At 40.7% G+C, this 55368-nt stretch overlaps 6 protein-coding genes across 7 annotated transcripts; 3 read left to right on the forward strand and 3 right to left on the reverse strand.

Annotated features, from left to right (window-relative positions):
• Nucleotides 1-2160: 2160 nt before the first annotated feature.
• LOC135627341 (nuclear envelope-associated protein 2-like) lies at nucleotides 2161-6835 on the forward strand. The gene is made up of 6 exons (XM_065133409.1): nucleotides 2161-2712; nucleotides 3119-3391; nucleotides 3479-3586; nucleotides 5249-5710; nucleotides 5803-5904; nucleotides 6396-6835. The coding sequence occupies exons 2-6, from the start codon at nucleotides 3194-3196 to the stop codon at nucleotides 6561-6563; spliced, it is 1038 nt and encodes a 345-aa protein (XP_064989481.1). The 5' UTR covers nucleotides 2161-2712; nucleotides 3119-3193; the 3' UTR covers nucleotides 6564-6835.
• Nucleotides 6836-7761: 926 nt separating this feature from the next.
• LOC135626705 (serine/threonine-protein kinase haspin homolog) lies at nucleotides 7762-13357 on the reverse strand. The gene is made up of 16 exons (XM_065132226.1): nucleotides 13257-13357; nucleotides 13055-13184; nucleotides 12899-12976; nucleotides 12518-12614; nucleotides 11801-12420; nucleotides 11189-11312; nucleotides 10998-11113; nucleotides 10697-10808; nucleotides 10387-10479; nucleotides 10241-10302; nucleotides 10014-10144; nucleotides 9404-9474; nucleotides 9279-9331; nucleotides 8850-8916; nucleotides 8560-8732; nucleotides 7762-8102 (listed from the first exon to the last, which is right to left on the reverse strand). Exons 1-15 carry the CDS (start codon nucleotides 13270-13272, stop codon nucleotides 8607-8609), a joined length of 1896 nt encoding a protein of 631 aa, XP_064988298.1. The 5' UTR covers nucleotides 13273-13357; the 3' UTR covers nucleotides 7762-8102; nucleotides 8560-8606.
• A 3909-nt stretch (nucleotides 13358-17266) lies between these two features.
• LOC103970417 (probable receptor-like protein kinase At2g42960) lies at nucleotides 17267-23167 on the forward strand. Its single transcript, XM_009384187.3, has 8 exons — nucleotides 17267-17700; nucleotides 18509-19180; nucleotides 19287-19391; nucleotides 19668-19790; nucleotides 20116-20286; nucleotides 20415-20544; nucleotides 21403-21612; nucleotides 22743-23167. The coding sequence occupies exons 2-8, from the start codon at nucleotides 18528-18530 to the stop codon at nucleotides 22863-22865; spliced, it is 1515 nt and encodes a 504-aa protein (XP_009382462.2). The 5' UTR covers nucleotides 17267-17700; nucleotides 18509-18527; the 3' UTR covers nucleotides 22866-23167.
• Nucleotides 23168-24531: 1364 nt separating this feature from the next.
• LOC103970418 (pto-interacting protein 1) lies at nucleotides 24532-30866 on the reverse strand. 2 transcript variants are annotated; one of them, XM_009384188.3, is made up of 8 exons: nucleotides 30749-30866; nucleotides 28005-28148; nucleotides 27607-27857; nucleotides 27407-27533; nucleotides 25882-26155; nucleotides 25567-25699; nucleotides 25322-25408; nucleotides 24532-24873 (listed from the first exon to the last, which is right to left on the reverse strand). In XM_009384188.3, exons 2-8 carry the CDS (start codon nucleotides 28087-28089, stop codon nucleotides 24742-24744), a joined length of 1089 nt encoding a protein of 362 aa, XP_009382463.2. In that variant the 5' UTR covers nucleotides 28090-28148; nucleotides 30749-30866; the 3' UTR covers nucleotides 24532-24741. The 2 variants fall into 2 exon arrangements, with proteins under 2 accessions (XP_009382463.2, XP_064990129.1); XM_065134057.1 differs by lacking the exon at nucleotides 30749-30866 and adding an exon at nucleotides 28878-29576.
• A 3478-nt stretch (nucleotides 30867-34344) lies between these two features.
• On the reverse strand, nucleotides 34345-36368 carry LOC135626802 (protein WHAT'S THIS FACTOR 1, chloroplastic-like). Its single transcript, XM_065132444.1, has 2 exons — nucleotides 34782-36368; nucleotides 34345-34602 (listed from the first exon to the last, which is right to left on the reverse strand). The coding sequence occupies exon 1, from the start codon at nucleotides 36339-36341 to the stop codon at nucleotides 35103-35105; it is 1239 nt and encodes a 412-aa protein (XP_064988516.1). The 5' UTR covers nucleotides 36342-36368; the 3' UTR covers nucleotides 34345-34602; nucleotides 34782-35102.
• Nucleotides 36369-40448: 4080 nt separating this feature from the next.
• Nucleotides 40449-42612, forward strand: LOC103970421 (uncharacterized). Its single transcript, XM_009384192.3, has one exon. It carries the CDS (start codon nucleotides 40544-40546, stop codon nucleotides 42512-42514), a length of 1971 nt encoding a protein of 656 aa, XP_009382467.2. The 5' UTR covers nucleotides 40449-40543; the 3' UTR covers nucleotides 42515-42612.
• The last annotated feature ends 12756 nt before the right edge of the window (nucleotides 42613-55368 follow it).

Consider the following 55368-nt stretch of genomic DNA (forward strand, 5'->3'; position numbering starts at 1 on the left):
AAAGATATAGAGGTGGATTAAATTTTACTTTAAAATAAATAAATCGAATTATGTATACATATATATATATCATAATTTGAGTTATATTTATTGTGTTACATTTCTCTTTAACTTGGTTTATTTTGATCAATCTAAATTATGTGCACTAAATTAACGTCCATATATTGGCGTTGACTTGAAATGAATATAATGGTCCACGAAAGGATATCATTGACTTAATTATAACGACTCCTAAAACGTGGTAGTTCAGCTTAAGTTCCTTATCTTGTATGGATTAGATCCTATTATGATCCGATTCAAATCTAAATTAGATCAGTCTAAGAATCAAAATGAAACGAAAGCAATGATTTGATGGTTCTGAATCAAACTAGAGCGATGGTTTAATTTACAAAAAAATAAAAATAAAAAACATAAATATTGATTCAAATGATGAATATACCTTTTAATAAATAAATAATTAAAGGAATATTTTGAAAAATAAAAAATAAAACTAAAATAGGTGGATCCACAAAAATGAAACTGGAATCGATTGGGTTCTGATTCTAATTACTATGGCAAATCTGATGCTCGTGATGTGGCTGATGAAGCCTCGGTCAAAGCCCACTGGACTCCTAGGCTTTGACTTTGTACACTGGAAGAAGGAAAGAAGCAGTGGATCCAATAAAACCTATAATAGCTCATCTTACGCCTCTTTATGTGATATGGAGGAACATTGTCGACTGCATGAGAAAGCATCATATGTCGGTCGATCAACAAGTCAAAGCATTTATTGCGTTGGAAAGAAAAAGAAATAAAAAGATGATTTAAGACGCCACCATGCAAAGCGAATGAGAAGTCAATAGCTCATCTTACTCCTCTTATATGATATCGAGTATTGTCGACTGCATGAGAAAGCATCATACGTCGATCAACAAGTCAAAGCATTGATTACGTTAGAAAGAAAAAAAAAACAATAAGATGATTTAAGACGCCACCATGCAAAGCGAATGAGAAGTTGCGAGGAGGATTTGGATCTCTCCCTCAGTTGCTATTACCGTCGTTGTTGCTGTCGTCGCTTCCTCCCATGTCTACAGCGGGGAAAGCTTCAAACGGAGACGATGGACTTCGTGACTCGATTTTAAGTCGATTCCCTTTGGTAAATATCATTATAGTTATATTTTATCATCATAACTTTAACTCAGTATATATATATATATATATATATATATATATAATTTATTATCAATATTTATTAGTTTTTATTGACTCACGATACAAATAACAGAGGAGGTCGTGAAGAAACAATTGTCTCAATCATGCCAACACAAAAGGGTTCTCGCATGCATACATAGCGATGAGTCGGAGGTCGAATATTATCATAAAAAATAATATTTATTTTTAAAAATATAAAAAAATAAAGGTACCGTATAAGAAAAATAAAAATTACAGTATCTTCTAGAAAAAATATTTTGTTAATAAAAAATATTTAAATATTTTTTTAAAAATAATATATATACGATATCCCCAAATAGTTGGATATACATATTAATTAAACGTTGACATGGCTTGATGGTAGTCGTCCTTGTTTTCACACGTGTATCCAAATCAAACACACACATAAAAATGTGTCTTATTTCCACAAATTAGTGCTATGTGTACCTTCATAAGCTGCATATAATGACACTCGACGCTTCCCTTATCTAATGCTCTCCTTCATGTGACTCTCTCTCTACCTTCAAGTCTCGCATCCGTCCGTAATCTTCTAATCTTCCACATGATGATGGCCACATCTGAGTTATTCTTGGAATTAATAATGTATTTCCTTTTGGGTATTGATCATTGCAATGCCAGAAATTAATAATTCTAATTCATTAACAGTATAATGCTTCACAAGTCAAATCAATCATGCACATGAAACATATTATATAGCAGCCCTCCCCATCTCACACCACCGCCCAAAGACACGTCTCCACAACACGGGCCGATAAGGGCATATGCGTCTTTTCGAAGTCCCGAACGAAGAGGGCAAGAGACAAAACCTGTCGCCGAACCGCCACGTGCCGGTCGTCCTTCCCCAGGGCGGTCCAAATTTGGATTTTGCCGCGCGGCTGACCGAATCCGAACCACAGCTTCCGAAGGTACCGTACCTGTGAGGACCCGAGCCAGGGGTTGCTCGGTTCATACCCCCCGGGGGTCCGCGACTTGCAATTAATGTCCCCCGGGCTGCGCGAGGCGGAGGAAGAGGGAAGGATCGATTTTGAGCGTTTCGCATTAAAGAGCGAGGCTGAATCCTTGTTTTTGCGAGAAGATGTTCGCGTCCTTTGTGGTTTCTTCCCCGATATAGCTTCCGGGACCCGAGGAGGAGGCGCTGCTGGTGTCGATGCGGTGATGTGTACGTCTCCTCCCGGGCACGTTGACAGAGACGTGGGAGAGATGGGAAGGGAGGAGGAGAAGAAGAAGGGGTCAAAGGTCGAGTTTTCCTGAAGGGTTTTACTCATTTGCTGCCACACACCTCTCTCTCTCTCTCTCTCTCTGTCTCGCTCTCGTGGATAAATCAATATTTGGCGGTGATCTGGAATCACGCAATACGTAGATCGAGTCTTTGACTGGGGAAAGACGGCAGTGAAATGTGTGGCGAAGTTCTGTTCTTTACGCGAGGAGCTTTTGGAGAGAAACCCGCGGCATTGGAGGCGTAGTCTCAGCGTTTTGCGGTTTGGGTTTGAAGCCACAGAGGTAAGAAAACGCTCTCCCCGTGATTTCTGTGTTAGAGGTGGGTCGGACACGCCTCGTAGCTTGTAAGGAGTCGGTGCAGATCGGTTCTTGTTTCCTTATTGTTGGGGAAATGGTTTCGTGGAACGCCACCGGTAGTAATTTTGACTAGGGTTTCAGCGATGTCCAGATGAAAAATAGGATTTTTTTTCCTCTGTAGAAAATGCTCCGTTGTTTTCTATTTCATGGTGAGTGCTATGGCTTTGTCTCTTGCATGTCACTTTCGATCTAAATGCCGGAAGTTCGTTTTCGTTTTGAATTATGCAAGGGGCCCAAAAGTCATGTCGCTAGCGTTTTGAATTTGAAGTAGATTAGGGCAAACTGCATCCATTTGTTGCCTGAATGTATGTGCGGCCCCTGTGGCTTGCAGAGGAGGGCTGGAAATACTGTGAAGGTCGTCCGCTTTAGAACTCTGTTCTTTGCGAGCTAGATTGGGGATTTGCTGATGTCAGCGACGGACAAAGTAGAGTCTGTGACGGCATCTTCGTCGTCTGTGGAGTTGGATCCACTCCTGAAGGATCTGACGGAGAAGAAGTTGAGCTTTAAGAAGAACGTAGTTTCATTGGCGGCAGAGCTGAAGGATGTCCGGCGCCGGTTGGCTTTGCAGGAACAGTCATTCACAAAAGAAACCCACACGAGAAAGGTAGCTTTTTGATTGTCTTGTTGTAAAGAATAGAGAAGCGTTTGATGCTGCTGCTTGGAAGAGAATGAAATGTTGTGCTGTTGACAGGTAGCGGAAATGAAGGCAAAGAGCATGGAGGAAGAAATAGGCCAGTTACAAATATGTCTACAAGATAAGGATGAAAAGCTGAAATCATCTGTGTCTACTAGCCAGCAGGTGCAAATCTTGGGTTTTCTTAATATTTTGCTTTAAATTCTTTACTTGGCTTCTGTATTTTTTTTCCCTCGTTCCTCTAGCTGTGGATGCTGATTTTTTCTTATAAACTCGGATCTTTTTTTATTTTTCGGTAAGCAACGGTCGTGCATAATTCTCCCCTGTTTCAGGTATTAGAGTGATCAGATCCATGTCAGAATGAAAGTAAAGTCTTTTATCTAGTTAAAATTCTAATCCTATTCTCATTTATTTGGGCTGATCAGGTGAAATGAAATAAATCCATATTTTTGTTAATTTTTGTGTTGTTTAACTAATGCAAATTTTCCCATTGTCGATTCCTCTTTCGGTTTGATACATATCTTAAGAAGACAGTTTACTTATAGAAGCATCGATATTCCTTGCTCAATATTCACATACTTTGGGCTTTGGGCATTAAAGCAAGATCCACCAAACTGAGTTATGCTATGAGAAATCGATTTGCAGTTATCAGAAATGGAAATTCTATGAACAAGATATCAATGATCTTACTATTACAACTAATAATAAATTACTATAAATAGTGAGTATTACTTACATCAGCACAACTGAAATATACTTATGTTTAGAATTGAATAAATAACTTAGCCATGGAGTTATTGCTGTATAGATTCGGATTTGGTAATGCATGTTTGTATCCAAGTATAGAAACACAGATGATTAGTGGTGCTTGGCTGTGTTATCAGAAACCAATCTAAAGATTTATAACCAAAACAAACATAGAAACAAAGTGCACCCTAAGTTTTAATTTTTAACTATCATTCTCATGAAGGTGTTATAATGTCAAATTCAGGTTAGATCCATCTAAGATCTGTATCTGATTTCAATAAGCTAAGGGATCCAAAACGGGGATTCACATTTGAAGTTTTGTGTTGGGTTTTGAACTAGGTTTGGGGTTATTGGGCCCCAAGGACCCCTCCCTATTTTTACCTATTTAATATTATATATAAATTATATCATAACATTCATTAAATTACAATGTATATTATCAATATAGAGAATGTATTATAAAAAACATTTAATTATGCTTGAGGTTCAAATAGATTCTAGTGTACATGTGAATAATCTAGACGGTTGGGAACATTGGACTTTGGAAGCAAATAACCTGTTATAGATTGCACCAGCATAAGTTGATGAGTTTGTTCTTTTATATTTTGTAAGAAGCATATTAAGGATTTTTCATCTCTTAATGACCAATCAGTGCAAGTTTCAACTGACTATCACACTTCAATAGGCATATTAAGGATGATTTTGTTCATTTTTCATATACTCTCTCTTCACCATGCTCTCCATCTTGACCTAATTTCTTACTATTTTTTCATCTTTCTTTTTATATCTCTCTCCATTGTTGGCTTTACTTCCTTCCCTGTTGTGATCCTTGTCAGGTGTTGAATTTTTTTCCCACCACTTTGCGTTTGTCAATGGGAGAATCCGACACTAGGGTTGGGAGATTCCACCAAGTTTCATGGTGGTGTCTCAATTTAATTAACCTTTTTTAGTTATAGCTTTGCAACTTTCACCATGGTATTCAAAGACAAAATATTGCTCGTTTCTTATCAATCAGTTTGCTCTGCGTAACATTTTTTAATTTTCTGGAAAAAAACTCTAACATTGTTTCCTTGCATGCAGTACGTGAAGGAGTTGGATGATTTAAGATCTCAACTATCAATTACTCGAGTGACCGCAGATGCCAGTGCTGCATCAGCTCAATCAGCTCAATCCCAATGTTTGGACTTGTTAAGATTACTAGATGAGAAAAATAATTTACTAGAGAAACAGGAAATGAGAGTAAATAAACTAGGGGAGCAAATAGACCTTCTGCAGAAGGATCTCCAAGCAAGAGAGCTCTCGCAAAGGCAGCTAAAGGATGAAGTCTTCCGAATAGAGAAAGAGATAATGGATGCTGTTGAAATAGCTGCAGTGAAAAAGGATTGTGAGCTTAGGAAGATATTGGCAGAAGTTTCACCGAAGAACTTTGAGAATATCAATAAACATCTGACTGCAAAGGATGAAGAGATTGCTGGGTTGAGGGATGAGATCAGGATCTTGTCTGCAGACTGGAAACAACAAACCGAAAAACTGGAAGCGCAGGTTGGTCTTACTGCCTTGATTTGAAACTCTTGTTTGCTATCTGTTTGGACAGCATTTAATACGTTAGCTTGTTTGGTTTATATGTATTGCAGCTAGAGAAATATCATAGAGCTGAGCAGGAACTCAAAAAGAGGATAGTGAAACTTGAATTCTGTCTTCAAGAAGCACGGTCCCAAATACGGAAACTTCAGAGGGTATTTTGTTTTTCTCAATGTTAAGAAGTTTGTCATTTTGTCTCAGACTAGTATTCAGCCAGTCAAATTAACTTGTGTCCATCTATTTTGTTGGTTACATTTTATTTTTCCATTTGCAACATAGATTCATGTTGGATGTTAATTACTACCTTTCTGTTTCATAACCATACAAGTGCACTTTCAGAAACAGCTGATGATACTTGACCCTCTACTTAATCATACCACAGTATGATATTTTGCAGTATTTGCCTTAGGTTCTTTGAGCCAACTCATGAGGATTAATGGACAACTCACAATCATCATGCCGTCTAATGTTTGAATTTTTGCACAAAGTAGCATCATTAGTTGTGGTTCGTTTCGGTTCACAGAGATGTTAATAAGATATTCTTGAGGATCATTTGGTTTTTGGCTTTTAATTCTTTGCTGCTAGAAACATTTCAACTCTTGTTACACTTGTGTGTCGTGACATGAAGCTTGCTTCTATATAACAGATGGGAGAGAAAAGAGACAAGGCAATAAAGGAACTAAGAGATGAATTGGCTACAAAGCGACAAAACTGTGCCAGTTGCAGCGACAAACAAAACTTTTGGGAGAGTTCAGGATTCAAGATTGTTGCTTCCATGTCGATGTTGTTCCTAGTTGTTTTTGCGAAGCGGTAGAAGTGTAGAGCCTTTAGTTGCTGTGTAAAGAATGTTGGTTTTGGTTCTTAGCAATAGAACTTTGTTGTAAGAAACAATCTATATATAAGGAACATGAAAACTCATGGGCTTAGGATCACCATTTTGAGGAGAGTTGTGCAGCTGAGCATAGTGGTGGAATGAGTGCGCAATGAACTGATCTGATTGACCAAGGACAGTTGGCCTCAGTCATTGTGCAATTTTGTAGCTTAAAAGTTTCAGTATAATTCAAAAGGGTATCTGATTATGATTCAGAGATGTGACTAAAATTTTGTCATAATCAGAGATGTTACTCCAGTTTGGTTAACTGGTTTGAACTCGGATATGTATATGTATATGCATATGTATATACATATGTATATATATATATACATACATATATATATATATATATACATACATATATATATACATACATACATACATATATATATATATACATACATACATACATACATACATATATATATATATATATATATATATATATATATATATATATATATATATATATATATATATATATATATATATATATATATATATATATATATATATAATTGGGTCTTGCACCATGCAATGTTTTGGGGAAAGGGAATGGATGCTTGAGGGCAAATTTAGCAAGAATAATATTTAACTTAATCTTTGGTATAATAATAGAAAATCTAAACTGAAAAATTATTGTTCTAGGAAAAAAAATATATCACTAAAATCATAATCTGATAGACAGGGAAATTTTGAGAAGAAATCTAAGTGTGTTTCTCATGAAGTGCTATTTTTTTGGAAATCCATCCTAACATTAAATAATAACAATTAAAAGTTTATGTATGCTATAAATTGTACAGACTTGATAAGCTAATATACTATGAACGTTCCTCTTTTCGGATACTTATTAACCTTTCTTTAGTCCCTTTAAAAGAATTTCATGACTTTGAATCATCATAATTTTGTTTCTTAGTTTTAGAAAATTGACCAATTTCTTCAACAACCAAAATTAACCACTTTCTTATCTTTATAAATTAAGGACTTTGTATCATCAAATCAACAATGAGTCCTCTCTGAATAAGTTGTCTAAGATTCTATATTAGCAAGTTAAATCAACTAAGATTTTTTTCATCAAAATTTAGACATTTATAAAATTATCAAAAAAATCAAAAACTTCTGGGAGGCTTTCCTTCTTTTCCCTTAAAATTTTAAAGTGTTTCTTAAATTTCTAGACCATGACAATCCATTGTCATATAAATTACATGTGTGAAACAAACATATTTGTGAATGGACAATGCTTCAAAGAAGTGGTAAGATTAATTTCTTCTGATTAGTGGTAATAAATCCTTGAGGACAGGATATTTCTTTCTGTTCAACAAAAGTATGCTTCCAGCACTAATCCCAGCGGATGATGATCCATTGAGTCTGAGAAAACAACACCTGAACAGGATCTGAATTCATAATCTTAATGGGAAGATGGCAAACTAATAAACCAGTTGAAGCCAAAAAGTGGGCAGCAAAACTTCAGAAATCAGACTGCAAAGAAAAATATGCAGATATTTAGGTCAATGGACAGAAAGCAAGATTAATCAAGCTTCAACATAAGAAAATAACACTTGCATGAAACCAAATATAGATTTATCTAGTTGCAGGCTTTCTACAAGTCATGCCAAATTATTTCATAAGGTCAACTTTAATATCATTTATCATGATCCAACCTGATGAGGCAAGTGACCTATTAACTTTGTTAAGTCCAAATGATTGATCCAAAATACTTAAGTGTATATTAAAAATAGTACAACCACCATAAGCCAATACAAGTCATATCCTTTTTCGAATGTGGAACTAAATCAGGATATTAGATTTTCAAATACTAATTTATTACCATGTTGACAAAGAGTTTTGTGATTTCATCTTAAAAAAATTTACAGATAAACTATGATGCACAAGAAAAACAATATATTTAAGGGAAATTACCGACATAACTTGTTACCTCGCTCCATATTCGTATACCCTTATAACTTCATCAATTGTGTTAGCTCATACACAGTGGTCAACCAACATATCACTGAAGAAAGAATCAGCAAGTGAAGCTGTAGCAGAGTCATATGAGCTTAAACGCTTTTTGAAGGAACGAAGATCCCTCTCATCTTTTGTTGTTCGGTTCTGAGAAAGAAAAATACGCCATTAGCATAGATTTGTGGATTTCATTAGTCAGAATGTGAAGTTGCAAGAAGATGTTATGAAGAATCTGAGAAATAAAATATAAAAAAAAGAACTTACAAAGGATTTCTTCATTAACAAGATATCAACAAGATAGATTAACCAGAGGACATTGGTCTTTGGAAAACTGCACAATAATTGATCAACAAGAGCATAGAGTTAATAAACATTAGATAGAAAAGCAAACCATAACTTCAATACACAACATTGTGATATTCCATTGGTTAGCTTATTCCATTGGTGTATATTTTTTACAAAACACCATTTCATTATGATAAATTGAGCTTCAAAGAGTCTCCTCAATTTGGTAGGACCTCTTTTAAGAGACAAGAAGGATTCAGAAATGACAAATATTTAATGACAAGTGATTTTTTATACCACTTCAGGAGATAGAAAGTCTTTTGTTTCACTCTTCTTTTTGGTAATTCTGACTTTTCGAGTTGACAATATGCATTTAGTCAAGTTGATTGTTTATGAACATGAGTTTACCTTCCTTCCCAGCAGTCATCAGTTAAATCTTTCATTTTGCGGTATGTATCAAACTGTAACCACATAAAAATTGGTTAAACAATTAAAAAAACTATGAAAAAATGGATGTGACATTTGCTACCAACCTGTTTATCTCCTTTTGGACCCTCAAATAGTCCAGGATCAGCAGATAAGTCTAGAAATAATATAGCTTCACCTGTTAAGATGGTAGAAACATCACACTCTTTCAATCTTTCACAAAGACAAGAAAAGGTCCACACAATTTAGTATGTAATGGCAGGAGAAAATTCCATTAGGATAATCTTGTCAGTCCTCACATTCCATGATTTCTTAAATGTTCGATGGATGGAAGAATTTTCCAGGATCAGTTTCCTTGTAGTACAACTTGACTCTAACCACGAATATTACATGCAATTTACTTACACACATGTTGCTCCTTGGGGCCTAGGTCACTGGTGTTTTGAGTCAGAAAAAACCTCTCTGTTTGCAGAGGTAATGCCAAATGTACTAATCCTTCCCAAATTGACTGCACACACTGGACTCTTCCCTAACTCCATGTAGGCGGGAGCATCATGCACTGTGTTTGCAGTTTTTAAATTTACTTACACAATCCCTTTCTGAACCCCACATATACAGGAGCCTGGTGCACTAATTTAATCCTTTCTCAAATTTACATATGCATATAACACTTCAAAGGAAAACTTTTGAGGACTTAGTTGTTGAGTCAGAACTTACCAGTATTAATCCGAGACAGAGTAAAGTCAATTATTGATATAGTTAACCCAAATGTCTTAGCCCTCATTTTCTTTCCTTGTAGTGTGAAATCTGTCATAGGATCATTGTTACGCTTTAAAAGGATGTTGCCCCTGCAAAAAACAGCTTGTGTTTGCAAGCAAAAACAGATCCAACACAAATAACATGAAAACCTAGATCAGATCGCTTGAAAAATGAACAAATGATACCAGTGCAAATCTCGGTGTTCAAATTCACAGGCACTTTCTGCCACAGCCAATGCAATGGTAACCTACAATATCCAGTGGGAAGCAGTAAATCTATGTAATATTCCAACTTAACAATGTATTAACAGGGAGAAATATAAATGGCATACTTGCACCAACAAACTGCGAGCCTCATCATAGTTTAAGAGCACAAAGCTTTCAAGATCTTTGCCACCATCAGCGAGTACAAACACTATAAAGCACTGAAAAAAATGTTATTGTTATCACTAAGAGGGTCTTAGTTGCGGCACCATATATATATGCAAATGTATTTTAATGCAATTCTACAGATCTAAATCTTTGTATCTATATATCTATGTTTGTCTCCAAAAATTAGACAACCCTAGCAATACTAACTTGCCACACTCCCCCACTGTCCATAATCTATAAATAGAATTTTTTTTAATTTTGAGAGGAAACCTGTTTCTCTGTAAATTCCTTGGGATGATCATTTTCAGAACTGTGCCTTGCATCCCAATCTTCCCATGCACTAATCAAGCCAGGATCATAGGCTCCTTGACAAACATAAAAGCTGAAGAGAGAAAATAAGATTAACATTTTACTAAAACATGAATATACACTAAAAATTGGCATATAAACATAAATCTGTAAGTAAAAGACATATTATTCACTGAAATTGGCAAGTAAAAAGATAATCATGCTCAAAGCAAATAACTGTGCTACTTTTCCCTGTACAAACAAAATAAGTTTGCAGCAATACTCTTTTGTTTCGATGAATCCAGTGCATGCATTTTCCTTGTTAGTTTCCTCTCGCGTCCCCTTTAAATTATTCAATGTCAGAGAAAGCATGACTTCTTCAAGAACTTCTTCAGATTTCTGAACAGATAAGGAGTCCAGTAACTTTGCGATTAGATTTGAGCGGACAAGATAATCAACAACAAATTTACAAACCTTTTGGACTTCTCCATTCACTAACAGATCTCCATCGATAGGGACTACTTTGCAGACAGTCTCACCAGCTTTGAAGGCCTCTCCGTATGTGCCTTCTCCAATCTTGACAATACAACTTAGCCCACTGAGATAACAAATATCAACATTAGATAATGACTTTCCAGCATTTCAAATTGTTCTCAACGTTAATGATTAAGAACGAGTTCAAGGCAACGTAATTCAGATTGGTAGAATTAAATACATCATCATCATCAGTGATTAATAAGTAAATCCAAGTCCCTTTTACTGTGGCTTTTGTGTATTAAGCAAATTCCTGATCAAGACACATGATCACATAATAATGGATTACCTATGTTACAACAAGCTAGGTTTTTAGTAGGATTACTTTCATAAGGTCTATATGGAAATGCACAATCAAGTAACCAACAGACCTACTTCCTGTGGTGATATAAACTTCCCAGATCATAAAAGATGGACGCATCGAAGAATGTCAAGCATGCGGTAATTTTCACTTAACCTATTAAGATAACATATATGACAACTGATACATGTAAATATGATCTCTGGAACAGAAAAAAAAATCCTGATAGAGTTGAAGGTAACAGAGCAAACCAATATCTAGAGAAAACTTCTCCTAGGCTGATCGGAGATGATTGTCGGCAAACCATCATGAGTTGGTCAAATGTACTCAGATATTCACCAGTCAATGATGCACATTGTGAGATTGATGGGTCCATCTGGGTAGCTTCTTCCGGCTTATTAGAGTCAAGAACTTCCCTCGAGGTTTCCACATCTTCACTCATAATATTTGCAACCTCCTCTTCATCTATGTGAAGTTCATCAAAGGAAGTGACAATGCTATTATCAAACTGTGGGGTAAGGATTTTTTTGTGTGAAGTGACGTTCAATGGGGCCTTTGTCCTCAAAACCCTTTCAGGGGTTTTTGCAGCCAAATCATCGGATGCACTACAGCTACTATGCACAGAAGGAACTAATGGTGTTTCCATAATCTTAAACAACTGCTGGGAACCATGTCTGGAAGCAAGCTTTGTGATTCTCCATCTCTCCAGAATGGCTGGCAAATCATGCACAATGATGTCGTGTTTTGTACCCAGAGCCCAAGTGCCAAAATTCCTGGGCGAGGGGCTCTCTTCCAGCAGCTCAAAGGAGTCGACTTCTTGGAAGTAGTTCTTCTCCTTTGTGAAATCTGGGGGTTCCTGTCCAGCTTTCTTCTGCGAACAAAGCAAAGTAAAAACAAAATACTCAATTACATAATCGATATCCGCCATAGCACTGTTTGTATAGTTCGTTCACAGATAGAAATCATACTGCTCTAGAACCCTGCTTTCCTTTCTGGGGTGCTCCTTTTTGTTTGGGCCGAGGCCTAAAATTCACCCCTGCTGCGACAACAATACTTTCTCTTCCTCTATCGATATAAACATCAGTGAAACAAGAAAAAAAGCACAGCATAAAGAGATTAATGAAACGTCCTAAGTGGAAAGATACAGAGAAAAAGTCATACAAGTATCCAAATAAAAAATAAGACAGTAGATTGCCAAACCCAAGATACCAGCTTTCATATCAGAAACCACTAGAACCCTCAACCCGATGATAGACGAGAGCAAAAGGCAGCATTCTAACCCGTCCAGAACACGTTGAATAAAATTAATGACAAGAAATAGAAAAGAAATGAAGAAGTTTTTGGCATACCTCGTGGAAAGGGACCGGTTCCAGCTGGGTCTCTTGCTGGGACCAAGGCTCACTCGGTTCTCCCCGCTCGGTCGATTGCTTAAATGGGAAAAAATCGAATTTTTTTAGACATATAAAATGTGAGAAATGCTGGTAAGTAGTGTGCTTCATGCTCACGTCGCTGCGTCCTTAGCGTTCGGATCCTCGACTGTTCTTCGTCTTCTTCCATAAACCACAGCTATTTGAGTGATAGGCTGTGGTTCTTCTTCTTGCGACATGATCTCCGCCCAGAGATCGCTTCCGACGCCTAGAGATAAAGAGATTGAGGAGGTGACACGGAAAGATCTGGACAAAAATTAGTAAGGGTTTCCATCGATACCTCTTGGAGAAGCCATGGCGAGAGCAATCCGAAGCCCTACGTCGCAGAGAGAGAGAGAAAGAGAGGGAATTTTTCAAAGGGCTTGTCGAGGACGGTACCAAATGCAGACGCCGAGGTACGACATCGACATTGGGCTCGTCTCTGCCTTTGTGTTGGGTTTTTGGGCCCATTAAGGCCCGAGCCCATTTCGGCAAGGTCGGTAAATTTGCCTACTAATTCTTTTATATAATATATATATATATATATATATATATATATATATATATATATATATATATATATATAAATAAAATCGAAATTTGGATAATCAACAAGTAAACTTTAGATCGAAAAACCAAAATGTGTGAGCGCATGTGGAGCACGTGCGGAGACAATAAGTGACAGTAGTCAACATTGGGTTTGACAAAAGTCCACCGTCAACGTAAGCTGCCGCCACATTGTCGGAACTCTTATTTGATTGAGCTCATGCTTGTCATGTTGTTGAGTCTACCTATTCGTCAAACCTACAATAAACTAAAAGATTGATAGAATAGAGATCAATACAAACAGTCATGATTATCAATTAATTAGAAATAATAATTGATATGAGGAATATTTATCCTAAGTAGAGATGATAGAATCCTCGATCCTCAATCACTTATCCTCAAATAGAAAATATTCAAATAATATCTTTATTATGCAAAATATTCTTTTGAACTACTAACAAATAAATCGTAATCTACTATGACCTAATTTAGACATTGGAAATATCACATTAAATACCTCCCACCTCATATTGATCTCGAGTACAAATCGGATGATTTTATTAGACATCGAAATTACATTATATAGGACATTATATAGGGACGGATTGAGGGACTCCTTGTGTAAGTCGAGCTAATCTAATCAGATATTGAAAGCACATTATACAAGGGCGGATTGAGGGACTCCTTGGGTAAGTCGATCATCGATATTATATATATTATTATTATTATTATTATTATTTTGATAATTAATTTTTGATGTGAATTTTCCAACGGAGGTGAATTTATTTTCCTCTAAACACATCCTACGCTATGTAACCATTTGCCTTGTGTGTTTGTATCTTTTGCTCTTTCATTCCACAACTTGGCATGTGGCCTCCTAAGGAGGAGGCGATAGAATCCTCAATCCTCAATCACTAATCCTCAAACAGAAAATATTCAAATAATATCTTTATTATGTGAAATATTCATTTGAACTACTAGTAAATAAATCATAATCGACTATAACCTAATTTAGACATTGGAAAAACCACACTAAATACCTCCCATCTCATGTTGATCTCGAGTACAAATTGGATGATTCTATAAGACATCGAAAGCACATTATACGAGGATGAATACTCCTTGCGTAACTTGAGCTAATCTAACATTCCACATCGATCATCGATCTTAGATATTATTTATATTATTATTATTATTATAATTTTTTGATAAATTTATTCTATTATTATAGTAAGAACAATAGAATTATGTTTTTTAATAAAAAAATCATCGAGAGAGAGAAAAATTAACTTTTAAAGATAAAACTCAATCTTAAGGAGATTATCAATCTATTTATATTGATTCCAACGTCTTCCAATCCATCGATGTTGCAATCCTAATAGTAACATATATATACTTGTTATTTATTTGGTGTAAAAAAAGATACCAAAAATTCTTCGATAATCATTATCTTCAATATGGATATTTATCCGTATGAGATCGACATGATATATCTTTTCCTCACCGTAAAAAAAAATAAAGGTCGAGACAAATGATTACAAACCATTTCCATCGGAGAATGATGACAGAAGCATAAACCGGACGAATCCATGCACGGAGGCGACAAACAAAGCTGGGGAGCAATGGCTGTTTCCCACAGCGACCACTAAACAAAGCCGGAAAAATGTCAGGGGGTGAGGTGACAGAAGGGTGGTGATGGATGAAACATCATGTCAACGAGCGATGGGGCCATTTTAGGTGCTCGTCGTGTTCCTTGCAGTGCACAAAGTGACCGTCAGCGGCAGGAGGAAGAAGAGAAGGACAGTACAGGTTTCTTCTTTCTGTATGCATGCAGCACTGCTGGATAGATCTCCACTGGATTTTTGGGCCATCTTTGATATCACAAAGACGCGTTGCCGTACTCAGAACTCACTCGAGTTCGATGCCATAATTTGAGTTGGTAAAAATCTTAATTATCGATAGTAAATACTGAGATTTTAGAGATTTTTTTTTCTTTCGATAAAGATAAAAAAAAAGAGAGATGGTTCTGATAAAGAGAAAAATAAAATAATCATTTTAGATATGTTATTTGAAAACATTTCATTTATATCTCGTCTTAATTATTTATTTATATAAAAAACTATGAAATATAAAAATTTAGGTGATTTAGATTTACTTTTTGGTCCGTATTAATTTAAGATAATTACTAAAAAAAAGAAAATAATAATTATTATTAACAGTATAAAAAATAAAGATAGACAAAGACATAAACAAATTTTGATAGAAATTATAAATTAAGATATAAATATTTTTAACCTAATTAAATGTATGACACACTATAGATCTCAACGACGAAAAAAGATCTATATAATCTCATGGTAAAATATAGATGAATATCTAAAAAATCTTAATAAAAATTATAAATACTCTTAACTTAAGTTAAAATATGACTAATTATAAATCTCGATAATGACAAAAGATTCATATAACTTACTCGACTTTGTTATTGTAGTATCGATTTGAAGTTACTATAATTAAGATTATAAAAACTCATATATATTATAGTTTTAAGCTTTTAGATAGAATCATATTGATCAAGAAAATCAAGATGATATTAGCTAGGAGATCCTATATCCAAATCATTTTAGGCCAACATAAAGAATTTTTTGATTTATTCTATAAAAGTGAGTATTTGAAAAACCAAAAAATATATATAATGGATTTTTTTTGGGATTTTCAATTACTCGATTAAAATATTTTTTTGTCAAGAAAAAACTAGACATCACACGCATGAATTTTATCCTATTTATTATTTGAGTTCCTCGTAAATTTGATTCGAGTAATCTCATCGTTCATACTCATAAAAATAATAAAAGAAAAAAAGGGCAATGAGACATAATCCTACGTGGCTTATATCCATCACAGCTGTATTGGATTGTGATGGGTAGATTAGGTGACAAACAACGCCGTACTGTATAAAGATCATGCCATAATTGCAAGATGATGAAATCTGCATTGCAGAATAGAATGTTTTGTTCCCATTCATCTTTTAGTTTTCATTTGAAGCGTAGATTTGGTCTTGAGATGGGAACCAAGTCCACGTCACGCAGCACGCAAGATCTATCGGGATCTTGTAAAGCAGACGGGCTCAGCATCCACCATAATTTTAGCCTTCGATGGGGTCATTCCACGTCGCCAAACCGCTTTAGATTGATTTGATGTTATTTATCATTGTATTGTATTGTATGTATATACGTATACATACGTATATTCCTCTTTGTATTCGTTTGACCCGCTCGATACGATGCACGATCCTAATTCAAAATCTAACGAGGAAAGACCCTAACCTATAATTTCCTTACGTAAGGTTATGGCCTTCACGTTGTCGGGGTCAACGACCAGGCACGTGGCTAAACCCTTCGACGCCTTGGGCCAAACGAGTGGGTCCCGCCACAAGGGCACCCCGGTCAACGCACGCGCTCGCGCCGCTCGCGTGCCTTTGACTCGGGACACCACCGACCGCCCTGACGAATGAGCGTGCGAAGCGTGCAGGTATTTGGGAGGTCCCACGGCCGGATGTGGGTCCTTCGTAATGTGATGAGACACATACGCATGCACAGTACAAGAATCGTGACCGTCCGTACGTGTAGTCGATCTCCCACGATCGATCATCGTTGACCGCTCCCGATAGATTCGAATCGAGAGGAATATCCTTCGTAAACGTCACATAAAAAACACGTGATGATGTGTGCGTGAGAGGCTGTCTTCCATACCCTTTTGCTACTTAGATTACATGTTCTTTTATGCCTCTGCCTGCCGTTCGCGACGAACCCTTCCGTCCCCATTACTCGATGTCCGATTCGAGGGGATTAGGTCAGAGAGGGCTGCTCGTCTGCTTCGCTTCCGCCATTGAAGCAGCAGTAGCAGCTGCTGCCGACACCACGTCCTATACCTCTATCCCAGCTGCGGCACGAGGACCCCCCCATCGCGGCGTAATTAACCGTAGTAGCCCGCTTTCCAACCACCGAGCCCCGTGTGATCTCCCTCCCATCCCTAGGAAATGGACTTGTAGCTTCGCCCGTGCCGGGTGGGCCAGGCGTCGGTCTTGTGCGGTCTGGCTCTGGCGCTGTAGCAGGGGAGGTATAAGAGGGAGCAGATGAGGCGAAGGGCGCTGGGTGTGGCTCAACCGAAGGTGGTCACTAAAAGTGAGATCTTTGGAGGTAGGATGTGGCAAGTTTCTCTTTTGATTGCTTGCCGTGGCTGAGTTTGATTTCTTTGTTGATAGCTTTGTGTCTGTCGGATTAATTTTCATGGTCGGATTCTACCAGTGCTGCTGGTGCTAAGAGATAATAGTATTTGAGGAGAAAAGCATGTGAAGTTGTTTGCATGATTCTTTTGTTGCATTAAAATGGTGATGTCTGGAATGATCGGGTTGCAAGAAGCGATTTTTCAGAAAAGACATCTCTTTTATTTGTTTAGATTACTTCGACAGCCATGCTTTTTATTTGCTAATTGTAGTAGAATTTGATAACCTAGGCACACACGAAGTTTCATCTTTCATTTTGTCACTTCTTTTGTTACACTATCATAAGAGTTCTTTTCTTTTTGAATGAGTTTGGTTTGAGAATTTAGTGGAGTTGTTCCAAAGTTCGATGCATTTGGCTTTACATTGGGTATATTTCCTTCGTAATGCTGTTATGAAACAGGAAAGCGAATGAAAAGGTCCTGTTGGTCAGAACAGAAACTTCCTAAGTCGTGCAGTTTTTCTTCCAGGATTTGCATATACCATTATTGTCATTGTTTTCCTTTTACGTGGGCAATTGATGCTAATCCGACTTCTGGTATTTAACTTTTTTATCAACAATCTCGGTCTTTTTTAGACTGAATTTTAACTAACATTTTTATTTGTCCTTTATGGCATTAGTTCAAAAGTTCCATATTTGTTAAACTCCTTCCTTCCACAAACGTGATGTTCAACTTTGGCATAATTTCTTCAGTTAGTTTCATGTTTTCCATTCTTTCTTGTAGGAACTGTGCCATCAGAAATATGTCATCACCGAATACTTCTCTTGCTGAACACCTATCTCAAAAGATCAGTCCTTTTGGTCTTAAAATCTGGGAGATAATTGGAATAAGTTTTGGTGTTCTCTTGTTGTGCGCACTATCCTTGCTATTGATGTGTGTCTGTTTTCAGAACCGGAGAAGTAAAAGGGCTTTCGGCTACCTTCCTACCACACAGATACCTGCATTTTCAAGAGACATCAAGGAAGTGCCGGTTGAGAAAATTATAAAAGATGACTCTGTTCTTCTTGAAACTTATGACGGCTCCAGTGACAATGAATCAAGTAAGGTTTTGGACTTGGGAAAATTGGAAAGAAGTGACAAAAATAGTAACACCAGCTCATTGTATTATGTTGAGAAAGATAGAAGCGCTAACTACACTGAAGTAGGAAGTACAGGGATGGTTGATGTAAACAGACAGCATTCTGGTTACCCTATTGTTGCTCCTTTGCAGTTGTCTGGCCTGCCACAATTCTCCCATCTAGGTTGGGGTCATTGGTTCACCTTGAGGGACCTAGAAATTGCAACCGATTGGTTTGCCAAGGATAATGTTCTTGGGGAGGGCGGTTATGGTGTTGTTTATCGTGGTCAGTTGATCAATGGAACTCATGTAGCAATTAAGAGACTTCTCAACAATTTGTGAGTTCATATACACTTAATATGTGTGATCATTGTACAAGTTTTTTCCTTTAAGGATGTCATTCTGATAATTGTTTTCTTATATATCTTGTGCTATGGCTTCTAGAGGCCAAGCAGAGAAAGAGTTCAGAGTTGAAGTTGAGGCCATCGGTCATGTTCGTCACAAGAACTTGGTTCGGCTGCTCGGGTACTGTATGGAAGGCACTCAAAGGTGCACAATCCTCTGATATTACTCTTTTATCCTGTTCTAAAAGCTATTACTTCCACCAGCTTTATTTACGTGGCACCAGAACAAGGGTATCATACCAAATGCCCTTTCGTTTAATTAACATGTTTTCCTTCATGTCTGACAAGTTGCCTTGCATTTATGAGCTAAACATGGTTCCTTTTACCTTTATCACATAAATGTCTAGATACTCTGTTCACATGTCATGTATATTCCACACAATTCTAAGCCAGTTGATTTATGCTGTCTGAAAATGATCAGGATGCTAGTTTACGAGTATGTCAATAATGGAAATCTTGAACAGTGGCTTCATGGGGCCATCGGACAGAAGGGTTCTCTTACTTGGGATGCTCGTATGAAGATTATTTTGGGAATAGCTAAAGCGTAAGTAGATCGTCTGAAACATTCTCTCTCATTTTACCCATTTTCAAACTTCAACTTGAAGGGTAATCTTGTTGTCTTTGGACTTTAGTTTATTAAGGTCTTTTGGCAATAATTATTATGCAATTCTGAAAATCAACTTATTGTATGCATTGGTTTCTAACTTGTACATTTCATGATTACCTTTGGACATCCATGTTCCTTTTCTAATTTAACATCTTTAGCCTTTGTATGAGTATAACTTGTCCATCATACATAAAAGTTTGATCTCTCCTAAGAGTAGGTTTTACATTATGGTTGGTTGATAAAAAACTGTGTACTTTAACAGTCTGGCCTATTTACACGAGGCCGTTGAGCCAAAGGTGGTGCATCGGGATATCAAGTCCAGTAACATATTGGTTGATGAAGATTTCAATGCTAAAGTGTCTGATTTCGGTTTAGCAAAACTGTTGGGCGCTGGGAAAAGCCATATCACTACTCAAGTGATGGGTACTTTTGGGTAAATATTCTAGCTGCAAAATTTGCAACTTTAATATGCTGAATTGGTTTGATTTCCATATTTAAGTCCAAGGCATAGTGCAATAAGAAAGTGAGCCAGTGACATTATTATTACTTTTTATTTTGCAGGTATGTTGCGCCAGAATATGCAAATACTGGATTGCTTAATGAAACAAGTGACATCTACAGCTTTGGTGTTCTTCTCTTGGAGGTCATTACTGGGAGGGATCCAGTTGACTATCGACGTCCTCCCGATGAGGTACAAAATTACTGGCAGTGAAGACAATGATCCAGTTTACTCTCATGTAAATAGTATTAGTACTAGTATAGTCATCTATAAAGGACCTTAAAATATGTTTTGCAAAAAATTGTTAAGGCTAGCTTGTTGTGTTCTAGAAACTTATTTTGTTCACAACCAGAACAAACACAACTAGAAGAGTGATTCTGATCATCCCATAGTCCTGAACTCTTAAGTTTTGGTGAAAGGCTTCCGCTACCTACATGCATAAGAACTCCAAAACTTTAAACTTTTGGTGCTTTAATATATGTCAATTGCTATCTCCTGTCCTGGGTTGTTATTGCCAACTTTTTAAGTCGCTCAGAAATTGTTGGTTTCATTTAAAAGTACTTTTGATATCTTTGAATTTACATTTACTTATGCGTCTAGACGTTTCCTGCTTTTCCTTTAGCAAAGCTATTTTAGATCTGTAAAAAAACACCTGATTCATGATTCCTGTGATATTTTCTCTGCGATCAAGCACAAACCAAAGTACATACTACATAGTACAGTAAAGAATTTTATAGGTTACTTTTCTCTATCCAAAGTGTATGGTGTCAACTGTGGAGATCTACTCATTTATCAAAGGAACACGTTAACCAAATTAACTTAGTGTTATGAATCAATTCAACCATTTATCAATTCTTCTCTTATAAAATTTCAAGAGGAAGTTTCTAGAAGGTAGTTTGGTCTTGGTCATCTTAAGATTCTAAAATCTTGAATTATTCTAAAATCTTGAGTTTCTGAGATCTTCTTTTGCAAAATATAGTAACCTAAACCCAGCATTTTCTTTTCAAAAGTTTCCTTATCTTAAGAATCCTTTTCATTGCATGATTGCAGGTAAATCTTGTTGAATGGCTTAAATGGATGATTGGGAACCGCCGTTCAGAAGAAGTAGTAGATCCAAGGATTGTGATCAGGCCATCGACTAAAGCTCTTAAAAAGGCTCTTTTGACAGCATTGAGATGTGTTGATCCAGATTCAGAGAGGAGACCAACAATGGGCCGGGTTGTCCAGATGCTGGAACCCGATAACCCTAGACCACTTGAGGTCTGCTTTTTAGTTTCTTAGTTCAATATCCAGAAGCAACTTATATATTATAAATAGTAGTGGAGGGTTTGAGTTATCAAGAATGCAAATGATTTTGCAACACATTTGTGGACATGGTTGTCTTGACTGAAATTAAACTCACATATATGTTTATGGTCTTCAAAAGCTTGTCCATCTGTGTAGGCTTGATTTAGACTTAAATACCAGGAGATAAGAAATCCGACATAAAATTTCAGACCACATCTTGCAGAAGATTACGAGTACCTAGGTTTACCATATTGCTTTAGATGGAGAATTGACATATATTAATACTCAGTTCAAGAAACATCTATGCTAGCTCAGAATCCACCTCTCATTGTACACAGTTTTTGTGCGCCTTTTTTTTTTTGCAACTAAGTTTGTTTCATCATCTGTTCCTGCTGGATCACGGTTATAACTTCCTAAAAGCATAAAAATGTTTGTGACAATCTTTCACCATTTTGGATTGTCTCTCCTAAAATATTGGAGCTGAGCCAAAGACTATCGCTTTGCAGTATGGCCTTCTAATTCAGTGTGCAACATCAAATTCTATGTTCATTGACCATTCTGGTTAAGAAGTCTTGAATTGCAGAGCTGTTACTTACCTGTGCTTCAGAAAATAATGCAAGTTCTACTGGAAAAGTATAAGTGACAAGTCCAAACATAATTCATTTCAGGGATTTTTAAATGTGAGACTTGAGACAAGTTGCTAAATTCCGGTAGTCATAACTTATAAATTTGTTTTGTTTAGAAAATTTTGTGTGATCGAATTGAATTCGCAGTTCTATTTTGGGTCTAAGATCATGTTTCCTACATTCCACTATTCTTGAATGCATCTTTTGATTATAAAAGCTTGCATATTTAACTGACACAGGATGGTTTTACCTGCTAATAGGTCATATCCAATATGGTATCAGCATTTGATATTTCTTAGATGTACGTTGTTATTACCAAGCCATTGGCGTTTACGTTATATTTTAGATTTGTGATCTCGTTGACTCTATTTTGCTTTATACATGGCAACGTGCCCATTTTCCTGTGAATTAAACAAACTTCAGATCTAAGAAAACCTTTTACAATATGAATTCATCAAATTCTTGGTAATTTTGCAGGACCAAAGGCATCCACATAACAGAACTTGGAAGACAGAAATCGAATCACAAAGGGCGGGCTATGACACAAATGCCAAGCCTGATTTCAAATCCAACGGCATACGAGACAATAGGAAAAAATGATTGCAGAAACTATTAGTAACTGCCCAAAATTTTCAGAATTTGTTGCTTTCATTGGCATTCACTTTAGTTTGAATCCAAATAAAGAGCACCAGGAAAAAACCTGAAGTTTCTTTATTTTCCAGTCATTTTATATGGTGTTTGCTCAGTCCGATTTTAGATTGCTTTAGGACAATTTATGTTATGTACAGGGTATAGTTTCAGAAAATGTAAATAATTGCATGAATGTGGTCATGATCCAGAGATTGTACTGTGACTTTTGATCAGACTGTGTTTGAAGGAAAATATTATGCTGTTAAATTAAAAGCCACCATCTCTCTTGGTAATTCAGCCTCGGTTACTTGGTCCATGACACTAAGAAGTTTCACATTTGGTTCGCTGTGATGCGAATGGAGTTGGATGCATCAGACATGATTAAATTCTAATTTATATTTTCTTTTTTTACTGGGTAAGAAAAACTTAAGTTTCACACTCTTTTGCGTTAAGGAAAAATCCAAGCTTTTTCTTGATTGGATATTGTGAACTTAGTGGTTGGTGAAATGATATTTCTCATGTGTAATTTGTTATCCAGACAATGTAATGCAAATAAAATGATTTTGTATGTAAATATGAATATTGAGAGACTTGCATACAAATAAGAGAAGATGAGCCATATTTATGTGTTACTGTTGAATATTGCAAGTTGAAACAGGTTAGCTAATCTTTCTCTTTGACAGCAAGTGTTTGATGTTTGAGAGATTGCTTTTGGACTATGGATCGAGAGACCCTCCATTCAAACTTGCAATTGTCTTCCAATTGCTATTTATTGTTTCGATAGGATTGAAACTTCTTTGATTTGTTTTCTTTTTCAAGGTCACTAACAAAAGAGTTTGCATCTTAAATCCCTTGCTCTAAGCTTGCAGGTTCGTCATCCCTAAGGCTTCCCTGAGCGTGTCTTCGTCATCTTAACAACAATAGAGCTTGAAGTGGTCAGGATCGTTGTTGGCTTTTATATAGCTTTTATGAAGTGGACAGCCATCAAAATATATATATATATATATATATATATATATATATATATATATATATATATTGCCTAAATCATGTAGCATCCTTGTAACATAGTTACGATAGCAACCCATAACAGGTCGATCAGTCAGAAAGGGAGGTCGGACAGATCGGAAAGGGATCGTCGTCGAACTTAATTCACTAATTAGACCATTGTGATAGCAGCCCATGACAGATAAAGGGATCTACTAATTAGACCATTTGAACCTTAAAAAGATTAAGATATACTCAAACTTTTTACTTAATGCAATTTATATTTAAATTTCTCAAGGTATTTAAACCTTTGTATTATATAGATGAGAGAGAAGAAAATCCTATTATACTTAATTTTCTCTCATCTCCTCGAGAGGTTGAGTTGCAGATGATATATATATATATATATATATAGAGCCAAGCACTCAAGAAAGGAAAGAATGGAGAAGAAAATGTGGAATCCAAGACGTTGGAAACAGGTGAACCATCAAGCTCTTGTCTGACCCTGATTACCTCATTGAATCATACCAGGAATAGGAAGAGCAGCTGCAGAATCCTAAATATACTTACCATTTTCCAGCTAATTAAGAACCAATCATTCAATGCAGCTTTCTCCAAAACTATTCACAGATACGGAGGAACCATCGCATAATCGTAGAAGAATGTATCACTGATTGTTCCAAGTGGAAATTTTGGAGACAAACCACAAGCTGACATTGACAAATCTCTCTAATTACAAAAGGGAATTCATAACATAATTTAGGTTCCAAAATAATTTGATTCATCCGATACAAGGGCATGTAATCTACAGGTCAGCACTGCATCAAAGTGACACAGGACAAGCCCCGTGAAAGAGGTTTCATGATCCCAGGGCTTCGCCAGGGTGGCCAGACCGAGTGTTCAGCAGGGGTTGTAGCGCCTTGACTACGATACTCATGTTCGGGCGGAAATCGGCTTCATATTGCACACACAAGGCAGCCACCGCAGCAAACTGTTCACAAAAGAAGGAAGACTTACAAGCGAAAATTAATAAAAACATCATCAAAATTACAAGATCCAGCCAGCGTAAGGATTAATCTTTCACAGGTCACATCTCATGCGGTCACACAAAATGAAATGGGATCTAACTTCCTGATACAATCTTTGCTAAGATTTTGATAGTCTTTCTTGGTTAGCATTCGATCAAGTTGCAGTGTCATTTTAAGCGCATAGTACCTTTTCAAGCTAGTTGACTGATTTGAAACTTCCAACAGATTGCAGATGGCATAACTAATGAAGCATATGATTGGGGCAGTCCCGACACATCAAGTGCCAAAATTTAACATAGACTTTGTGACTAAGGTAATGTTAGGAAAACATTATAACCAGAGGAAGGATTATTCAGTATAGTAAAAAGTAAACCACAAAAGTAAGCCCCAAACAAATTCGACCATAATTACCTTTGCAACTGCTTTGGGAGGAAAATCTCCGCCTAGTCTTGAGTCAATACATTGCCTTACCTTGTCTTCACTGAGTCTGGGTGTTGCCTGTACATTTTCAATATACCAATTTGATAAGATATAGACTGTTATCAATCATTTCAATGATGAAAATAAAAAAGAGAAGCAATCTCATTTACTTTTATAATATCACTCAACCGATAGTATCGGACACAAGAAAAGGAAAAAAAAAGTTGTCACTTTACCCAAGTCACAAGACTTTGTTGTCCTCTTGGTAATGTATGATCCACAGGTTTGCGGCCAGTCAAGAGCTCCAATAAGACAACACCAAAGCTGTATACATCACTCTTGGAGCTAAGTTGACCGGTCATCGCATACCTGCAATCTCCAGTAACCGGCTTAAATCAATAGCGTTCTGATTGCAACAAAGCATATGAATCCAAATTTATGTCATTCAATTCACATACATCTGTGCTTTAGTTTTTTCTAGGACGAAAATTCATATGCATAGTACTAAAACAATGATCAATGTGTATGACCCACAAAATCAAAGAACTCACTCTGGTGCATGATAACCAAATGTCCCCAGAACTCTAGTAGAATGAAGACGAGCAGCCATGTCAGGAGCTTGATTTGATAGGTCAAAGTCTGCTATCTTTGCAACATCATCATCAAAGAGTAGAACATTGCTGGACTTTATGTCACGATGAATAATATGAGGTTGAGCTTTCTCATGAAGGTATTCAAGTCCTTTTGCTGCTCCTACAGCAATCTTGACTCTCTGTTGCCATGACAACACTGGACCTGGTTGTGCTCCTTTAACTCCTTTTCTCCCTGTACATGATCATATGATTCATTGCTTGTGCTCACAAAAAAAAAGAATAAAGAAAACACAAATGAGTCATACTAGTAATTTACAACAAATAATTGCTTCAGCACTTGCTATGAAACCATAACAAAGAGATATTATACTTATAGCACAACACATGATAAAGGAGCAGCTTAAGAAACCAACACAATCATGAGAAAGTGAATTACATACTCAAAAAACAGGCAAACTGTAAAATAGTTGCATAACAAAAATGAATCAATCACATATAGAATAACTGTGATTTCATATACCAGCAATGCAACTGTCAATGTTCTCTAAGACCTCATATAAACCCTTTTCCCCCAGTGCTACTAAATAACTTGAACAATTCTGATGGTCATAAATATAATGTTGTTTATTTATAGTAAAAGCTAATGTAAATGATAATTAACAAGGACAATAGCTGCCATTTAGCTGCAATTTAGTTCATGAACTAACATGCTGGTGGGACTTAGCTGCATATATAAGAAAAATATCTTGTTATCTTCCTAAAAGAAAAGAAAACAAAACTGGGCAAACCATGTTCTTGAAAACAAAAGGAAAGCACATGGATCATAGTGTCCTGTGAAATTAGGCTGTTTTGCATACTATAAATCTAATATGGATTACCATGCAAGAAACTAAATAACAATGAGAAGCATGTTATGTTTTATTTGATTGGCATTACTCTATGATTTGCCTACAGTTCCCACAAAAACATATGGTAACTCCCCATACCCCTCCTGTGTCACAACATGAAGATGTAGAAGGAAAGAGAGGAATGAGTTTTGGAATTGCATGTTGCCAACAGGGAGGCCCGCATGATGGGCTATTAGCTCAGCGGTAAAGTGTGCCCCCGATAAACCCCACAGTTACAATGGGACCATAAAGATACAGTAAAAAGGCAGGTTTTCTTATTGTATTTATATTAGTATTAGTTAGTGATCTTGATTTGATGAATCTTTTCTTTCATGATGAACAGTTTGCACTAGTCCTATATTTTGTATCAATGGGCTGAGGATAAAGGGGGGCGCAGCAAGAAGAGGGTTGTGCGATGAGAGGAGCTCAAGTTGCTTCAAATATGCAACATAAGTTCTGACAATGCAATGGAGTTGGAACCTCATGTGGATCCAAATGAATTAGTCTTTCCATAGAGGTATATACCATAACAATGAATCACCTCAAGCTTCAAAATTGCAAATACTGAGAAATTACATCCTGGATAAGGCTCATACCATGAAGAATGTCATGAAGAGATCCCATGGTAGCGAACTCATATGCTAGTAGGCGGAGATTTCCTTCGATACAGTAACCAACCAACTCTACAACATGCTCATGCTTCAGCCTTGACACCATGGAAACCTGTAAAATTCTTCATATGAGCATGGAAATCCAACCTGAAAAAGTCTAGAAGTAGTAGGAACAATAACTGTACCTGTGCTAAAAATTCTTGGTCTGGCTGCTTGCTTGAGTCCAACTTCTTTATAGCTGTGCTTCTGCCATTTTTAAGAATACCAAAATACACTCTGCCAAATGAACCCTCCCCAATTAAAGCTTCATCCCCAAAATTCTTTGTGACTTCCTTTATTTCCTCTACGGGAATTGCTGGGACTGCGATAGGCTGAGGTTTAACAGTTTGAGCACCTTTAGAAGGAGGGTTTGCAGCATGAAATGCTCCATCGTTTCCTGGAACATGTTCAAATTCAGAATAGATAAGTTAACACATGCTGAGAAAAATGGAATAGTTATATGATTGCATTAAGTAAATATTATGTTTGCATTGGAATATAATTCAAAGTAACAAATATTAGTAACTATTTAAAGTGTCTTTACCTGTTGAATTGCTTGTCACATAGGGACCACCACTGGCAGTAGTTCGATGAATATCATCCTCTTCACAGCACCCAAAGCAAGACATTATTCTTTTTGCCCTAATGCACTTCAACCAATCCAAATGGACTTGTTACTTTAAAAAACCTGCTAATTGAAAAGATACATCACTTGTCTTTTATGTTGGCAGTAACTCACATAAAACAATTAAGTCAGAGCGCAAATCATCTGTATTAAGCATGGAGAAACAAAATTCAACAAGTAATCAAAATTATAGTAGACATGGCGATATTGTCTCTCACTGCTCTGTTGGTTTATAAAAAGGAGATAAGAAATGCTTATATAGGACCAAGGCAACTGCCTAGATTCCGAAGTTGAGCCCAAACCTTAAGACCATAGTTAATGAGAGTGCAAGACAAAAGAAGGGATTGTATTATCCAATCCCCAAAGTTTTATTTTTATTTCATATGTAGTTAAATATTATATATCATCCCCTTTGACTCCATCCACAGGTAGTCTTCACCATAAAGGCTCCGATATCAAATGTTACGATTCAAACATAATGAGCTAATTGACCTATCAACTTCGTTTGGTCCAAACCACTAACTAAAATGCTTAAACTGAAATGAATAATAATACACCGATTAGACCCTTATAAGTCAATCTTAATTTTGCCTACGTCCGATGTGGGACTAATCGGGATGTTACAATAATTGTGTGAAACAACCAATATACGTAATTAGTTTCTGGTTACATCATAATTTAATAGGGTGAACATCAAGCAAATGTTATAGCTCTTGGTGAAAAGAAATAGATTTATATTCTCGAAATCATCATTTCATGAAATTGCATTTATTTCTATATGTTTTCGCTTACATTTAAACTGTTTCTTTCAAGCTCCAGTGACATCAAAGTTATTGAGATTCCAAGCCAGCTATGTCCCAGCCACATAATAGCCTAAACAACTAAAAGGAGATTGAAATGATATCCAAAATGGTTGTATCACAAAATACATGTTTATGGATAATGCACAAAAAAAAAAGTGGAAAGCACATACTTGCTTGTTTATTGATAACCTGCAGTAATCTTACAGTAAATTCTGTGTCAACTCAGCTCAGTATTTATTTTCCTTAAACCCCCATTATATTGCTACCTTAATTTTCTATGAAGATCACAACATGCTTACATGAACTGACTCCATACCCCCAAGAAAAATGTGGTCTTATATGTTTTTTCGGCTACTATGAGATGTAAATTAATGGTAACAACCTGATTGTCAGCATCATCTCATGCTCATTTCAATCTTTTATTATGTCTAGCTACTACGGTTTATTTAATAATAATACTTGAAAAATAATGTGGAGGTAAAGAAATTTTCTCTGAACCTAATAAAATGATAGTCTGATTATGCATGTATGTTAAAGGGAAAATCCACGAAATAAAAAACCTGTAGCCAAAGCTTTCTCGACAGGAAATGTAAGTGATACAAATTTTAGACAAATAGTTGAATGAAGGACAATAAGTTAGACAACATTTTAAAACTAAAAACTCTAAGAATCTTAAAGAATCAGAATCACAAAGGTATTATTCACAACTATACATTTGATTTTCATTCTATCCAAGTGTCCTTCCAACCATTTCAGGTCAAATATCCAAGTGTCATTCTATCCAACGTCCACAAACTATGGCCTGAGGAAGATCGAATGTGTTGGTAAAAGAAACAAAATGGGATAATCAAAGAATTGGGAAAGAAGGCCGTGTGGGAACTCCTCAGTCTTTTATCTAGTAACTTCTGCCTGTGCCAATTAAGCAAAAACGTAAAACAAACTACTAACTGAACTTATACCAGATCAAAAAGATGTATTCTCAGTCATCTAACTGATATATTACAGCCTGTTGTTGTTCCGGTGTTCTATAATTATCTTAAAGGATGACCTAGCGCGAGTGTCACAATTCCCCACTTGCTAATGAATGCCAAAAACACTCGAATGATCTTAAAGGATGAGCTAGCGAGAGTGTCACAGTTCCCCACTTTCTAATGTGGCATATATAACACATATGAATGCCAAAAACACTCGAATTTGCTAATAGGTCCTACATCACCTTCAATTGTGTTAGAAGAGGTCGTGGTCATGGTTGATAATGAACTAAAACTCACTTCACACTACTACTGCCTCCTCATCCTCTTAGTAGGGTATACAACAAATCAGACAATTGTATATATATATATATATATATGTGTGTACAAATGATAAGAAAACTTTAAGAAAATCCATAATTAATATATCCCCATACTGAAAAGGTATTCCCTTTATCTCATTACAATATTCCTAATACTCATCAATAGTAACGTAATTAAGCAATTGCGACAAGAAGTCGGATCCCGAAAGGAAGATGGTGTCCGGTGCACAAAGGGCAGTTGTTATCGTGGTTTTCCCCAATTCTTTTCCGACAGTTGAATCTCTGACCAGAGCTCTGCCACTTCCTTCTTCCGATCAACTCATTATCCAACGCCCAAAAGAGTAAACATCGAGGGATGGAAATCCAAATCGACACCCAACAAAAGCCGAACCGATGCGAGAAAAACAAGATCCCAGGAGTCCCCCAAAACCAAATCGTATTCGAAAGATCGGGACCATCGGAAGACGGATTTCGTACGGATCGGCCGAAACCCAGAGTGGAATCACTCAGAGACCGAACTCGAAGAGTGGAATTCCACCAAAACGAAAAAAAGGTAACACCCCAACCTCGAGTGGAACTCGGAGAGCGAAGAGCGATCTCGTGCGCCGGGCGACGGGATCCGGTGGACGGCGGAGATTGCGCAGGATAGCTGCAGCGGCGCAGCTTGGAAGCGGTCAGCGGACTTTGTTCGACCTCGGCTGTCGTATCGCTCCATTTATTTACTCACGACCGTGACCGCCGGTGTGCTCGCGCCCCCACCGCGCCGGTCCGACCCGGTTCGGTTCGGGTCGATCTAATCTGATTATAATAAATCGAACCAAATCGAATATCGTTAATTAACTTGATCATTAGCATCAATTTTTATTTTTTATAAATTTGATCAACTTAGCTGATGAAGATAAGACTTTAGCTAACATAAAACATAATTATTTTATAATAATTATATATTTATCATGTTTAATATATTCGTATTATGAGACGAACCGGTGGTTCGGTTCCAATATCCTTTCCTGAACCGGGGGGACGGTACCCTCACCGGCGAATCAAAGTTGGAGTTGGTGGTGCGGAATAGCAGCACGTGGCATCGCTGTCAGACTTGGGCAGTCCAACTTAGAGCCGACCAAGTCACCGACGAAGGGGCTCAGCTGTTATCGTGTCCTCGTCCGCTAGATCTACGGTGCCTGATTTGCCACGCGTCCGCCACATCCATCGCCGTCGGTTTGACTTGGGACCGATCGGCGGTACGTACAAAAGCCAGCGAAACGCGTGTATGTCGTGTGGACCCCGCGCCAATTTCCACGCATCTGATTCGTTGCTTCGCCGCTCGCGTGGCGTGCAACGTTTGACTACGGCGTCGAAAAAGCAAAAAAATAAATAATAATAATAATAATAATAATATATTTTTCCCTGCATTTGAATAGGAAAAAAATAAAAAAAAACACACAACTAATTAGCTTAAAAAGATAAAATTTATAAATAAAACGATCATCATTTACATATAAATAAAAATCTATCTACTCATTCCACATCAATTCTTAGATAAAGTAACTTTTGTTTTACTATTTGTGTCTGATAGCAGACACAAAAATTTTCTGTTTAGGAATAGTTAGATTATAGTTAATAAAAGCGAGAAACAGATGTAGCACTAGAAAAGCTTACTAAAACCATATTGGTTAGCAATAATGGAATAAAGTTAATGTCATTCATATTCTTTCCCATATTTAAGATATGCGATATTAAAGAGTATCAAAGGAAATAAATAATAGATTTGAGAATCCATAGAGTGAGCAATCTAGGATTTTTTTGTTTGTTAAGCAATTAAAAGTATTAAAGTGCTGATCCCTATCATATCATTTTAAAGATTAAACATCACCCAATTTGAGCTCACAAAATTACCTTCATGGCACTTTTGTCCCTTTGCTATCTGTCTGTCCCAAGTCTCATCATTATAATTAATTAAACACGATATCAAAAATTACGATGTTATTAAAATAATAAAGAATAAATAGGACTGATGTTTGCATGTTGATTGATGAATTATGCACGAACAGATGGGACTGATGTTTCTACAGAATTAAAGATTTTGGTCTCCTCTAATAGGAGAGAAGATGGTTTTATTATAGTTTATTTTCTTGGAAAAAAATGATCGATGATGCAAGCAGTAAGCAACCTAAGAAGACATCAAAATTTCATGGAGGACGATTGAGTGATGAACGAACAGCAGCAACACTCTATGACCATAATGCACAATGATTCAACAAATATCGATATGATCAAGTAATGATCGACCATTCTGCATGACCACCCTACAGAATAACTCCTTACTTTAAATTTGATCCAACGTGCATTTCCAAAACTCTCTCCAAACAATTGGAATACACCATACCTTTTCTTCATGAATCCCTCACTTAGAATTAGTTTTACCGGCTCTAAAGCTCACCGAACCACTTCATTCTCGGATCTAATGCTCGCAATAGGCTCCGACATCGAACTCAGATTAGCTCCAAGTCCCTAACGTGTCGAACAATCACAATCTATTGTAACAACTATAGTACTGATGCAATAGGTTACTGAAATTGGCATCATAACAAGAGTAAAAGCCATTTTAACAAATACAAGTAGAACCATCTTATATAACTTTACTTTGAAGAGAGATCTGGTGGGTAAGATGAATTATATGCAAGCAAGAGGTCAGTAGTGTAACAATCCACATCAGGATAACTACATCATCAAACAAAAAGATGGTTCAATGTGCTAATGAAAATGAAAATATCACAGAAGAACCAACAGCAGTAGATTGTTCAGAAGGAAACCAATTTACTGATACTCATACTCAAAATTGCTTCTTGATGAAAAGCAAGGAAAGGGAAAGTAACCATAATCAACCTTCTGACAACACTTATGCTTCTCTTTTTTTCTGCAATATCTGATGCTAACAATACTTTCCACCTCCTTTCACCATATTTCTCCAATATCTGGTATTTCAGTTTTGTTTGTGCAATCAGTCTGTTCCTGAGAACCTAAATCTCAGGATAGGTAATCAATAGAACATATGATGGTAATTTACAAGACAGCTTACTACAAAAAACTTGTGATCAAGTGTCAAAGGTAAATAATCTTTCCATGCTTTCCATCCAATAATGGAAATGCTAATGATTCAGCTTCACAAATAAGAACAATGTTCATTTTCCACACAAACAAACAGGTTAATGGCAATTGCATATTTCCATCTCAAGTACCGGTACTGGCTGCTAATCAGATCAGTCCTGAGAACAGGGGAACATATCGATTCATTACAGAAGAAATGGCCACCTAAACTGCTTCAGAAAAAAATTCATTTATGATACTGAATGTTCTTTTAGGAGTTGCCGTGTTGGGATCTATCAGCTATTCAGCTTATTTGTGTCATTGGTAGGCACATCAATTCTAGAGATTATCTCACTCATTTACCCATCACTAGAGAGTTCTCATCACATCTAAGCTAAATTTAGATTGCCCAAACTTAAATTGCAATACAAAATGCAGAACTTAAATTTGGCTTGAGCAGAACCTAACTTAAATCTTCATTCTCATGAAATGATAATGCAAGTGGTTGTCCGATAAACTTAAACATACTCCTGGATTATCATACTTGTATGTCTGTTTCAGCTATTTTGCTAGAAGAAGTCGCTAACAACAATACATGACTGTTCTTAGATTGCTTCAATGATTACTGAAATATTTCTGGTCTTCAAATTTACTGAGACCAGCTAACAGCAAAAGTGTAATGATAAATTTCACAAAATCATTAGAATCAACTGATTATTAAGTTTACAACGAGTGTTTATCAAGAACCACCGGATCTCACTTAAGTCTGTCTGATCACTTTGCGATGTGTTTCTTCAGAGAACACATCAAACTCACTCCTAGGAAATTCATTATTTTCACATTACCATGTCACTCTTTGGCTTATCTCTGATGCATCCTCCACATTTATGATTCTTAGGATGGTATACAACAAGTATTTTATGATAGCATCAAAGTTCTAGTTGCAGCATCTGGTACTTATAAGTTATATCATAAAGCATAAATATGCAAGACACCTCTACCCTAATGCCCACAGACATGTTTCAAAGAGAAGCAAAGCAACAGCATCATCGGAGTCTCTACTAAACAATATGACTTGAATTTTAACCCCATAAATCTTTATGCAATGGTATTTTTTGATACTGTGGCAGCAACCACAACAATGATTCAAGTTCTGGAAAAAAAATTGCAAAAGATCTACTTACAACACATTTTCCAGTTGTAGAATGTCCAGATTCTAGGTGACTGACAACAATATCAATTAATCTGCAAAAAAAACCAAATTTACTGCTCGCAAGGTAAGCTATTTGCCCCGTTCGCAAGGTAGGCTATTTGCCCAATGATCCTTCAGATACTGAAAGAAAAAACATATTACTTGATTATTGTCTAAGGTAGGAATCATGAAACTTGTTAATTGAGACAGCAAGTTAACAATTTGCTGATTATTTTTGCAATCAAAGACAAATGTTTGAGAGATCACAAGCTCCAATTTCCATGGAAGATAACAAAAAGGATAAATAGTAGGTGACTTACAGAAGTCTCTTCTCATAGAAATGGAATTGAATTGCCACAAGTTTCCCATATGAATATAAGAAGGCAATCTTCTAGGCTGCAATATGAACAAAATCCTTTCTCTTCTTCCCTAAACTCTCCTTATTGAACTGAAGTTTGACCTTCTCACAATGATCAATCTATACCAATGGCTAACAATACCAACCAGTTCTTGGATCCTTGATTGTTTCATCTGCAAGGAATTCTATCTTTCTCTGACAAGATAGCTCAGCATGCAAATGCCGAGCTATTGTACAGATGCTGTGTCAAAACTGCATCTTGCTGAGGTTGAACCAAATACCTTTACAGTGGTTGTTCGGTTTCGGCACTCTCTTCCTCATCCTCTGGCAGCTCGGCATTCTTGCTCGCCATCAATTCCAAGTCCTTCTGCATCGCCTCCCTCTTGGTATTTATCCTATCCAGATATACTTTGTGCCCCTCATCCAAGATTTCCACGAACCGATCCTTTATCTCCAGCAGGGGATCCCGAACCACGAGGTTCCCGCGTTCGTAGGCCTCCCTCAGCATCGCCGTCTTGATCCCGCCCTTGAGGGAGACGTAGAAGATCCCTGGGTGCCGCGTGAAGGCGTTGGCGAACGCATTGGAGAGACGGAATTCCTCGGAGAACTTGCCGATAATGGGCACGGCCATCCGCTTGTGCAGCGTGAGAGAGAGCACCTCGTGGAGCACCCCGACAGAGCGCTTCTCCATCTCCGGCGAGGCCGGGTGCAGCCCGGACGTGTCGGCGTAGGGCGACACGTAGGGCAGCTCCAGCCAGTCCCTGGTCCACTCGCGCATCTCCTTTCTAAGGAAGAAGCCGGGTGGAAGGCGGACGTCGAAGTTGGGGCGCATAAGGACCCCAGTGAGCCGCGCCTCCTCCTCCGCCCGCCGCTCGATGACGGATTTCGCGTAGTCGTCTTCCCAGGAGACGAGTTCGAGGAAAGGCCTATCGCCCGTCGCATGGACGAGACGGAGGAGGTGGGGGTGACGGGGGACGAGGGAGCAGAGTAAATCATCGGGGAGGCCGAAGTCGCGCTTAGCGTTGAGGAGCTTCTCGGCGGGGAGGGCGCGGTGGCGGGACATCATGAGGAGCTTGCAGAGCTTCGCGAGGGCGAGGGGCTCGTGGAGGGATCGGAGGCGGGCATCGAGGTCGAGGAAGGAACGAAGGCAGGGGGAGGGACGGAGGAAGGGGACGGGAGCCTGGCGGGGCTTGATGGGGGCCAGGTGGAGGTCGAACAGGTTGGGATAGCGGGCGAGGAAGGTTTTGACATGGACGGGGAGGCGGAGGCGCTCGCGGCGCTTCTCGAGGTATCGGAGGGGGATGGTCTGGCCGGGCTCGTTGAGAACCTCGCGGACCACGCGGGAGCAGAGCCGCCACTGCTTGTCCCGGTCGATGGCGGAGTCCAGCAGGGGGTCCTTGCGCCACGCAACCTTGAGGCTCGAGATCGAGGCTGTCCAGCCCAGGAGACAGGGCGGAGGGCGAAGGAGGCGGCGGCGGAGGAAGAGGTGCGACAGCTGCAGACGCGAAGAGAAAGAGGGCATTCTGTTCTGCTAGTTTGGAGGCGACGGGTGCACAAGCTGCAATAAGCGGAGGACTCGTCGATTTTGGCCGGGTCGGATGCTTCAGTTAGGGCACGATAGTTAACGGATCCGGCCCGGTTAGGAATCGGATCTCAATTCAATCACCCGACACGATCCGAATGATTTTATACGACCAATTCAGTGGCATCATAAACATCATTGATATATATATGTATATATAGAGGATTTATCTCTTAATTTCCTACTTCAACATTTCTTTAGTTTAATCATGACGATATTAAATGTTTGATTTTTTTATTAATAATTTTTTTTCTTTGTTACTTTGTTGTCATGACAACAAAGTCAATACGGTTTGGTTCGATTATGAAAATACAAGATCATCCAAGAGGCCCACAGAGGTCACGTGGGGATGATCCGAGCGGGTAGTCGAGCCAGGAGGCGAGATCCCAAGGTGCTGCTTATTTGCGAAGGTTGATTTGAGGTCATCCCTGATATGGTAAAAAATGGCAGACCCCGCTCCTGGTGACGTCGCCCGCACGTGGACGGGCGCGGCGCCCCAGGAGGGCAATAAAGGTGACGGTCTGTGCCTGGACGTCAGCCTCATTGAGCCCACAGCCCCCTCAGTTGACCCAGCACAGTCGGACGTGACAGAAGCAGGTAACGGTTGAAGCTCGCCCATACCCTGCGATCCCCCGGCCTCCCACGCAGCCCCAGTGGCAATGTCAGACGCCACTAAAGGTACAGTCCCGCCCTGCAGACAGCTACGTCGGGTAACATCAAACCTCCTCTATAAATACCCCCAAGTCCTAAGTAAAAAGGGAGGACACACTCAACACTCAGAGGTTTCTCCTCCTCCTAAACTCCCTCCACATCTTTCGCTAACTTGATCGTCGGAGGGGTCGGGCCGAGCTCCCGGCCCGACCTGTGTGCAGGTACGAGACGATGTCGCCTCTTCCCGGCGCTGCAGAGGAGCTTCTTCCCGACCCGACCTCCCGACCCGAACCACCGAGCTCGGCCGCCGGGAGACCCCGAGGAGCATCCCCAGAAAGATCCCCGTCATCCGGACCCGAACCAAGCCGCGACGGCCCCGACGCCACGGCTAAACAGTTACTTATCGTAACAATCCTGAGGAACGACTTCCTTGTCGAGATGGATTCAGTGTCGCCCCGAGGCATGTCTTAGCTTCATCGAGACCCTTGCACAAGCGGTCAACGTTGGAGGATGTCCCGACTCAACTCTCTCGATGATTAAGTTAGTCGGGAAGTAGAGAAGACTTCAGTAGAGTTTAGTTGGATTCCGTTTGCCCCCTTTAGGTTTGGGGGCTGGCTTTTATACATATGCAGATGGTGGCGTGAGGCCAATGACGAGTTAGGGTGCTCATTATGTCGCTCGGGGGCTCATTAATGATGATGGTTGATAAGCACGCCCCTTTATTGGTGGCATAAGGAAATGACAACCATGAGAGTGTCGTTTGTTAGGGTTTTGAGCCTGTTAGGGATAAGTAGGGGATGGTCTCCTAAGCCAGTTGTATGGTAAAAGGAGTGAGGGAAACTGGGCCATTTCTCGCCAAGGATTAATGCTCTTTGGCGTCGGGCATGCGGGCCTTCTCGAAACCGTGGTTGGTGAAGGAAACATCAACTTGCTTGTAGTAGATGACTTTAGCAAAGGGAAGAGAGAGATGGGCCTCATTGTTGGCCTTTTCTAAGATGGGTAGGGGGCGGCGAATCAAGATCTCATCGTCTGCTATAGAGGGAGATTGTGGGCCCTTCCGCTCATGTAATTACCTTGGTGGTCGAGTGAGTTGGCAGCATCGTTATTTTCCCTATCATTCGTCCCCCTTGGAAGGTGTGCTTTGGGGCTTTAGTAGAGGGTTCGAGGCACGTTGTCCTATCGAGGTTGGGTTTTGTAGTTTGTAAGTCTCGTTTCAATGTGCTGAGTGTTTGAGTTGCAGGTCTAGTTTCACAGGCTTTGTTCGTGGTGATCTTTGTTCCTTCATCATAGCGACTTTTACTTGCCTGCTATATCGGCTTATGTTTGCTTGTCGTAGTGGGTCTAGGGTTCTATGATGGCGGTTTTGTTCATTCCTCCCCTCTCTGCTTTATAGGAGGTTTGCTTCTTTTTTGTTTGCTCTAGCCTCCTCCTTTCGCTCAGGAGGTTGTTTCTTCTCCATATATTCTTGCATCTCCCTTTTGCTTCGAGAGGTTATTTTTGTAGGGAAATCTAGGGGCGATATCACATGCATAATGGAAGAACATAAAACAAAAATCTTAAATTTCCCAAAAGGTGTTCATCGTCTTGCGAAGATTGGTACACAAAAACCCACAAAACAAAAAACTACGTATGAGATTGTTGTGTTACCTAGGGAGATCGTATATCTCTAAATTTCTATATATATGTGGGAGAGGATGAAGGAGGTCAAGTGTTCTCCTCTATAGTAGTGATCCACACAGTAGGGGTTACGAAGATGCTCCTCGAATCGCTGCCCAAATCTCCGTACCTATTATCTAAGGAGGAGAACGGGATAGAAGAATATGAGATGTCAACCAAGAAATTCAACTTATGACCATTTATTTGGTTCTCTCATATTTATAGAGGCCCCTTGTCAACTTAATCATAATGAATCCTACTCTATTGGGTATTAGATTTTCATCCAACTACCTAAGTCTCTTAGATTAGTGGATATCTATCCAATAATCTCTCATTTGCTCTTATTGAATCTCATGATCTAATAATTCAAGGACATATTAGATATCTAATACGATAGAGGCTTCGACGGATATCTCATATCCAAACCTCTATTCGTCACAACACATATCATATGTGCGTGACCCTCTAGGCCCAATATCGAGCTAGTCGTGAGTCATACATGTCATAACTTATTCTAGCTCAGTGAATTATTATCTTTATAATAATTCACTCGACTCATCTACTACTACGAATGTACTAAGCTACTATGCTACAATCCCCAAATAATACAGGGGAATCTAATCCATTGGACATATATGTCCTTAGTTACCATATAATTATAGATATTCCTCTCGTGATACCAAGAGTAGATAATTATCTATTGACGCTCACTAGCCCTCGTAAGGCTGATTGTCACTCTCAATGGTTGGTTGTACTAGATCAAGAACTCTCAAACCTATAAGTTTGATATCAAAGAGTGGAGTACTCATTCAAGACATTCTTGGTCTCTCAAGTCTATGGACCAAGTGCACCACTAGGATGACAAAATCGATGTTTGATAATGAGGTATTATCAACCATCTAGCATTCCGTAAGCAGATTAATTAGTGAACTCATTCTTCAATGAGCACCTGCACTATAGCCCTAGTGTCCCCACATTAGCAGCTATAAGATCAATTACCACCATCATATGGACGAATATATAATACACCAATATGTTTGGTTATCTTGATGTCTCTCGAGTAACTTATGAACATGATTATTTAGAGTATGCATTTAAAGGTAAATCAATCTCATTATCGTGATCTTATCATGATCCGATTCTTATTACACAAATCCATGAACATCATAATATATTTATACATCAAATAATATAAAATAAAAATATAATAATAATAATTATGACCTAAGTGGCCAGGTGAGTTGTCAGCATTATTATTTTTTCTATTAGTTACCATGCCCCCACACTATTATTATTTTTCATGTTGGATAAGCCCTGTTTAATTATTTATATACATTTGATGAGTTGTTTAAATGTTACGTATTATGTTAACTTGAATTATGTGCATGTAAACTAACTCGTTTAATTATGTGCATTTAGACTCATCTAAGTGTAGATTGATATATATATTTTTTGTTTTCTGTTTATTGTTTATTGGTTTTGTCTTAATTCCGAGGATGGGTGGGTTAGATTCCTTCGTTCCATGCGTTCACACGATGTCGTGTGAACGCGTCGTGTGCATGGAATAAATCCCTGACGTGTATTTGTCACGACGTCGCAACCGCATCCACAAGACTCATCGAGTCAAAAATATGAGACACTAATCCCCGACCGAACCCCCATCGTAACGTCACGTGGCATCATTCCACAGGAGGAAATCCATCATAGGACGCAACCCATCCCCGGGACCGCCTTCGCGCCCTATACAATCAGCACCGCGTAAGTCACGATCGCCCGCGTAACCCACTTCGCTTCACTCACTCGTGACCGACTGAACTCTCCCGTCCGTTCGCATCATGGAGCCCCAAGGTACCATCGTCTTCACCACCGTCGGATTGCCCCACTACGGCTTCGACGTCTTCTCCGTCCCGGTCTCCGCCGACCTCGATGACCCCGCCGCCCAACTGACGGAGCGCCGCCACACCGACGGCACCTCTGTCAATTTCAACGCCCAGTTCGTCGACGAGGGCGACTCCATCGCCTTCGTCTCCGAGCGGACCGGCTCGGCCCGGCTATTCCGGTCCAGTTCCCGCGACCGGGCACCCGTCCCGCTCCCCGCCTTCTCCGACAGCCTGTTCCACGACCGCCCCACCGTCAGGAATGGCCGGGTCTTCTTCGTCTCAGCCCACGAGCGGCCTGCCGAGCCGTTCAGGAGCTGGTGCGCGGTATACTCTGCCCGGCTCGATTCCGGTGAGACGGCACGGCTCACCCCACCCGGCTTCGCCGACATGAGCCCCGCGGTGTCCTGCTCCGGCGAGCTCGTCGCCGTCGCCTCCTACGGCTCCGCACCGTGGAAGGGCGATTTCCACGAGCTCGCTACCGAGGTTGTCGTCTTCCGCGCCTCCGACCCCTCCCGCCGCTCCGTGATCTGCAGCGGCGGCGGGTGGCCGGCGTGGGCCGGTGAGTCCACTTTGTTCTTCCACCGCAAGGCCAACGACGGGTGGTGGAGCATATTCAGGTCGGACCTCACCGCGGAGCTCGACAACGCCGGAGGCCCCGACGCAGCCCGCAGAATCACCCCGGCAGGGCTGCACGCGTTCACCCCCGCGGCGGCGCACGACGGCAAGCGGATAGCGGTGGCCACGCGGAGAAAGGGCTCGAGTTATCGGCAGATCGAGATCTTCGACCTCGAATCCGATAAGTTTCTCCCCGTAACCGAGCGGGTCAATCCTTCTCTCCACCACTACAACCCCTTCTTCTCGCCGGACTCGGGCCACCTGGGGTACCACCGCTTCCGGGGGGAATTCGCCCCAGGGGACTCCATCGTGACCCACCTCCAGCCAGTGAGCTCGCCGGTGAGCGGCCTTCGGATGCAACGCCTCCACGGGACCTTCCCATCTTTCTCCCCCGGCGGCCGCTTCATAACCATGAACGGCGACTTCCTCACCTCGCCGGGCCTGATGGTGATCCGGTCGGACGGCTTCAAGCGGTGGACGCTGCTGAAGGAGCCGTCGGCGTTCTATACAGCGTGGAGCCCGACGGAGAATGGGGTCATCTTCACCTCCATCGGCCCCATCTTCGACTCCGCCAAGGCGACGGTCCAGATCGCTCGGGTCACCTTCGATCCCGCCGACCTGGACGGCAGCAGGGACGAGGAGGTGAAGACAGAGATGAAGGTGCTAACCCGCGCCGACGCCGGCAACAACGCGTTCGCAGCGTGCTCCCCCGACGGGCGCTACCTCGTCTTCCGCTCGGGGCGGTCCGGCCACAAGAACCTCTACATCGTGGACGCCGTCGAGGGGGAGACCAGCGGCGGCGGAGTGCGGAGGCTGACGGAGGGGGAGTGGATCGACACGATGCCGGCATGGTCGCCGGACGGCGAGCTGATTGCGTTCTCCTCGAACCGGCACGACCCATCCAACCCGGACGTCTTCGGCATCTACCTGGTGCGGCCGGACGGGACGGGGCTGCGGCAGGTGCACGTGGCAGGGCCGCCGGGGTCAGCGGAGGTGGGGAGGGAGAGGCTCAACCACGTGTGCTTCAGCCCGGACTCGCGGTGGCTTGTATTCGCGGCCAACCTTGGCGCCGTCACGGCCGAGCCAGTCTCGTTGCCGAACCACTTCCAGCCCTACGGGGACCTGTACGCGTGCCGACTCAACGGGACCGGGCTCACGCGCCTCACCTATAACGGCTACGAGAACGGGACGCCAACGTGGCACTCGGGCGGCGACGTACCGTCGGTGGGGTCGCTTTCGCTGGGGCCCCAGGTCGGGGAGAAGCTTCGCGGCCAGTTCGACGAGCCTCTGTGGATAACTTGCGACGTATGAGTCGTGGCGATGTGACGTATCAATGATGTGGAAATATGTGGGTGTTATGAGTTCACGTAGCAACATCAATAAAAGAGTGTATTACTTGAGTAAGGAAACTGAATCTTTGAAGATAAAGTATGTTAGAATAAAATTAATATTTATTCAAACATAAATTATTTTTTATTTTTTATTTTACATATGTTAGGAAAAAAAATATTTTTGATATATTGGCTAGCCCAACGTGAGACCCGTGTGCATAGGAACATCCGAAGTCTCTTCGAGATGGTTCTTGAGTGATTTCAATATGCCCTAAGACTAAAATTGAGAGGTTTTTTTGACTCAATCTTTTGTATGCTTAACTTAGTAATTTGAGATCCCTAATGTAGGTTCAAGTGGTTCAAAAAAAAAGTTCATTTGTTCGAAATATATTTTTACACCTAAAGGATGAAAGTTTGATATTATCTTTCTTACCACAAAGAAAAGAACGAGGTTTATGATTGCCTCCCTTAACATAATGGAGACATGTTGCTGGATAATGATTTGGATCTCACGTGTCAACAAACAGTAAATTATTCATTATCATTTGTCCTAAAGGCATGCTTTAAGGGGGCTCTTGTAAAAGGAGATTAAATCGTATTGTTTAGTTTATTTGATAAGAGTATTTGAGATCTCATCTTGTGGGTTAGATTTTTCTAATTCGAGTGTCTCGGGCACGTCGACCTTATGTTTCTGCTATAGTGGATTTACCTAGGTATGGTTGATTTTCTTGACTCACATGTCTCGACTATATTTGATATTGTGCTTTCGTCATGGTCAACTTACCTTGGCGCGAGTCGGGTTTTCTAACTCATGTGTCTTGAGCACATTTCACCCTGTACCTCTGTTTAACATATTTGCCTTAACATGGGCTGAGTTTCTCGACTTACATATCTTAAGCACATGTCACCCTACACTATCACCATAGCGAATTTATCTTGACGTGGGTTGGGTTTCTTGAGTCACAAGTATTAGGCACATTTCGCTCTACGTCTCCACCATAACGAATTTATCCTGACGTGGGTCGGTTGTCCTGACTCACATGCCTTGGACATATTTTGCCTTGCACTTTCGTCGTAGTGGATTTATCATGATGTGTGTTGAGTGTCCCGACTTACACACTTTGGGCACATTGAACCATGTAACTCTATCATAGCAAATTTATTTTGACATGGGCCAGGTGTCCCAACTCATATTCCTTAGGCATATTTTATCACACACATTCATCATAGTGGATTTATTTTAACGTGGATCGAGTGTCCTAACTCACATGCCTCAAGCATATTTCACCCTACACATTTGCCTAGCATATTTATATTGACGTGAGTCATGTCTCAACTCACAAGCCTAAGGCATATTTTACTATATGCCTCTACCATAGAGAATTTATCTTGATGTGGGTCGGGTGTCTCGACTCACATGTCTCGGGCATATTTCATCATATGTCTCCATTGTAGTAAGTCTCAGACTTTCCTATCGTAGCAGGCTTCAAATTCTCCCTATTGTAATGGACAAACTTCTAAACAAGATGTTGGATGTAATGCTTATGTCTGTCCGTTGTCTTTTGGCATGTTCATAACTTGTACAGTAGGTAGAGGGGCGGCCGAAGGCTAAATAGTCCCATGTTAGTTGGGTTGGTGGCCTCTTTAGGCTTGTAAATAAAGGTTGTGTCATGTGGACACGTGCGAGAGCTTTTCGATCTGTAATGGACCATTTTACCCTTTGTTGTGTAACTATTCAGAGCTTGTAAAGTCTGTTTGTAATTTGCATTGTCTATGAAGTGTTTTTCGGACATGTTTGCTTGTGGATCCCGATTGAGGCGTTCTCTTTAACCCGTTCTCTCTTTTGTTGGTCCTAAGGAACAATGGGGGGGCTTCGAGGAGGCTGACCTTTGCGGACGGACGCGCGAGGGTGCCGCACGCCTTAGGCAAAACCAGCTAAGGTCGTGACATTATGGTATCAGAGCGGGACAAGCACTCATAGAAACACTTGACATGCAAACGTGGGGGACCTAGCGGGGCTGCGTTGAGGGCAGTCAGCAACGCGCGACCGTTTGAGGGAAAACGGGCATGGAGATGTAGGGAAAAGAGTCGCTCAGAGGAGTGGGCATCTAACATTGGCATTCAGTGGAATGGCCAACCCTTCGCGCAAGAGGCACCACGAGAACAGGCAAGCTTGGAAGAATTTGGAGCGCACAAAGGTTGGGATGGCCGAGTTTGAGCTACGGTTCAACGTTGACAACTATACTTGATGGTGCTCTAGGCAAGCGAGGAGCTTGGCAAGAATGAGACCATCCAAGGTGGAATGAGTTGCTCAACGACCAAAAGAGTTATGCAAAGCTCACAGAGGTGAGGGGAATTGCTAACTCGAATAATTTGGTACTCATGCATGGGCTTGTATGCGGACGATGGAATTATCGTGGCCATCCCAAGGCGACCGAGACTCGGCGCCATGGAGCATTGAAACTTTCTCTTCGTCATGTGAAGGATATGTCCGTAGGAGGCTGAAGTGTGCAATGAGTTCAGCATGTTGCTAGGCCTTGAGGGGTGCAGCGGGGGCTGTATGGACGTGGAGTCACAATCTAGCAAGTGCGTTTGTAGGAGACAGAACAATGCATAGTTTGTTCAGCAGATCGGAGTAGTCCAAGGGGATGGTGGTCTCCGAAATGAAGAGAGATGTTGCTCCAACGGGGTAGTTATCCAGGAGGGATAAGTCCCGGCTCTCCAGAGGGAGAATCATGTGAGATGGACCTCACATGTTGAGGAGGAGTGCCTCAACAAACAACAACTCCACGAAGCTCGATGGACTGAGCAAGCGGCGAGGAGTCGTCGCATGATCTCGCTTGAGAGAATGCATTGGTGGATGCATTGCGAGATCAAGTGGGGGAGCGACCTAAAGCAACTTATGAAGGTACACTTGGAGTCGATGTGGAGATCGGACTCAAGGGAGGGCTGACCCGTGAAATGGTGGGTGCGAGAGCCACCATCGACTAAATGCAAAAAACGAGGAGCGGAGCAACTTGGGTGTAACTTGGCGAAGTACCCAAGCCGCATGAAGGGAGCCAGCATAGAAGTTGGAACATGGAGCAGAGGCACAGTGCTTTTCTTAGACAGAGGTCAAGGACATGAACTCTAGTAGAGGCAAGAGTAGGATAATGTTGTTCCATGGGTCCTTCATTCTGACGGAGCGGACTCATCTTGCATGGTGCCAAAGACGAAGGGAGCTTCGGGGCACATGCACCTTATCTCGGAGAAGCATTTGATGGAGAAACTAAGGCGACTCAATTTGCGGAGGCAAAGTTGGGTTCAGAAGGCCTTAGCACGGGGCGAGAGGACGCAGAGGCATATACTCTTGAAGAATATGCCACAGTGTTGCCATTTGAGTTGCTATGAAGGAAGCAGTGCGCAGCGGAGATTGTGCTGGTAGGGGCAGAGGCCCAAGATCTAGACAATGGTGCACAGATTACAGTGAAGTCGGTGGACTTCGAGAGCTACTAGGCGACGGACTATCCTAGAGCGGTGCTTCATCTAAGTGTGACCCGGGAGTGGGTGGATGAATGTCGATTGCCAGAGGAGCGAACAAAATCGAAGGGCGAAGGGACCCTGCGATGTATTGGCAAAGGCCACACATGGAGGGTTCACAATTTGAGTTTATTCCACAAGGATCAGAATGCAATGGAGATGTCACCAGGAGGCGACATGGTGCAGCGGATCGTGGTGGAACAGTTCGTGGCAATGCGATACACACAATCTGTCTCGTGAGGGATGAGATCATATGGAGGTATGATCGGGAGCTACTGGGAGCTCCGCTTTGGTGAACAACATGACGGCAAGAAGGGCTATGGATTCAAGGAGTGAAGGCCATGGTACCGCAGAGGCGGGTCTTCCGGGCGTGCACCGAATTTTGCATCGGATGAAAACCTTGGTCATCAGCATATGGGGGCTAGGTTCCACCAAGGGAAAAGTTCGAATGCAAGTACCAGTGAGTTCCATGGGAGGGACTTGATCATGCAGAGGTATGATCGAAGCAGTTGGAGAGTTGGACTTCTCCAGAGCTCATATTTGCTTAAGGGAGCCCGACAAGTCAGAGGACAAGGTCGAGTAAGCGAACGTTGCTACCAAGGAAGCTAAGGAGAACAGAATCGGTGCAAACTCTACAACGTGATGGCAGAGGCCATGCATGGGAGTTGCAGTCTGTCTTTCCATCAACCAAACAGACTGCTTGGAGAACACAGAGGTGTTGAAGCAGGGGGTCGAAAGGGGCGAGGAAGCGACGACGAGTCCAGAGGGACTTAGCTACCCAAAATCAAGCATCAGTTAGAATGGAGGTGGACTCAGAGGAGTGCCACGGAGACATCTCTACTGATTGTGAAGAAAATGGATACAGAGGCGAGGCGACAGATAGTAGGGCCATGGGCATGGCAGCGCCATGGTACCGCAGAGGCGGGACTTCCGTGCAAGTCATTGATCCCTTGCTCTCACGGAGGGAGAGCACTTGGTCATGAAAGGGGCCGAGGAGGTGGAGCATGTAGAGGCAATCTCCAAGTATCGAGACAAGGCTGAAGGGCAGAGGCCAAGAAACTTCGTAAGACCGGTGTCAACAAGTTTCTCATCAAGATAGCCGTAAGTGAAGGACTTCGGGTCATGCAAGAGTGCACGACCAAGGAACGATGCAGGCAGTACGCGGTGCTGTACCTTTGCTACTCAGTGAAGTAGGCGGCAGGGTTGATGGAGAAGACGGTACAATCCCAGAGGCGACCTCATCTATCAGAGAATTACTCCAAGTTGGGGTGAAAACTTCCTGCATTCCAGAAGTTCAATGGCATTGAGAAGGTGAATCACAGTAGCTAACTCAACGCAAGGAGTGCAAACACTTCAAGTGCTTCAGAAGTGTGAGCAAAGAGCAGGCGAAGGCCAGTAACCAGCTCGATGCATGAAGTACAACCTCGAGAAGGCGGGCGAAGTCAAGTAACTTTTGCCTTCTCAACTCTTAAGAGAATGGGCGAAACCGAGTACCCCAATTCTCTTATCTATCCAGCAGAGGAGCGCTGCACAAATTCAAAGACCCTTCGAAGATAATGGAAGACAATAGTTGTCAAATCCTCACCAACGGTGATCAGTGCTACTGAGAGTAGATTGTCCGCCTCATTTCCCAACGAAATGCCAATCGAAAGCGGAAGTGATGTGAACCTACTTGGATGTGACAACTAACTGAAAGAAGAGTCAATGAGCAGATTTTGTGGAGGAAGGACCCAAAACTTCAGAAGTTTACGAGACGATGCTCGTTAAAGCTCCAACAAGCATCCACCCAATTCAAGCAGCATGTGGAAATTTTGAGAGACTAGCGCAGTAAGGATGGTCTTTTCCTTCATTTGGTGGATCCGCAGGAATCAACGAGGATCAATACAACTCAGCCAACCCCACACCAGAGTCAGAGTCATTGGCGAGTTGAAGCAGCATGGCGGATCAAAGGTTCGACTACTCAGAAACAGCAGCGGAGAGCAGCTGGGAGCCAGGAGGCGTATTGCAGCTGGAGCAGAAGATTGATGACTCAGCAAAGGCGAAGAGTTGCAGTGTTCACAAAGGCTTCGACGAGGACATCGAAGGGATAAGTGGGGGAGAATGTAATGGACAAACTTCTAAACAAGATGTTGGATGTAATGCTTATGTCTGCCCGTTGTCTTTTGGCATGTTCATGCCTTGTACAACAGGTAGAGGGGCGGCCGAAGGCTAAATAGTCCCATGTTAGTTGGGTTGGTGGCCTCTTTAGGCTTGTAAATAAAGGTTGTGTCATGTGGACACGTGCGAGAGCTTTTCGGTCTGTAATGAACCATTTTACCCTTTGTTGTGCAACTATTCAGAGCTTGTAAAGTCTGTTTGTAATTTGCATTGTCTATGAAGTGTTTTTCGGACATGTTTGCTTGTGGATCCCGATTGAGGCGTTCTCTTTAACCCGTTCTCTCTTTTGTTGGTCCTAAGGGACAATGGAGGGCTTCGGGGAGGTTGACCTTTGCGGGCGGACGCGCGAGGGTGCCGCACGCCTTAGGCAAAACCAGCTAAGGTCGTGACACTATGTCATAGCGGGTTTTAAGTTTTCTCTCTTTCATGATAAGTTTCAAGCTTTGTCTTTGCCATGGTAGGTCTCTGACCTTTCCACTATGGTAGGCCTCTTGGATTTGCCCTCGAAGGGATACTTATCTTAATCACGGGAGGAGAGAGACCGATCTCCTCCCTATAAATGCCCTTTGCCCATAGGATAAGATTTATTTCTCTATATGATCTCCAAAAGTCATAGTCTTTAGAGCATCGAGAGTTGACAACCTTGCCTCCTTAGGAGTCTTTCCCCCTTTCCCCGGTACTCAACAAGGCAAGTGGGTCCTCAAGCCATTTGTATCGGTGTTAGTTCTACTCTTCTATCTTAAGTTCGGATGTCTCTCCTCTCTTATATAAGTTATTCTTGATTATCTTATTGTTAGTCGATTGAGGTTTATGCTCTGTCTTTAGATAGCCCGATAATAGAGAAGGTCAGGTCCTATTCTTCGGAAGGGGTCTCTCATATGAACCCAAGGGTTCTTTGGGACTTGGAGTCCATGAGGAGTTCTAATGACTGCGATTCAATGATGAGTACACCTCTCTCAGATTGCATGCAAATGGTCACTAAAGAAACATAAGGTCATAACGAAGAGACAAAAGATCCCGTATCCTTAAAGGGGGGACATGCCCGAAGAGCTAACTTGGGAGATGGAGCCTTCCCCTACTGTAGCACCTCCAAGAGGCTGAAGTTTTAGGCTAAGCTTGGAAAAGAAGGGAGGGTTAGGCCAAGGTTGATATTTGACCTATGTAAGGAAAAACCCTACTCTTTATAGCCTTACAAATGGTCGACCTATTGGACTCGTCGTGGAGCCATCGTTGTAGCCCTAGTGGTAAGGTCTAAAGGGGGTGTAAAAGATGTAGGTTGAAGGCCTATTTATAGAGTAGTACTGTTGCAGTTCCCTATTGCTAGTCATAAGTGCCCAGCAAGCCAATCACGTGAGTGATGGCACGTGTGACTTGATACAGAATCTTTTTGCTTATTATATTTTGGCGTATATCACTTTATAACTATTGCATAAATGCATATATATTGTGATGTCCTTGGATTTGTGCAATGGGAATCGGATCGTGATGAGATCACGATAATGAGATCGATTCACCTTTAAACACATATCCTAAATAATCCCGGTCATAGGTTACTCGAGAGGGACATCGTGATAACCGGATAGACTGGTGTGCTGTATACCCGTCCATATGATGGATGCAGCTGGTCTCATAGCTGCTCGTGTAGGGACACTAGGGATACAGTACAGGTGCTCATTGGAGAATGAGTTCACTGATTGATCCGCTTACGGAATGCTGGATGGTTGATGATGCCTTATTGTCAGACAACGATTCCGTAGTCCTAGTGGTGTATCTGGTTCTTAGACTTGAGACACCAAGGATATCCTGTATGAGTGCTCCACTCTTTGATACCAGACTTATAGGTTTGGCTGTTCCTAGATCTAGTACAGCTGGTCATTGGGAGTGGTAGTCGACCTTACGAGGGCCATTGAGTGTCGATAGAGGATCATCCACTCTCGGTATCATGAGAGGAATATCCCATGTGTTCTTGCTCAGACAAATCCCTGGCCAGGGTCATTCGGGTTGAGAGAGAAAGAGTTCTCCGGGAGAATCCGATTAGAGCGAGACTCGAGTAGAAACCGTATGGGTCTGACAGCACCATGCTCGATATACGGTCTCTGGGATATTAGATGGATGAGGGACTATAGGTACATAGTAACTGAGGACAGACAGGTCCAATGGATTGGATTCCCCTGTATCGTCTGGGGACTACGGCGTAGTGGCCTAGTACTTCCGTAGTCGATGAGTCGAGTGAATTATTACAGAGATAATAATTCACTGAGTTAGAAGGAGTTCTGACAGGTATGACTCACGGCCAGCTCGATATTGGGCCTAGAGGGTCACACACATATGGTAGGCATTGCGATGAGTAGAGGTTTGGATATGAGATATCCGACGGAGCCCTTGTCTTATTGGATGCAGATCCAATACCCACTAGGGAAAGGACCCATTAGGGTTTTGACACGGGATCTCTATAAATAGGAGGGATTCACAGCCTCATAGGCTAGAGTCTTTGCTTGCCCTTCCTATTCTCCTCTCCCTCTCCCCCTCAGAGTAGGCCTGGAGTTTTGAGGAGCGTCGTCGCAACCCTGCTGTGTGGATCACCGCTAGAGAGGAGGACGCTTGACCTCCTTCACCCTCTCCTAAGGATCTGCAAGGAAACAGGGATATACGATCTCCCTAGGTAACACAATCTTTATACGCAGTTTTGTGTTTTTTGCGGATTTTGCGCACCAATCTTCGCACGACGATGAACATCTTTTTGGGAATCGGGGATTTTTGTTTTCTTGTTCTTCCGCTGCGCATATGATGTCGCCCCCTATCATTTCCCAACACCTATGCCCAGGGATGGTGAAGTAGCTCTACTACGTCCCCTCTAAAGTCTTGATCAACACCTATGCCTGAAACGAAGTGGTGGTAAGTTAAGGTTGCAATTAGCTCCTTCAGCTCCATTTTGCTAACTTATTCATTTTGTAATTTGCAGCACTACTACTATATGATGGCTCTTTTTGATCATGTCCGGGATATTAGGGTTGTCATTCACCAGCAGTCTACTATGGTTGATGACCTCCAAGCAAAGGTCGACAGGATGGAGAAAGGGAAGTCTCCTCTGTTGTTGCCAAGGTGGAGGCTCGGGAGACCAAACTAACGCATCAATCAGAGGACGCTGAGTAGTGCCACAACCATGTGATGGAGGATGAGCTTCTACGGCTCACTCGGGAGCTAGACACACTGAAGGCAAACAACACAGGTCTTACTGAGGAGGTTGTGGCTGCCATCGAGAGGGCCTAGAAGCTAAAGGAAGCTCTAGAGGAGGAACAAGGCTGAATATTGAAGTATTAGAATAAAGCGGTCATTGACTACAAGGTGTCCACAAGGTTTCAAAAATGCCTCAAGAAGATGGGCCAAGTTTCATACTAGTTCGGGTACCAAATCGCTTTGGCCCACTTCAAGATGAGGTATCATAAACTGGAGCTAGAGGAAAATTCATTTATAGATTATCCTGAGGATAGCACTGACTTGCTTCCTCGCTCTGCCTCCTGAATTGCTACCACCAATTATCGATCTCTTCCTTTTTGTTTTTGGTTGTTGGGTCAATCTGTCCGACTCGTTCCTTATATCCACCTTACCAACATTTTATTTTGATAGGTCAGGACTTCATTTCGGATGTGAAAACCTGACTTGGTAGGTGTAAGTACTTTTGGGAGCAATGAAATTCTCTTCTCTTATTTTCTAACACTTTAAAGATACATCTTTTGATTGATGCCCTTGACCTAGTGGGCCAAGATCCGGTGTTGGGTGTTGCCTTTCTCGATTTGCAACACTCGAGACCTTAGTGATAAAATTTTTTAAAGTTGTCAATGTGCTATGTTCTCGATAATCTCACACTTTCCATTATCTTAAGGTGATATGTTTTATCTTAAATGACTTCGACGACTCAATATGGCCCTTCCTAATTCGATGTTAGCTTCTCTTGGGATTCAATTAGATTACTGACCTTAGCCTTTCAGAGTACCAAATCCCCTAGTCTAACCCACCAAGGGCGGACTCCTCGGTCATAGAGCTTGGCTATCACCTTATTGTATTTCAACACTTGCATATGTGCTTCGGCTCTAACTTTACTGATCAGTTTGAGTTCGACTCGAAGTCCATCTTCGGAGATTTCTTTGTGGAAGCCCTCAACCTGAGATGTCGGGAAGACTATCTCAAGTGGTAGAACAATCTCGATGCTGAATGCTAAACTGAATAATGATTCTTTTAACCCAATTTTAAGTGTCATATGGAGGGCCCACATTATATAGGGCAGCTCATCTACTAAGGTGACCTTTGCCCTAACGATCATTTTTTTTATCCTTAAGTGTTTCGATTGGTGAATTGATAAAATTGTTGGTTTAAGGATGAGTGCTAAGCTAAACCTGAATTGAATTCTATAAGATTGATTAAACTTTTTGAATTTTGCATTATTGAATTGAGTTATGTTGTCAGTAACGAGGGCTCTCGAGATTTCGAAGCAAGTAATGATATTTTTCCATACAAATCCCTTGATTTGCTTCTCGGTGGTTGAAGCTAGCGGCACGACCTCCACCCACTTCTTGAAGTAGTATACTCTCATAATAAGGAACCTTATTTGGCTGAAAGCTAGTGGAAAGGGACCTAGGTGGTTCATGTCCCATTGGGCGAAGGGCCATTTATAATCGATCAGGCTTAGAGGAACCGTTGGCTAGTATTGTACCCGAGCAAAACTTTGACACTAGTTGCGCTTTCGAGCATAGGCGATTACGTTCTTGTGTAACGTTGATCAGTATAACCCTTGCTAAAGCACCTTAAAGGTAAGAGTTTACTCGCCTATATGTTCTCCACAAATACCTTCGTGGACCTTAACGTGTATTCTCTTAGCTTCCCACGACGTAAGACATCTAAGAATGGGTTAGTTGAAGGACCTACAGTATAAGCTATCGTTAATTATATAATACCATACTTGATGATGCTTGACCCTTCAAGCTATCACGAGGTCAATAGGGAGTGCCTTATCTCTTTTGTAGCATAAGATCTTATCGATTCAACTTGATTCTTTCTTAGCCATGGTCACGTCGTGCCTTTCAATGGTTTGAGTTGGTAGTGTCTCGATTATCGGCTAGTATTCTTTTAGAGCTCGGGTGGAGGCTTACTTGGTTAGTGCATCGGCCTAAGAGAATCTCTAAGCTAACCACTGTATCTTGGTAATATATTTCGCCATACTCTCATCTCGAGCTTTGTAGCTTCCGTCGATATAACTCATGACCAATTGTGAGTCACTGAAGATCGTTAAGTCATGTACCTAGAGCTCTCAGGTGAGTCAGAGCTCTAAGAGAAGTACTTCATATTTTATCTCATTATTGGAGCTTTTGAACTTAGACCGAAGAACTTGTTCATACACCTACCTATTCAAACCTTTTAGGGCATGTTCAACACTGTCCCTTTTCGATGTGGCGTTACCATCTACAAATAAGGTCTACACTAAGGGGGTGTGCTTATTGACGTTGACTTTGGGCGAAGGGGTTAGCTCTGATATGAAATCTGCTAATGCCTAGGCCTTAACAACGATCATCAATACATATCTGATGTCGAACTTGCCCAGCTCCACCGACCACCTCAGCATCCACCCCGAGACATCAAATCATGAAAGGATCTACCAGAATGGTTGGTCGATGATCATTTGTATATGATGCACTTAGAAATAGGGAAGAAGCTTCCTTACCATTAATATTAGAGTAAAAGTTGACTTCTCGATGGGCGGGTATCGCTCATCGGCTCTATTTAGTATATGATTGACATAATAAATGAGTCCTTGGACTCCTGAGTCATCTCGCACCAATATCGAGCTAATAGTCTACTTGATGGTAGCAAGATAGAAACTGAGGGCCTCACTCAGAACGGAGGAGGAGAGACGTGACAACAGGGCAAGGTGATGCTTCAGCTTTTTAGATGGCTCTTGGCACTTCTCGATCCATATAAAATCTTTTGGGTTTTTTAATACCCGGAGGAAGGCTAGGCATTTGTTACATTAGGATAAGAATCGGGTAAATGTCATTATTCGCCTTATTAATTGTTACACTTCCTTCACCAACTAAGGTAGATGCATCTCTAATATGGCATGAAGATTCTCAGGTTTTACATTGATTCCTCTCTAGTGAATAATGAATCTGTGATATTTTTCTGAGCTAGCTCCGCAAGCACACTTGTACGGGTTAAGGCACATGTTGTATCTCTTCAAAACCTGAAATGTCTTAGCCAAGTCCACCATATACGAGTTGACTATTCTGCTTTTGACTATCATATTATCCATATATTATTGACATTCTTTTTTATCTAATGCTTGAATATTTTATTCATCATCCCTTGGTACGTTGCTCTCATATATTTTAATTCAAATGGCATGACTATATAACAATATATATCTCAGTTCATGATGAAGAAGGTATGTTACTGATCATGAGTTGCCATCCTTATTTAGTTATATCCTAAAAATGCATCTATAAAGGTGAGGAGCTCATGATCTGAGGTAGCATCAACCAATTGGTTGATTCGAGGAAGGGAGTAGCTATCCTTAAGACATGATTTGTTGAGATCGGTATAAACAACACACATTCTCTAATTTTTATTAAATTTTTTAACCAATATAATGTTATTAAGCCATTTGGGGTATTATATTTTGGTGATAAACTTTGTCCCTAATTCGCCTTATCATATATTGCTTGTTGCCATTTGGGAGCAAACTTGTAAGATTTTTGCTTCACAGGTTGGACCTCGGGGGAAATATTCAGATAGTGATGGGCTATGTCAAGGTATATTCCTAACATGTCTCTTAATGATATGTAAACATCTTGGTATTTTCTTTGGGAAAGTTGATGAGTAGCACTTGTTTCTCCTTAGGGATTGTTGTCCCGACTTTAACAACCTGATCAGGATGAGTCTTACACAAGGGTTCTTCGATCAGTGACTCCATAAGCTCCAAATGTGGAAAAGGCTTAATGAATTCTTGATAGTCCAATGGCAATGTCTTAGACCGAGCCTTCTTTGGTAAGAAAGATGGTGTCATATAGCATTAACGAGACTCCTTCGAATCGCTCCTCAACCTCTCAGTTCATGTTGGGAACATCATTACCATATAATAGATCGATACTATAACTATTAGTCTAT

Source organism: Musa acuminata, chromosome BXJ2-11, assembly GCF_036884655.1.
Source record: "Musa acuminata AAA Group cultivar baxijiao chromosome BXJ2-11, Cavendish_Baxijiao_AAA, whole genome shotgun sequence".
Classification (NCBI taxonomy): Eukaryota; Viridiplantae; Streptophyta; class Magnoliopsida; order Zingiberales; family Musaceae; genus Musa; species Musa acuminata.

What these genes read in the sequence shown, in the direction of transcription:
- LOC135627341 (XM_065133409.1), top strand. Translation starts at nt 3,194, where the DNA reads ATGTCAGCGACGGACAAAGTAGAGTCTGTGACGGCATCTTCGTCGTCT. An exon ending in CTGTGTCTACTAGCCAGCAG is followed by an intron (nt 3,587 to 5,248) that starts GTGCAAATCTTG and finishes CCTTGCATGCAG; the next exon opens with TACGTGAAGGAGTTGGATGA. An exon ending in CCGAAAAACTGGAAGCGCAG is followed by an intron (nt 5,711 to 5,802) that starts GTTGGTCTTACT and finishes TATGTATTGCAG; the next exon opens with CTAGAGAAATATCATAGAGC.
- LOC135626705 (XM_065132226.1), bottom strand. An exon ending in AACCGGTCCCTTTCCACGAG is followed by an intron (nt 12,615 to 12,898) that starts GTATGCCAAAAA and finishes TTATATCGATAG; the next exon opens with AGGAAGAGAAAGTATTGTTG. An exon ending in TGTTAATGAAGAAATCCTTT is followed by an intron (nt 8,733 to 8,849) that starts GTAAGTTCTTTT and finishes TTTCTTTCTCAG; the next exon opens with AACCGAACAACAAAAGATGA.
- LOC103970417 (XM_009384187.3), top strand. Translation starts at nt 18,528, where the DNA reads ATGTCATCACCGAATACTTCTCTTGCTGAACACCTATCTCAAAAGATC. An exon ending in ATTTTGGGAATAGCTAAAGC is followed by an intron (nt 19,791 to 20,115) that starts GTAAGTAGATCG and finishes GTACTTTAACAG; the next exon opens with TCTGGCCTATTTACACGAGG. An exon ending in ATAACCCTAGACCACTTGAG is followed by an intron (nt 21,613 to 22,742) that starts GTCTGCTTTTTA and finishes GTAATTTTGCAG; the next exon opens with GACCAAAGGCATCCACATAA.
- LOC103970418 (XM_009384188.3), bottom strand. Translation starts at nt 28,089, where the DNA reads ATGTCTTGCTTTGGGTGCTGTGAAGAGGATGATATTCATCGAACTACT. An exon ending in TTTGGTTATCATGCACCAGA is followed by an intron (nt 25,700 to 25,881) that starts GTGAGTTCTTTG and finishes TGGAGATTGCAG; the next exon opens with GTATGCGATGACCGGTCAAC. An exon ending in AACAAAGTCTTGTGACTTGG is followed by an intron (nt 25,409 to 25,566) that starts GTAAAGTGACAA and finishes GAAAATGTACAG; the next exon opens with GCAACACCCAGACTCAGTGA.
- LOC135626802 (XM_065132444.1), bottom strand. Translation starts at nt 36,341, where the DNA reads ATGCCCTCTTTCTCTTCGCGTCTGCAGCTGTCGCACCTCTTCCTCCGC.
- LOC103970421 (XM_009384192.3), top strand. Translation starts at nt 40,544, where the DNA reads ATGGAGCCCCAAGGTACCATCGTCTTCACCACCGTCGGATTGCCCCAC.